This window comes from Gobius niger (assembly GCF_951799975.1).
Source record: "Gobius niger genome assembly, chromosome: 1".
NCBI classification, from domain to species: Eukaryota; Metazoa; Chordata; class Actinopteri; order Gobiiformes; family Gobiidae; genus Gobius; species Gobius niger.
This window is the reverse complement of record NC_136852.1, coordinates 69843653-69915741: the sequence shown is the minus strand read 5'-3', so window position 1 is coordinate 69915741 and position 72089 is coordinate 69843653. Positions and strand designations below refer to the sequence as shown.

Here is a 72089-nt window from a genome sequence, read left to right as displayed (position 1 = left end):
TGTGACTGACTCAAAAATCCTGGTTTATTTTTGATGAAGCAACATCACTGTAAAGATTCTTCAAACTGCGCACCAACATCTCTCAAAGAGGTCAATGGTCCCCCGTGAAACTATGTCAGTGTGCCACAGTCTCTTCCAAATGCTTGATGAGTTTATGGCAATGACATAACGCAGTAATCTCTACCTTCTGAGAACTGTGAAATAATGTATGCCCCCTTCACTTCATAGACAACCCAGTGAGTGTTTATTATATCCTAATCCTGCTTATGTCTGCACAATGGTGGATCTGGGTTATGTATGGGGGGAAAGCAGGATGACTTTGACCATAATGCACAGACCCCATAGCGTTTGCTCTTGGATTTCCATGAAATTAAAAGCAATTACGGTGATGCGGCAGATTATCGATAGTGATGGGGGATTAGCGGTGATTTGGAGAAAGCCTCAGAAGACAGTGGTTTAGACCAATATGGAGATCGAATCATATAAGCAATTTGTTACCACCCGCATAACATTGACATATTCTTCAATCCGGGCTGTTGAAATATATTTGGATTTCATCACGAGCAGCTACATCATAGTTATTGGTGGTCAAAGTACTTAATACATATCATTAGTTGAGTAAAAGTATGGTTTACTCCAATAAAAGTAAAAGTTACACACTCAATTTATGACTTAAAACCCACCTTTTTACAAAAGCTTATTTTAACAGCTAATGCTTTGTTTTTTTAGTCCTGTCTTTTAATATATGTTGTGTTGTATTTTATAATGTTTTGTTTTTAACTATGCTGTCCACTGTAGCACATTGAGATTTGGTGTCAAATGTAAAGTGCATTATAAATAAAATTTATTATTATTATTATTATTATGAGTATTTGCAGAATAAAATACTTAAGTAGAATGTACAAATCTGTTTAGGTAAGTGTAAAGAGTAACTTTGCAGATTTAAAAACATAAATTGTGCCCAAATTCACCTTCTGTGTGGTGACCACGACGGGGATAAACGTTCTTCCTTGTCCTGAGTTAGTGGTATTTGACCGTATGTCAGCACATCGCCACCTACTGTTCAATAGGTGGTTGTTGCCACAACCAGCGTTTTTGTCAATATTTTTTGGGCATTTTTTGTCACTTTTTTTTCTTTTTTGTTGTTGTTTTTTTGTCACTTTTTGGTCAATTTTTTGTTGTGTTTTGGTCACTTTTTTGTCACTTTTTTGTTGCATTTTTATCAACGCCTCATTTGAAAAATAAGACCTACAAACTCATCTAAATGGAGCTTTTTCCTCGCGTTGTTGCCACATTTAAAAAAAAAAAAATCTATTGCTTTTGCAGGGGTTTTCGTCACATTTTTGTTGCGTTTTTGTCACTTTTTTGTTGCATTTTTGTCACTTTTTGTTGCGTTTTTGTAAATTTTTTGTTGGGTTTATGTCACTTTTTTTTTTCTTTTTTGTGTGTGTTTTTGTCACTTTTTGGGTTGATTTTTTGTTATGTTTTTGTCACTTTTGTCACTTTTTTGTTGCATTCATGTCAATTTTTGTCATTTTTTTGTCACCTACTGTTCAATAGTGTGCATTATTAAGGATTTTAAGTGGGGGAAAATATGCAACTATTTTCTACTCTTTACTTTAGAGCCTTTAGATGTAATGGAGTAGAAAATGTCATATTTCTCTATCCAAATGTAGTGCTATAAGATAAACCCTTTTGAGAGCTACAAATTTCTTCTTCTGAGACACTAAAGAGGCGCCAAGAGCCCCCACAGCTGCAGCACAGAGGAGGCGTCACAAGAGGAGCTATGGGAAACAAAAAAGGGACAAACGAGAGATGGTGAAAGACTGTTGTGGAGCTGCAGGGGGAAGAGGAAGGAGGAGGCGGAGCTGACCAGTGCAGGACACCACGCTCTGAAACAGGGACAAACCCAGGAGTTGTTAGTTTAGTTTAGTTTATTTGAGCAACAGATGCATACAGGTATAGTATACATATGACATACAGATTTTTTTCACAACATAAGAGGTATTAGTGCTCCTCAAAGGGAGTAGGAAGAAGTTAGTTATAACTTATAAGGCCCTTAAATGTTGCATTATTTCAGAGGATCAGAGGAGACAGAGGGCAGAGCCAGGTTTCTTCCGAGTGCTACAGTTTCCCCAAACTCCAAGGTCATGCAGGTCAGGTTGACACAGGACTGACACCTGAACAGTATATACGCTTGTACAATGACAATAAAGTACTTACTTTACTTTACTTTACCTTACTAGTGGAGTAAAAGTAGAACGTTTTCAACAAAGATACTAAAAAAAGACAGGGACTAGACTAACATTTCATGTTGGATACATTGGTGCAACCAAGTATTTTTATTTAGGCGCACCACATTAGAAATGTTTCCTACAAACAAGATCCACTGCCTTACTCCAGTGTTTCCCAACCAGGGGTACGGGGACCCCTGGGGGTACTCCAGGACCTAGTAGGGGGTACTTGGAACTATTTCAGATTTCAAAAAGTGGGAAACTGAACATTATTTTCATTGGAAAAGCTATATTTTGCAGTAAAATGTGCTGCTTTGGGAGAATACCCTTGAGGTAGGGGGTACACGGACGACCACTGAAAAGCCCAAGGGGTACGCAAGACAATAAAGGTTGGGAACTACTGCCTTACTCATTATTTAACATCGATTGAAACATGTTATATGATAGTAAATAATATTATGTTTACTTGCATGAGTCTCATATGTCCGACCTCAAAAACTCTTCTTAAGTACAATTAGAACAGGATAACTCAAAGTTTTGTGAATGATGCAAAATACATACAGCAACTTCTTGATGGATAAAAAACAGTAACATACAAGCATAGATTACAATAGATTGATTATTCAGGGCATTCTCCTTTAAAAGACATAGATATTATCCACTGGACATTTTATTACGATGAGGTAAAATGATAATATAACGGCCATGTCACATTAGAGCATTATTTTACAGAGTAACCAACAGAAGGCAGCAGAGAGCAGAGTTCCTCGTGGGGCCACACCTCGGCTCTTCTCTGAGGCCAGACCCAGACCAGGGGCTTTACCTGGGGACCAAACAGCAGCAAGTCACAATCAAGAAGCTCAGGAGAAACACAATATAATATAACATAACAGGCAAGGTCGGGCATGTAGTTGCTCTTGCATTGTAGCAACATATAACCTGGAATACTCCTCAGTGTAGTGAAACTGGACTGTATTGTATTCTCACTTGTTGTCAGCCCTGATCTTGTTGGTTACACAACCCCCCGCGGTGGTAGCGTTCGACCTTTGACCCCCAGCGGAGAGGAGAGGGTTTGATTTGTGATTACTTTTGTCACGGTTGCCCTCGTACGTACCTCTGAAGAGCGCACTGGACTGCACGTTGAGCCAGTAGACGGTCCTCTGCTGAGCCACGGTGGCCCTAGACACCAGAGGAGACATGTCAGGGGCAGTTTGCTGAGAAATTATGCTTTTAGAGGAATCGGGATGTGATTTCTGAGTAACATTCAGAAACAGTACAGGCTGGAAGACGTGATGAGGTTATTTGACATTTCCATAGGACCTGATGATATATAAATAGGGCTGGGTACCGTTATTTTTGTTTCGATACTGGTACTTTAACGATACTTGGTTTTCCATACTGATACTTGACACCTGATACTTATGAACCATAAAACAGATCAATAATGTTAATTTATTCCTTTTCCTTTCATTTCATTTGTTTTGCATTTGTATCATTTGTTTGATGTGAAACAACCAATAAACCTCTTTAAACTACAAAAGGGCAGAACATTTTTCCACATTTTTGATTGTGGGAGTTTTCCGCAGTCAATCATTGGTTTTCATGCTATTTATTATTATATCTTTTTCCGGATTTTCAGCAGCTTTTTGCAAGTTATGCATCAAAAGCATCCGCTTGTTGAGGAGATTATTGCTATTCATGCAGTTTCGACAATTTGTGCAATTTGAGCAGTTTAAGCAATTTCTGCAATTCTGCAGTTCTTAATTTTTCCCCCCCGTTTTGTTTTTTCCATTTTCCCCAATTTTTGATGACCAACAGCATCAAAACGTTTATTATTTTATTACTTAAAGGGGCTACATGCAAGTTGGCCATTTTATACTCACTACTGCCACCTCAGGTCATACGTGTAACTGCAGCTTCTATATTAAGCTCGTGCATGACGGCACTTCGGACCCGAAGTAACAACTTTCTGAGTGACAGGATGTGCACTCAGGATGCAGTGCAGGATTTTAGAGGCAGTTGTGGTGAACAGGTCTGAGCTCATTCTACACATTAGGACATGGCTGGAACATGTAGGGCTAGCAAAATACTTAATTTGAACATTTTTAAACTCCATATAGTCTTTCTAATCTACTTTTAGTTTTCCAATGCAAGTAGTACCTAATCGGTACTCAGCCCCATATATAAAATCTACAATCTCTGAAGTTTAGGCTTTTATGTCCGGAAATGCTCACAGAGATAAAAAAAACAACATAAGTTTGCATTACATGAAGTAGACGGGGGTGACGGTGTCCGGGGGGATCCAGCTGTAGACCGAGGAGTTTCCCTTGAGGTTAGTGTTGGCGTGGGTCACTGCGCCCTGTGGATTCCCTGAACACTGTGGACAAAGTCATAAGATTGAGCTATAATGGATTAGCATGTAGATCGTACTCTTTTCGATGTCCATGTCCATGTCTTTAACAGATATTGACTAAGCCGAGAGTGCGACTTACTGACCTCCAGGAAGCGCGTGTCAGGGGGAGGCAGCTGCCAGGTGCCCAAGGCTGTGGTTTCTCCGGGGGTACGGGCCTCCAGGAGCACCCCCCTGTAATCTGGTCCAACTATGGTCACTGACAAAGAATGCACACACGGCATTGATTATAGGGGCCAGGGTCGGGCGATGGCAGCAGACATTATGTGATAAAAAGTGTTATCTTTGCTCTGAAAGTACCCAAGAACTAGATTGATAAAGAATTTCAGAATCAGATTTAGACTAATCCAGGTCAGTATAAATATAAACAAAGCCAAAACAATAGAAAAACAGTACTCAGATGTCCCCTGCTTACCTGTTATCGGGCTCCCTGGCTGGAACGTCCTGATGTCGGTGAGCAGGGTGTAGGGCGGAGGGGAGGTCTGCGGCTGCACCCCCATGTGGCGCGGCATCATGTCTTCACAGGCACCCGTGGGAGCGCCGCTGGGATAGGCCCGCGTCCATCCCAGGTTAGCGAGAATTAAAAACAGCAAGAGCCAAATCGCATCCATCGCACCAGGACAATGTCTGAGACTAACTGGACAGGACTCGAGTCAGTTCACAGGAAGGGGGGAAAAAAAGGCTGTCTCTAGATGTCAATTCGCACGGATGATTTTAGACGTGAAGATGTAATTGAACGGTGTGACGTCCACGAGTGCTGCTGATTCATTCTGATGCATCATGTGTTTCGAAAGTCAGTCTGTAAAACAACGGCGCTAATTACACCATTCTCTCCGCTTTGTTTCATGTGGCTCACGATGAGATTTGAGTTCAGATAAAAGTCACATTTTTTAGCATTTATTAGTTATTTTCTTTTCTGTGTAATGCAGCATCTCACTCATAACCAATGACTTCTCCCCAGTCTGACTTTAGGAAGGTCCAATTACGTTGCGTTTTTGTCAATTTTTTGTCTATTTTTTGTTGTGTTTTGTAACTTTTTCTGTCACTTTTTTTGCTTTTTTGTCAATTTTTTGTTGCATTTTTGTCCATTTTTGTTGCATTTTTATCAATTTTTTCTTGCATTTTTGTAATTTTTTTGTAAATTTTTTGTAAATTTTTTGTAAATTTTTTGTCACTTTTTTGTTGTGTTTGTCACTTTTTTGTCACTTTTTTTGCATTTTTGTCACTTTTTTGTCCATTTTTTGTCCATCTTTATCACGTTTTTCTTGCATTTTTGTAAATCTTTTGTTGTTTTTTTGTAAATTTTTTGTTGTGTTTTTGTCACTTTTTTTGTCACTTTTTGTCACTTTTTTGTCACTTTCTTGTCACTTTTTTGTCACTTTTTTGTTGTGTTTTTGTCCATTTTTTTGTCCATTTTTTGTCCATTTTTTGTCCATTTTTTGTCAATTTTTTGTCCATCTTTATCGCGTTTTTGTCACTAGCTAGCTTTCTTTTTTTTTTTTTTTTCATGAAGCTTTTTGATTTGAGTTCCAAAACTTCCCACATAAAGGCCTCATCCAGCCTGGGAATCAAACTCGAGACCTTGTTGCTGTGCTGTGAACGCAATAGCCACCGTGTCGCATTCGTTAAAGGTTTGCGTAACCCTGCACACTACTACTTTTGATCATGCAGCTCTCAAATTGCCTTCATTAGGGATGAACAAAGCACCAACAAATGATTATATTATTAGGTGGCACAATACCCAATGCTGGATCTCGGTCAGCAGGTTAGTTTTAGTCGTGAGATTCCCAATTGATTCCAATTTTAGCCTAGTTGTCGTCCAGATTTTGTATTTTTTGTGCCAATCGCAGTTTTAAGACTCGTTTAAGCCGTTTTCAAACTTCCGAGGTGTCCTTTGGTTTAAAAAACTCTGAGAATGTATAATTCAGCACCTTTATGGTAGACTTTATCGCCTCCATAGGGAAACTGCTGGTCCGGGTGGACATTAGCATGAATTAGTCAGTGTGAGCTTCATCAAAGTTTCAAAGTATTCTCCCTCCTTAACAAAAGGACCGGACAGTGCACACTGTTCCTCTGGACGTGAAAGATACATGAGAACTGTGTGTGCATGTCCGCCGTGGACCTGCAGCCTCAGATTTTCTCTCTAATGTATGCTGAAGGGCACGAGCTGTTGGAGAGATACTAAAGCAACCAAAGAAAATACAGCCTTAGTACAGAGGAGCTGCTATGTAAACTGCCTATATGTTAAAGCATAAATAGCATCTAAAATCCAAAGCTTGCCTGGTGCAGCGTGTGTTCATGTCTCCGGCTTTGAGAAGTTTGCAGGACGTCCCTTCCCGCTCTTCACCTACTTTCTGCGGGCAGTAAAAGGAAAACAAATGTGGGTAAAGGTGAGGTGAAGGTAATGCGAACTGAAAAGGTCAAGTGATGGACGTGTTTTGTGCCCGTTCTCTGGGAAAGGCAGAAAAGGACTTGATTTGGGGACTGATGCTGGGATTGTGGAAGCACGAAAGTGAAATTTTGCAAACTGGTTTAAACGATCCCTGTGAGTGTGATTCATTCTGCTTTCTGCTTGGTATGTAGCGGGTATAGCGGAAAACCTTTACATTTTGTGACACATTGTTGAACAAATCCATGATTATAATTGCTGAGGTGTCCCGGTCTTATCTGTAAGGTTAATCTAGGTCAAGGGAATGCACACAAGCTTTCAATGACTTGTGCTTAATCCCTAAACTTCCATCCTAAACTGAGCATATTCTCTCCAGTTTGGCTTTACCCCAATCCAAAAGCTTCTGGAAAAATGGAGCGAAAATATCAACAAAACTGAGACGAAAACAAGGATGAAAATGTGAGAAAAAAGTGAAAAACAAAAATGTTACAAAAAAGTGATGAAAAATTTAGAAAAACGTGACAAAAAAGTGACAAAAAAGTGACAAAAAAAGTGATAAAATGTGACAAAAAGCGATGAAAATGTGACGAAAGTGAGTAAGTCTTATCGTTCAAATGAGGTGTTACACTGGCCTACAGGTTTGGGTAAAGCTGGATAAAATGCTCTCGGTTCAGGCGGGTGTTAAGAGGTTAAAGCAATAGTAAATAACTCTTGCCCCTAGAGGTCATAAGGGCAACTGCAGTTGTCGTAGCATGTTGCAATTTTTTTTACTCATTAATCGTCTGTGAGAGTAAATACTACGCTGACAGAAATGACAAAGGGACATACCGATATTGTACATCCAATTACACAATGGAGATCATTTTTTTCACTCAAACTTGGCTGTAAATACTGTTTAAGTGGTGCTAGCCTGCAGTTAGCTTTGCCCGTTAGCCTGTTAGCTTCTTCTCGGGATTCCATGAGTGCGTATTGGTGACTCCGACCCAAAGGCAGCGAAGTTGCAATTGTGGTTTTCTGGCCAGAGACACCAGGGGGAGATGAAAGACCCTCCAATCATCCCATTAACACTTGTATCACCCCCAGAGGGACTACGGAAAGGATTTATTACGGTAAACAAGTTACTTAGTATTGCGTTAAAGGTGCATTATGCAACTTTTGATGTGAAAAAAAAAATGCGGCAGTATGAGTGGTCAGCATGGCGCCTTTACTTTCCATCACAGTGGCCTCTACAATGGTCCAGGATCAATTGTTTTGTAGGTTTTCTGGGGAGAGGCTCCGTCAGCAGTGAAAACCTTCCAAACAATTGATCCTGGGGTAAATTGTCATTCACAATATTGGCCTGGAAAGTACTTAAAGTGCACTTAAAGGAACAGGGAGGGTCACAACAAAGCAAACAATATTTTACATGCCCCAATCTCGAGCAGCAACAAAAAACTGTTCCGGGCTCATATAAGACGGTTGATTCTGGGGCAGATTAAATATAAAATAAAAGCAAGAGCATCCAACTTAACCCCTGGTCCTGTCCCGTAATGACATCTGTGTGGCACCGAGCACAGTGAAAGGTGAGCTGGAGGCCATCACTTTCAACACCTCCATGTCAGCTCAGCCATAATCACTTTCACAATTTGACAAGTGAAAATAGGAGAAAAACAACAAAATCTGTGCAAAAACAAGGCGGTTTAAGTGCATGTCATCTGCAAAGTTTAAACTGTAATGCAGTATATATATATATAAAAAGACTATTACCTTGAGACCCACTCTGGTTCAGGAAGTAAAATTTACATTAATCAACTATTGGAATTTAGACCAAAAAAAAGTGTATAGGGAAAATGATTGGAAGTTTTAGTTTAGGGCCTCGTTCTCGAGTTATGGCAGAAAATGAGGGCCTGGTTGTAGGATTGTAGGAAGATGATGCAGTATTTGTGCGTATCTGTATTAAAGGCGCCAAGCTGACCACTCATATACAGCCGCTGGGTCACTACAAGGAAAAATACGCACAAATGTGAACTATTTTTCCACATAAAAAGTCGCATAATGCACCTTTAAGGTAAGGGACCGTCAGGATGAGAATAGGGTATCACTTTATTTTACAGTACCTTGATACATTGTATCTAACTAAACTCAGTACAATGTAATGTGCTCTGTAACAATGTGTAATAACTTGTACTTATTGGTTAGATACACAATGGAATAACTTGTATTAGTACTTTGTAGGTACACAATGTAATAGGACACGAGACCCTTAGGGTTAGGGCCAGGGTCTTATTACATTATGTACCTACAAATTACAAATACATATTAGTCCATTGTGTATCTAACCCATAGGTACAAATTATTAGTATTATTATGTAAGGGATAATGTATAGAACGCTGGACATTATCGGGAAAATAAGCGAATAAGGGCGAACCGTCTTGTTTCAAATGGCCTTATTATAAGGCCTTATTATAAGGCCAAATGGCCTTATATAAGGCCAAATTGCCTTATTATAAGGCCAGTTGCCAACTGAACACACACAACATAAACTTTGTACACTTTTATGAAGGTCGAAAGGTTTATTTAATGACTTCCGCGACAAATAGTTCCCAAAAGTTTGCGTGTTGCTCGGCAACGTTTTGCTAGGCTAGAAGCAGCAAGGCTAGTAGCTAGCCTAGCTACTTAGTTGAAGGTGCAGTTGGAGGAATGGTGGAGAATCTCTGGGTAAGTTGAAAGTCAGACTCACGCTAACTTCACGAGCGATTCCCCCAACTTCTCTCGCAGTGACGGGGACAGAGATAGTGTCCACTACTACGTACGCGCGGAGTGATATGAAAGCACGAACTCCGTTGCCATTGGCAGCGGTCATTATTTTTTTCAGAGGTCCTTTAGCAGAAAATAATGACCGGTAGAACGTTGGGAAATCCCATTCAAATCAACGGAGCGTTCTACTTACGTTGTGAAGAGCCGTATAATAATGTTTGTTAATTTCCTGTCTTTTTTTTTACTAACCGTTTCATGTCTGTTGTCTTTTGAGTAGAGTCGCTGCTCCTTCACGTTGACAGGAGCGAGGTGAGGTGGCTCGGGCCTCTGTTTCGGATGCCTCCTGGTGTTCCGGGCATGTCCTATTGGGACAAGGCCTCGTGGAAGACCCAGGACACGCTGGTGGGACTATGTCTCCGAGCTGGCCTGGTGTTGCCTCGGGGTCCCCCCAGAACAGCTGGAGGAGGTGTGTGTGGATCGGGAAGTTTGGGCATCTCTGCTGAGACTGCTGCCCCCGCGACCCGGCCCTGGATAAAGCGGAAGAAAATGGATGGATGAACAATGTATCAAGGGTACTGTAAAATAAAGTGTTACAGAGAAGAGAGATGATCAATTGGCTTGGTCATCTAACTAAAGGCCTTTTTAATACTTCCTCGCGCTGTTCATATTTGTTTAGTGCCTGGGTTTGCAGTTTTTTCCAAAGAGCACCTATAAAAACCTTCGGAATACATTGGAACACCTGATCCGCCTGATCAGGGGGCTATAGGGTTATGTTTAGGGTTGGGGTTAGGGTTACGAACAGCAAAGGTGATGTAAGTTGTGTTTCACTCTCACTGATCTTACACATAGTTTTAGAAACTAGAAGATCTTGGCTTTCAAATGAGGTTACACACTGGCATATAGGCTGTATGGTCTCAAGTCAATACGCTTTGAGATTTGGATAACTCTAACTCTACACCTAACCCTACGATGGCAGGGAACAGGTGAAGAAACAAAAATCCTACGAAAGGTAGAAACCGGGCTGTGGGGACAGGGAAAGAGTAGGCTGGTGGAAAGTCATGCAGTCTGGGACATTGGCTTATTATATACATGTTATATTTTAGTGAATATAACCTGCCCTTCAGTGCAGTAGAGAGAGTGGAGAGTAACTCGTGGATGTGCCCGTACAAAAATAGAATGAATAAAGGTGAAAAGCCAAAGGCGCTTTTCTATATGTTGCTGGAGTTGTTACATCAGAAAATAATGTAGAAATTGCGCTATTGTCAGTCTGTGTTGTAGCTTCCATTTGACAAAATAGCCCAGATGTTATGTCAAATTCTATAAGGGAAGGAGTTATGGAAATGACCCTTCAGATCTGAAAAGCTTTTAGGGAGGAAATAAAACATTGTGATGTGGACCCAAGAACAGGCTAGTAATACTGCTCACATTTTCCATGGGCTTTTATGTGATGCCTCTGAAAGGGCTCATTTAAGGCTGATGTGTAAGATACAGACAGACGCATGAAATGTGTTTTCTCGCTGTAGTCAAAAGGGCAGAAGAAGAAGAGCATCAACAACGTGATTATGACAGTGACTTTCTGCAAAACAAGAACAGTCCTTTTCTGATTGGACAAAAACTGTCAAAAAATGTACCTGTAATTTAAATTTATGGGAGATTTTTGGTGAACATTTCATAAACATGACGTTTCACCAGATACAAGGTCAACATGTTCAAATCAGATATTTTTGCTGATTAGCTGATTAAAAAACAAAATGAGCTTCATACTTTGGGTTGTCAGATCCTATACACGCTTTTCAGTCATGTGACTTTTGTTGTTATGGCGGCCATTTTGAATACCGAAGTAGAATTATGCAGTACAACATGTAACAATATCTCTACTCTACTGCAGTGCTTCCCAACGTTTATTTTCTTTCGTACCCCTTGGGCCTTTCAGTGGTCAACTGTGTACCTCCTACCTCAAGGGTGTTGCAGTTTATTTAGAAAGAAATTACTTTAAAGTGGTATTTATTTAAAAAAGTACAATGTTGCAGTCAAAATAACCTAAAATGCTCCCAAAGCAACACATTTTACTGAAAAATATAGCTTTTTCCCTTTTTTCAATCTGAAATACAGTAGTTCTAAGCACCTCCTGCTAGGTCCTCGAGTACCCCCAGGGGTCCCCGTACCCCTGATTGGGAAACACTGCTCTACTGGATGAAAACTGATTTACAGTGGCATTTTTATTTACTCGTAATCATTGCTCATGAAGAAAATAGTAAAAACACGGCCCCAGATACGCACGTTTATGTGAAGAAGCCAGTAAGTCAGTGTTTAAGCTGCTCGAGATGTTAGCATGCTACCGGTTAGTATATAGCGTAGATATAGCGAACAGCTCAGCTCTGACCTCTCCAAGAGAAAGCCCTGAACCAAACTCCAAACATCTCGCCTTGGATACAACATGTGACAGAGGTCAGAGCTGAGCCACACATGTGTTTATTGTGTTGAAGCTATTGACAGTTGCTAACCGGTAGCATGCTAACGTCTTGAGCAGCTCAAACACTGACTCAGACTGAGACTCTGTTGACATAACAAGCTGTAAAAATCACAGAGAAAGGTTTTGTGTTTCCTCTTTGATGTGTTAATTTAGTCTTCAGAGTGAAGCAGATCTTTAGTAAATCCTGCTGTAGCTCCACAGACAGAGCTGCTACGTCTGTGTCACATTTGCTGCTTATATCACATAAACGTGCGTCTCTGGGTCCTTTTTTAAACTGTTATCTTCTTGAGCAATGATTTTGAGTAAATAAAAATGCCACTGTCAATCAGTCGTCTAACATTATCTTGAGTAGAGATATTGTTACATGTTGTGTTACTGCATAATGCTACTTTGGTATTCGAAATGGCCGCCGGAACAATGTGTGATGTCACTGGAAACACATGTGTATGACCAGAACCAGTCTGGAAATGAACATACAGTAAGAGACTCTCCCCGACTTCCACCTTTCCAGATTCAACATTTCTTTATTATTCCGAGGGAGATTGGTCTTGGACACACAGGCTGCCACATAAAAAAACAAACAATGACATGATTACAAGGACAAGGAACCCAATCAAATCAATATGAACATCACTGTACAATCCCAGCACCTGAGCCTGATCAAGACCTGATTAGCGCTAGTGTAGCCTCCAGCCATCAAAGCTCAGTAACTTAGCTTTCTTCTCTTTTTAAAAGGAATAGGCCACCGTTTTTACATACTGAGATATGTTCTTACCTGAGCTTGGACGAGTTCATGTGTACCTGTCAGGTCTTCACCCGTGCCTTCAATCACGTAAACACAGCACAGACGCCGTTGGCATTTATTAGCCTCTCCCCCTCTCCACTATAGCTCCAAACGAGGTGAAGATAGAAGCTTCCAAGCTCTTCCACGTTTTCCTTATTTAAATATGGTTACGTGAAGTGTTACACTATAAAGTATAATTACACAAAATTAAACAATGTGGATTTTCTAAGCGGATAAAAGGGGGGACTATATTGTTAGGCGTAATAATACCAGAAATAGTTTGGCGTCCGCATAGAAAAGAGAAAATACTGCTGCGCAAATTTTGAACTACTCCTGGTATTATTACACCTGACAATATAAAAGACTGGAATCTGTAGTTTTCAACAAAAAAGACCGCAAGTCACAATCACTTTCTGATCCAAAATTATGTCTGAAAATCGGCAATGTTGTAAACTGCAATGTATGTGCAATTCGGCGCCCCCTACAGCAGATGGCGCCCGCCTGGGTCGCCTTTGCCTAGGGCCGGCCCTTGGTGCATTACAAAAGCAGCCGGATATGTGTGCTTAGCTTTCAAATGAGGAATCGCTTCAGCTATAGTGCCAGATGCAAGATAGCCATTTTATGCTCACTTCTGCCACCTCAGGCCATATGTGTAACTGCACCTTCTATATCAAGCTCGTGCATGACGGCACTTTGGACCCGAATTAACACCTTTTTGGGTGACAGTGCAGGATTTTAGAGGCAGTTGTGGTGAATATGTTTGAGCTCATTCTACACATTAGGACATTACTGGAATATGTAAGGGGAGGAAAATACTTAATTTTAACATTTTTAAACCCCGTATAGTCCCTTTAAACCACTCACATCCTACAAACATTACCGTTAGTACTGACCCCCGTCCTCAATCTTCTCTAAAGAATATGAAAAAGACATTTATTTTTGCCATAAGGACTAAAAAATACGTACTTTTTAAAAAAAACAATGGGTGTTTAGAATGTTTTTCTGTATTTTAAAGAAACACACAGACAATGAAAGGATTCAAGACATTTATTTGACAAAAAAAAAAAAAAATAGCATCCCACAAACCCCCCCCCTGGCTCCATAACGCTCTTTTTCTCCTTTACGACAATTTCCCAGACCAATCATGAATCACTCAAAGTGTTCTGTAGAATTGTTAGCGACGTGTTTCCTGTCACACATTACTGCTAGGAAATTTGCTCTCAATTTAGCGTGACAGCACCCAGCCTCCATGTGACTAGCATTTGACAGTTCCAGGAATGACACGACACATAGACAAAGCTGAAAAATAAGAGTAAAAAGTGCAGAATTACCTTCAAAATCTACTATTGGACATATGTGCTCTACGGACTCAACAATAGATTACAAACAAAACAAAGCGATCCCCTAAGGCCTTTGCCACAATCCGCTTCTCTAGAGCTGCACTAGGTCATCAACATCTTACGGGCATTTCAAGCAATCAAGTAAGGATTTGCAGTAGAAAAATAAAGAGTGGAATTATCCCGTGCCCAAAAATGTCCTTCCACATATTTACTTTTTCCCTTTAAACCGTCTTTAGCCTGGCATTGTGTCCTCAATTCAACTTGTAGTAACATTTTTCCCCATCCTTCTCCAACAATTGGTAAACATAATCAATAAAAAGTTATTGGTTTTGGTTAAGGTGACAAGTAGTAAAGCTGGTTTGGTGTTTTTTTTTTAAGTGGTGCAGGTGTTGATGTTCTTGCCGTCCGCTGCGTCCTCGACCAAGGCTAAGTGGTAGTCGGTGGACAGGGTGAAGTGGGACACGCAGCCCACCAGGCCCCCCATGTACTGCCGGTTCGTGTGCAGCGCGATCTCCTTCATGCCTCCTGCAGGTCAAACATTATTCAGTTATAGGAGGATGTTAAAGGGATAATAATGAATTCTGGAGATATATATATATTTCTATTCATGCAGTCCTTATATTTGAAGAGTTTAGCAGTGCTAGGCTAGAAGAAGAAGAAGAAGATCTTTATTTATATAGCGCCTTTCACAGACATGGTCACAAAGCGCTTTACATGAGACAATTGTACATTCACTCCATACTCGGTGGCCTATTGTGCATGTTTTTAGTGGTAGGGGAAACCGGAGTACCCGGAGGAAACCTACGCAGACACGGGGAGAACATGCAAACTCCACACAGAAAGGCCCGTCCAGGTGGGAATCGAACCCGGACCTTCTAGCTGTGAAGCGAGAGCACTAACCGCTGCGCTACCGTGCCGCCAAGTGCCGCAGGCTAGTGCTAGGCTAGGGCATGTCTATGGTAACTAGTAGCCTGCATTAAAAACGTCTTCAAAATCATGGGGTCGTCCTCCAAACGATATCTGATTTGTAGAACGCTCCTTTGTGAATTCCACGTGTAGTAATGCGGCCGTAGGTAAACAAACTACTGTAGATCCGGTAACCGAGCAGATCACTCCGCCGCTGTGTAGCTACAACCAGGAAACTGATGCTGCTCAAATTCTTTTAAATGCAAAATGGTTATATTACGAAAATTATTCAGTCGACACAGACATTTATATTAGTAGACTGGTGTTAAGTGATTTGCCTCAGGTGCACTGTGTGTGGGTTTTTAAGGCAGGCTACTAGTTACTTTAGAAATGCACTAGCCTAGCACCACTAAACTCTTCAAATATAAGGAGTGCATGAAGTATAAAAAAAAATACAGTATATTCATCCATCCATCCATCCATCCATTTTCTTCCGCTTTATCGGGTCACGGGGGCAGCAGTCTTAGCAGAGATGCCCAGACTTCCCGATCCACACACACCTTCTCCAGCTGTTCTGGGGGGACCCCGAGGCCACACCAGGCCAGCTTGGGGACATTGTCCCACCAGCGTGTCCTGGGCCTTCCACGAGGCCTCCTCCTCCCAATAGGACATGCCTTGAACACGACCAGGAGGCATCCGAAACAGATGCCTGAACCACCTCAGCTGCTCCTTTCAACGTGAAGGAGCCGCGACTCTACTCCGAACTCCTCCCGGGTAACTGAGCTCCTCACCCGATCTCGAAGGGTGCGCCCAGCCACCCTGTGAAGGAAACTCATTTCGGCCGCTTGTATCTGGGATCTTGTCCTTTCAGTCATTACCCAAATCTCATGACCATAGGTGAGGGTGGGAACGTAGAGCGATCGGTAAATCGAGAGCTTTGCCCCCCGACTCAGCTCCCTCTTCACCACAATCCGATACAGCGACCGCATCACTGCTGACGCCGCAACGATCCGTCTGTCGATCTCACGCTCCATCCGCCCCTCACTCGTGAACAAGACCCCGAGATACTTGAACTCCTCCACTTGAGGCAATGGAGGAGTTAAAGTTTCCTCCACTTGAACTCCTACACTATAATATATCTCCAGAAATCAACAACACTCTGGATAACTAGGAAATGAGGCCCAAAATCCTGAAACATCCCTTTAAACTGCAGTTGGAAGTCATTACTTACCCACAAATATGGGACCGTTGATATTGAGTTGTCTCATTTTCCCGGGTGATCTGCCCGTCTTGGCTCCGTAATCATCTACTGTCAGCTTTCCAGTCTGTCCGTCTCTACGTGAAACACAGCATACACCACAAACGTAAAATAATGGATATGTATCTGTAAAATAATAATACTCAGCCTTTTAAAGCAGTACTAAGTAACTCGTGCCCCGAGAGGCCATAAGCGCCACTGCAGGTGTCGTAGCATTTTCCGTTTTTTTACTCATTAATTGTCCGTGAGAGTAAACACTACGCTGACAGAAAAGACAAAGGGACAGAGGGATATTGTTCATCCAATTACACAACGGAGATTGTTTTTTTTTCACTCAAACTTGGCTGTAAATACTGTTTAAGTGGCGCTAGCCCACAGTTAGCTTTTATCCGTTAGCCTGTTAGCTTTTTCTTCATGATTCTATTAGTGTGTAACTGATTCAGATTTAATAAGATACCACTCTATTTCAAACATGTAATGTGGACTTTAAAAATAAAAACAATCTCTTTTCTGCTGTAGGAAAACCACTTAACCTCGCAACCCCCACCTGAACTGTTTGGCTTTACCCAAATCTAAAATCTAAATGTGTCAAAATAGCAACAAAAATTAGCTGAAAACGAGGATGAAAATACAACATAAGAGTGACAAAAACATGACAAAAAAGTGATGAAAACGCAAAAGAGAAACAAAAAAGGGACAAAAAAAGCAATGAAACAAAGTATGACAACATTACGGCAACAACATGACATAAAAGATCCATTTAGATGAGTTTTGTTGGTCTTAGCTTTCAAACGAGGTGTTACACTGGCCTATGACCTTTTAGATTTTGGTAAAGCTGAACCGGAGAAAAGTCACTCGGTTAAGGTGGGGGTTAAGAGGTTAAGATAAACACATTCATCACAATATCTAATCCATGCAGACACTGTGCACCAAGGGGGTATTTATCAAGACAGATGCTAAAAAGCGAGTGCGAGCTGAAATATAGCTATGTGTGGGCATTTACCATTTGAAACAACCTATGATTAAAAAATGTATGAATTACTCTGCTGCTTATCCACTTTTTCCTATGAGCAAGCGCTTGGTAAATGCCCCCTGACGTGTCTTGGCCAAGAACTGAGGAGAGTAGGATTCAAACAAGGTAATATTACACACGGCTTTGGCAGGATGTTGTATTACGCAATATGGTTTCAAATGATAAATGGTCTCAATTTATACAGCACTTTTCCACCCACATTAGGCACTATTATTAGGCCGAATGTTAACATAGGTTGTGTGAGATTATACTATATTATGAAGTGTTTTATCATTTTATTGGCTAATAATGATTGTTGTTATTATTGTTGTGTAGTGTTTAGACCTACAACTGGCACATTTACAGTGACGTTAATTAATGTGCATTGTCCCTGTTCAAAAATAAAATGAATAAATCTCATCATAAAGTTATCTGTTTCTTCAGACCAAAGTTTCATTCATGTAAGGGATAATGTAAGGAACGCTGGTCATTATCGGGAAAATAAGTACTGAACCGGTCTTGTTTCGCCCTGAAGGTACTGATTTTCCTGATGATGACCAGCGTTCTTTACATTATCCCGCTTATTATACGTCCATTTGCCAACTGAACGCACAACATAAACTTCATACACTTTTATGAACTTTTCACTTTTTTTAATGACCTCCGCGGCAAATAGTTCCTAAAAGTTTGCGCATTGCTTGGCAACGTTTGGCTAGGCTAGTAGCAGCAAGGCTAGCAGTTAGCCTAGCTACTTAGTTGAAGGTGCAGTTGGTGGTGAATCTCTGGGTAAGTTGAAAGTCGGACTCACGCTAACTTCACGAGCGATTCCCCCAACTTCTCTCGCAGTGACGGGGACAGACAGTGATGTGAAAGACCTGTATACGTTTGTTAAGTGTGACGTCACGACTTCCGCTTCTGGGTCCTAGCAGACCGGCTAATATGCGAGAAAAAAAAAATTAAAAACTCTTTAATACCACAATAAATATTTATGAAACTCAACGGAGAGTACCTGAACCTAATTATTTCTTAGACTCATTAGCCATAAATGCAGCACCTACTGCTAAAAAAGTATTATTTGCTAAAGCCGGTACTTCCGGGGTTAGCGTAGCTGCTGCGCCGTTAGCATTTATCTCTGCTAAACCGGATGTACCGATTTTAGTAAATAATACTTTTTTAGCAGTAGGTGCGGCATGTTTGGCTAATGAGTCTGAGAAATAAGTATGTTCAGTCACTCCCTGTTGAGTTTCAGAAATATTGATTGTTGTATTAAAGAGTTTTTTGTAGTTTCTCGCACATCTAAGACCCCGGATGTAGAGCCGTGACGTCACCACTTAACAGACGTATTACAAGGACGAACTCCGTTGTCATTGGCAGCGGTCATTATTTTTTTCAGAGGTCCTCAACCAAAAAATAATGACCGGTAGAGCGTTGGAAAATCCCATTTAAATTAATGGAGCGTTCGACTTGCATTGTGAAGAGCCGTATAATAAGTACTGATAAAGATTTCTTTCTATAAATATAATGTAAGACCAACATCACATAATTGGTCTGTAGAAACTTTAAAGGGGCTAGATGCAAGTTAGCCATTTTATACTCACTACTGCCACCTCAGGTCATACGTGTAACTGCACCTTCTGTATTAAGCTCGTGCATGACGGCACTTCGGACCCGAATTAACACCTTTTTGAGTGACAGTGCAGGATTTTAGAGGCAGTTGTGGTGAACAGGTCTGAGCTCATTCTACACATTAGGACATTGTTGAAAATACTTAATTTCAACATTTTAAACTCTGTATAGTCCCTTTAAGTGCTTACCTCACGATCTTTACTCTGTGCCATTTCCCATCATCGAAAGTCCCATTGACAACGATATTTACAGGACCACTGCCCAAGTTATAACTGCAATAAGATTTGAGAAATGAATTCATAAGTCAGTGGAGACACCAGTCTAACTATACAGAATGAATGATCCTTTGTGAGTACCTGAAGAGCAGAGCTCCGTCCTGAAGACCCATGGATAAGAAGTCACTGTTGGGCCTCATGGGACTGTCCCCTCTCCACAGCAGCAGCCCGTCTTTGGCTGTGCTCTTGAAACGCATGAACAGATTGGTCCTGGAGCCGGAGATTCTACAACAATAGACACACGGCATAAACTCGTGTACTATTCACGCTGAGATGAAGTATTTCTGTGCAGGCAAACCAACCGTTTCAGGATGTCTCTGTTGTCGTAGGTCAGATAACTCCGTCCCATGAACTGTGGAATCTCTATGGCTTCAGTTACAGCTGGACAAGACAGTGCATTTACATTATACCGTCACAAGATGGCGCTACTAGCATACAGAATGAACCGACATGGACAACTTCTACCAAATCTGTGCACCTTTATATTGGAATAAGGGGGTATTTGTTAAAGAAATGAGAAAACTTACTGTTGAGACAATAGTTTCCACACTCTGGAGTGAGAGCATGAACAAAGAGAGAGAAGGCAACACAAAAGCTTAAAGGATTAGGTCGACCACTGCAGTTTCATCTTCCATTATAGCATCAAATAAAATGGCTTTTAGTGTAAGAAAAATCAAAGCTCATGCAACAAGATTAAACATCAGATTAGAGTTTGCAAGAGAACTCGCTAAGACCGCTTTTGTTTGATGCAATATCTAATGAAACACAAGCAAATGTTTCTTACAACTCAGTAAACAAACACAGAACTAGGGGAGAACAAGGCAGAACAAGGGGAACTCACCAGAACACATTAAACCACAGAATACAGAATGACATGTTCGATTTCGGATGGTCAAAGAGATTGTAGAACATGATGAAAGAAAAGGTTTAAAAGGTTTGAAATACAGCAAACTGACCCACACCCAAATATGCTGGAAACTAAAACGGACTCTGTTTAAATCAAATGTGTTTATAATAAGGAAAGTCAGTCTGCGAAGGATGCAGGTGCTAATAATGATGCTTCTGAGGAAGGCAGGACGGATAGTGCTGCAGAAATGTTTGTCCCTGCAGTGAACACTCTACCAGTGGCGTAGTAAGGGTACCAAGGGGCCCCAAGCAAGAATGACGGTAGGGGGCCCTCTGGTGGCTGCTCGGTGTACTGCACACTGGGAGAGAGGACGTCATTTGGGCAGGAGTGGGTCTCCTGACAACTCCCATAATGCAATTCTCTGCATAAGTTTTCCTCAGAACAGAAGGCAGAGGTTCTTTAGGTCATGACGAGTGTGACAATAAACTGGTTTCACTATTAGAAATATAATCTGGTGGAGCCATGAGTGAAAAAGTCTGTTCACTGCTCATTATAAGTTAACATTAGGGAACCATGACTCACTAAAGCAGCAGAAGGATGGGGATAAACAGCGCCACGGAGCCTTGGTGGAGAGATGATGTAACTGCAGCACCAAAATCATTAGGAAGACTGTGCATATTAAGCGTTTACTGCAGGCTTCTGAATAACGGGTTGGTGCATGGGGGCCCTTGAATGCTTGGGGGCCCCAGGCAGCTACACCTCTGCACCCTACATGCGGCTTGACGTTCCCTCGTGCATAGCTTTATCTCTAGATTGACCAAGTCAGGCAAAGAATAAGCAATGTCCTGTCAAGCTATTATGTGGAGATCTTTTCAAACATCTATTGTATAAGACAGAAATTCTCAGACATACAGATAGGTACTCTGCATAAACAGATCCAATAAATGGATTCAGCTGGACATTTCTTTATTGAGACGTTTCGAGAAGTTTCGAGAATAACTAAATTCCTTCTTCCCACAGGATTACAAAGTGGGCAGTGGCACATAACAGTGCTCAGGTGTTGAAAATTTCACCACTGCACTAAACTCTACTTGAGTGGAGTAGGGATTCTCAGACACCCAGGTTCTGCTTCACTGTTTTTGTTATGTTGACATTTAAAAAATGTACTACGGGTCCAGGATAATATATATAGTACATTTATAGTACATTTCCTATAAAAGTTACGTTTCTGGTTGTTGATAGCTTTAAATCATACCCTGGTGATCGTTTGAAAAGCGTTCTTCTGCGTCTCTGTGTTTCCCTTTCCCCCAATAATGGAAAGCTGCAGACCCGGAGCCGAGACAAATCTACCGTGAAAAGCGAATCCACCGTGATAGTGCGCCCTCTGCTGGTAAAGACAGATATACAACGGTATTTAGCTCATGTTTTACAGTTGTATCGTTGGGATTATTTAGTGTAATTTAGAAAGTGTTGACATGTAACTTAGTTTAGACTACATGTACTATCATTTGGGTTATTTTATGAAATTAAAACTGTATGTTTTACTCCTTTCATTGTATTTTGTAGGACAGAGCAAACAAAATCACATCTTTATAGTGGTAACGGCCATTGCTGTAATCAGTAAAGAAAGGAGAGAAATCGGGTTAATAATAACTTGCAGATGCAATAACAAAGTAAAAAATAACATTTGTACCGTCAGGGTCTTCCCTGTTTCCTAAATTCAGCAGCATCTTTCTGTCAACTTCACTAAAACAAAAGATCAACACTGCTGTCAACAATGTGTAACAATCAAATGTTGTAATTCTGGGCTAATAATGATAATAATAATACTACGGTCAAAACTAGTCTGGAATGACATATACATGCAGCAATGTGCCATTAATAATGGTGTCATAACTTAAAAAAAAAAAAAATGTATTTGTCCTTTATTTATCCAGGATAAAACTCGTTCCTCGAGTGTCCTGGCAAAGATTCTTTCAAATTAAAATATGCAATAATTTGCCACAAAAAGTAAAAAGTACCCGTAATACATAACTATGACTAAATTATAGCCTATATTTACTTTACAGCCTGCAAATGCATTTTTGGGTATCATGTAGGCTAATTGGGATTATTTATTGTTTTTACTCATTTACAACTAGCTATCTTAAGCAGAAAATTAATGTGTCATCTTAGCTTTATCAAACAACATTAATGTGTCATCTTATCTTTATCAAACAACAGAAGCATCTACGATTTCAAAATTGGTTCATAAGAAATCAAAAAATGAAATAACTCGGTTAAAGTCTCACGTTCGTTGAATTGATCAAATCAATCTTCCTAAGACCTAATACCGTCGTATATCCGTCTTTACCAGGAGAGGGCGCACTATCACGGTGGATTTGCTTCACGGCATTTCTGTCTCTTCTCCGGGTCTGCAGCTATCCCCTACTCCTTTCCCCAGCACTGACCTTTCTGGCAGTGGCGCCCGTCGTACCCTAGGGGGCAGTCACACTCGTAGCTGTCCCACTTGGGTCTGCAGGTGCCCCCGTTGGCGCAGGGGCTGTTCACACACGGGTGGTCCGAGTTGGCCACGTTGACCCCTCCAGCTGAGCCTGTGGTGATGGGGAGGGGCCGGTCATTGAGAACCAGCTGAGAAGCAGAGAATATTCGTTTCAAAGATGTGTTGTATTCAAATGAATTCACTTTAAGTGGATCGAACTGGATGTGTGTATGTGGAGCCAGAGTGTTCACCTTCTGAACGATCCCCGTGAAAGGCTTGGTCACACCGGCCGTCGTCTTGGTTTGGTCGAACGCCGGGACTCCCCCGATGAACAGAGGAGAGCTGCACTTAATCTGAGTGAAGGCTCCCTGCACACACACACACACACACACACACACACACACACACACACACACACACACACACATTCCAAAAATTCCAAAAAATGTCATAAAAATCCCTAATTAATTGTATTATACTGCTTTTATTGTGAATATTCCCATTTAGTTGCATAATAGTGTTTTATTAAGCCGAATGCCCATCTCGACTGCGCGTGCGTGGGTCAATCAGGCTCCTAATTTCGGCCCAAACAAAATACTTCGCCATTGAAATGTGTGAGTGAGTCCAGGTGGAGCGTGAACTCTGAAGTATATCGAGCCATAACCGTGAATTATAAGGCTTACGGGCGCTGATTTCTTGCAAATATTTATGCTTGCAATATCGTGAAAGCGAGGGAAAAGTCAGGACGGCGGCTCCGTAGGCAGGAGTGGACCATAGCGGACCATAGCGGACCATAGCGGACCATAGTGGACCATAGCGGACCATAGTGGACCATAGTGGACCATAGTGGACCATAGCGGACCATAGCGGACCATAGCGGACCATAGCGGACCATAGTGGACCATAGCGGACCATAGTGGACCATAGTGGACCATAGCGGACCATAGCGGACCATAGTGGACCATAGCGGACCATAGTGCACCATAGTGGACCATAGTGGACCATAGTGGACCATAGCGGACCATAGTGCACCATAGTGGACCATAGTGGACCATAGTGGACCATAGCGGACCATAGTGCACCATAGTGCACCATAGTGCACCATAGTGCACCATAGTGGACCATAGCGGACCATAGTGCACCATAGTGGACCATAGTGGACCATAGTGGACCATAGTGGACCATAGTGGACCATAGTGGACCATAGTGGACCATAGCGGACAGGGGGATGACAGGACCTGGGATCAGCCCGACACTGACACGTCACTTTATAAATCACTTAAATTTGTCTTGAAATCACAGGAAAAGTTTCAAAACGGTGTTGATGTTAAATATAGTGGGTAAATTTCCGTCTGTCAAATTAGCGATCGATTAGCCATGTTGTTCACCATCAGATCACTCATAAAAAAATAAATAATTAGATGGCATAGCCTATACAGTATGTGTATGTGGATCTCTCTGGTCACAATAAAAATTAAAAATAAAATTACTGTTCACCTCCTTATTGAAGTAAAAGAAAAGAAAAGAAGGATTCTATGTGTTTATTTCTCATTCCAGTTTAAATGTCCTGAATGTCGGCGACATGAGGCGCCTTCAAGTGTCAAAAATGTTTTTCTCACATAGTTATTCCAACTATGTGAACAAGGACTGAACGTCACTTTTGAAGCATCTCTACATATGAACGGCCGTTCAGTTCTTTCCGTTTCTGTCTATCTCCGTTCGCAGCCAAGGTTGTAAAAACAGACTTTAAGCTAATATTGTAATAAACTCCACGGCAACGACAAAAACACTTTAAATCATCAACTTTCCAGCGGTTAAAACGCTCCAAATCAGAGCTTTCTTTGTTGCTTTATCAATAGTGTTTGGTAGACAAAAGAAATTCCATTACCCATAATGCAACGGGCAACCCGAGATGGGCATTCGGCTTATTGTGAAAATCCCCATTTAGTCGTATTATACTGCTTTTATTGTGAAAATCGCCATTGTAAAGTGTCAAACATTTTCTTTGACACATCTCTGCTCTCATGCTGCCACATTGTGCATCTGTTGGACATGTGGCGCTGTGCTGCCATCTTGTGGTCAACAATCACTATCTATGCAAATACTAGGAGGCTCCCGATTCATTCATAAATTGACAGAAGGCAAAAGAGATCATCACCTCAGCGATTCCCTCCACTGGCTTCTGGGTGTCCACCTGCAGGATGCCGCTCTTCGCCGTCCGGGACACTCTCAGCTCGTGCCATGAGTTGAGGCTGATCTGCTCCAGGCTCCTGTGGCACAAACGGAAAGAGAGGAAGTCGAGGATACTGTCAAGAATGATCAAAGTCCTGCAGTTCATCTGGGACGGGGAGAGAATCCTTTTTGTGTCGCACTTGGGGGGACAATAAATGTGACTTCCATGTTTCCTAATAACATCCTGCAGAGTAACAAAAACCTATACTCAAGTAGCGATACGTCAGAGTTATTTTACTGAAGTAGAAGTAAAACGAATCCCATCCAAATAACTGAGCACATTTTCTCCAGTTCGGCTTCACCAAATCTAAAAGCTTCTCAACCTGAGAGAGTGTAACGCCTCATTTGAACGATAAGGCCTAAGCTCTTTCCTCGTTTTTGTTGTCACATGTTCTTCGTTTATTTTGTAGGGGTGCAACGGATCAAAAAACTCCTTAGATTCCTTAGATCGGATCATTTTTCGGATCAGCAAAAGGCATATTATCTCCTTCCTTTAAACATGGACCAATGACCATTAATAAAAAAAACTCTACTATTAATAATATAAAATATATCACAGACAATTGAATAGATTAAAAACCTAAACTGTGTAGTCAATTATTTCAATAGCAATCATCATGCTAACGGGCAAAGCTAACTGCGGGCTAGCGTCACTTTAAACAGTATATACAGCCAAGTTTGAGTGAAAAAAAATATTTCCATTGTATAATCGGATGTACAATATCCCTCTCTCCCTTCGCCTTTCCTGTCAGCGTAGTATTTACTCTCCAAGACAATTAATAAGTTAAAAAATCTACGACACCTGCAGTTGCACTTATGGCCTCTAGGGGCAAGAGCTACTTAGTACTGCTTTAAATGACGCGGGGCGTTCAAGCTCCTCCATTCCTCCGGTCGCCCTGACCACGCTGTGTGTGGACTGAACGTGCGCACAACTTTTTTTTCCATAAATCAATCGGCGGATCACGTGTGTGCAGCCCCGAAGATATTGATCCGAACGGATCACGGATCAATGATGATGACTACTTTTTTCACTACTACTTTCAAGTTTGTCACATTTTTTTGTTACGTTTTCGTCACATTTTTCACTATGAAAATGTGGCAAAAACGACTAAAACTTGACAACAAAAACAAGGAAGAAGCTTAGGTGAGTTTTGTAGGCCTTAGCTTTCAAATGATCCATATCCATATACTCTCAGGTCAAGAAGCTTTAAGATTTGGATAATGCCGAACTGGAGAATATGTGCTCGGTTGGGGTTAACCTCTTAACTCCCGCCTGAACCGAGAGCATTTTCTCCAGTTCAGCTTTACCCAAATCCTGTAGGCCAGTGTAACACCTCATTTGAAAGCTAAGACCTACACAACTAAATTGATCTTTTTCCTCACATTTTTTCCTCACTTTTTTTGTTGGGCAGTCATTTCATTTTTGTCAAATTTTTGTGACTTTTTTGTGACTTTTTTCTCAATTTTTCATCAAATTCTTCACACTTTTTTGTCAAATTTTTGTCAATTTTTGTCATTTTTTTGTACATTTTTTTGTACATTTTTTGTAATTTTTTTGTAATTTTTTTGTAATTTTTTTTCCACTTTTTCGTCAATTTTTTACCACTTTTTTCACATTTTAATCCTTGTTTTCGTCTCAGTTTTGTTGCTATTTTCACACCTTTTTTCCAGAAGCTTTTGGATTGGGGTAAAGCTGGAGAAAATGTGCTCGGTTCAGGTGGGAGTTAAGGGGTAAAGGGGTTATTTTTTGTTCAGAAAAATGAAAGGAGTGAAAATGTGGTCCAGACTCATTGCTCACCTTATGGCGGCTCCGCCCGACCCACAGTCGAACCTGAACTCCACGTATCGGTCCACGAGGCTGATGGCCAGGAAGTCGGAGCTGGCCGCGTCCTCGCTGTACAGCAGCGTGCCGTCGGGCAGGGAGGGCTTAAAGGTCAGCTCGAACTCCATGAAGGACAGGTAACTCTGGGACGACTGCGGCCACGGGACGAAGGCGTAGGACAGCACCGTCTCGTTAAACAGAGGGGACGACACCACGAAACCTGAAATACAGGAGCAGTCAGTGGCTTTGTGAGTGCAGGTGGATCTGATGGAAATGTGTGTCTCCAAAATCAGTTCTTTTGGGAAGTCTATTGTGTATTGTAGAATAATCTTCCCCTTTTGTGAGCCAACTCATTTTGGACCAAAATCGTGTCTTTTGAGAAATTATCCATAAAATATAACATTTGGAAAGGATTAACAGAGAAAGTTGACAAAGGAGAAATAAAGTGGGTAAGAAAGATCATCATTCTCAGACGACTCTCTTCACCAGGGGTCGGCAAGTTTGCTTCGTGGAGGCCAATTTCCATCATTGCCTAAACACCCAAGGGCCAAACCTCAACATTGTAGCCTAAAGTAAAGAACTATTTTCTGCAAATGTTTTACATCAGTGGTTCCAAAGTGGCTTTGGGATCCACTATTGCCCTTGGATGATAATGATGTCATATATCGTATAAAATATTGTATTTTCAACACAAGTTTTTCCTGAACAAGCAGTAGATATCCCTTTAAGACTGAAATTATAGCAAAACAACACAACAACATTCATTTTAACACACAGTTAGTGTTTCCGTGTAGTTTCAGATGGACAATATTGAATAAATGTTCCCTTTAGACTCGTGACCCTCTGGAAATGGTTCTCTGACCCACTTATGAGTCCCGACCAGTAGAGAATCACTGTTTAACATTATATAAGACCAAGCGGGATGTTCTGACAGGACATATTTAAAATACTGACACTATTTCTCGCATTTTTAGACAATTTAGGTAGTTTTTATCTCTTATTTGCACAATAATATTCCTCAAAATCATCTTGGGGGCTAGAGGCTTTGTGCTGGAGGGCCAGATTTGGCCCCCGGGCCTGACGTTGCCTATCCCTGCTCTACAGATACACTAAATGGCCACTAATGTATGTTGTACTCATTGTAAACACGTTAACCTCTTAAACCCCGCCTTAACCGGGCACAATTTCTCCAGTTCGGCTTTACCCAAATCTAAAAGCTTCTTGACTGAAGAGCAACAGTGTAACGCCTCATAAAGCTAAGAACTACAGATCTTTCCGTGCTTTTGTTGTGTTTTTGTTGCTTTTTCATCACTTTTTTGCTGCTTGTTTTGTTGCTCTTTTGATGCTTTTTTTATTCCTCATTTACGTCAAATTTTTGTCAGTTAAGGCGGGGGTTAAGAGGTTAAGAGGCGTGACAGTGGGGGGGTTGTTGGGCTCACTCTCTTCGCACAGCGCTCCTCTGAAGCCCAGCGGACACAGGCAGATGTAGCCGTCTGCGCGGTTAGCGTAGCACGCCCCGTCGTTAGCGCAGGTCACCAGGTCACACACGCTGTCGTTACATTCACCTACAAAAACACACACGCTGTCGTTACATTCACCTACAAAAACACACACGCTGTCGTTACATTCACCTACAAAAACACACACGCTGTCGTTACATTCACCTACAAAAACACACACGCTGTCGTTACATTCACCTACAAAAACACACACGCTGTCGTTACATTCACCTACAAAAACACACACGCTGTCGTTACATTCACCTACAAACACACCGTAGATTTACAACCTCACATCTGAGCATGAAAATTTTGTGCGCATTTTATGAATTGTTTACACACATTTACATAATGCTTTTGTTAAAGGTGCAATATGCAACTTTTTATGCGGAAAAAAAAAGTTGATATTTGTGCGTATTTGAACTTGTAGTGACCCAGTGGTTGCTTGAGTGGTAAACATGGCGCCTTTACTCTCCACCGCTGTGGTCTCTAGGAAGCTCCAGGATCAACTGTTTGGAAGGTTTTCTGTGCTGACCCCCAGAAAACCTACAAAACAAGTGATCCTGGAGCGTTGTAGAGACCACGTCATCCAAAGTAAAGGCATTATGCTGACCACTCACAAAGCCGCTGGGTCACTACAAGGTCAAATACACACAAATATCAACTTTTTTTTTCACTTAAAAAGTTACATATTGCACCTTTAAGGGGAAATACTACAGGCAAAACTTTTTTTCCCCTTCCTTTCAAGTTTTGAGCCAGATTGATCTCTCAACATAAAAGCTTTCACCTGGAAATGAAAAATATGCCTAATGATAACAATAACATGTTGAACATGTTGAAATATTGCTCTGATTCAATGTATCTCCATAGATTTATATTGGAAAATGTGATTTCAAGAGACATTTTATCAAAATGCTTTTTTTAATTTTCACTTTTTTGCAACAATATCTCCACATCAGTAGCTCCAACAGGCTTCAAATTTTCCAGCCTTGGACTGAACAATATTTTGATGATTTTCTACTGAAGGATTTTTAAATCTAATCTAGCCTGATTTATTGAGTTTTGAATGTCATTTTTTTTTCTTTTTTTGTTGTTGATTTTTCCACTAAAAAACAGCTTATTTTACTATTTACTAAATAATCCCAAATCCCCTCTAAAAAAAAGTCTGTGTAACTAATCTATCAACAAAATAAAACTGAATAATTTGAATCTGGCTCAATCCTTTATTCAGAATTATTCATGGCTGAAAATATGATGGGAAATTTGGGGCATTTTCAGGCATAAAACGCCTTATTTTTATATGAAAACATAAAATGACAGAAAACTTGCAATATATTTTTTTCTTATTTTTATGCCAGTAATCTCCAGCAACAGTTTCAAATTGATATATAAATAAATAGAAAAAATGTCCCCTATTCACCTGCAGTGTCTCGCCTTAAAGGAACAGGCCACCGTTTTTCCATACTGAGATATGTTCTTACCTGAGCTTAGACGAGTTGATGCGTACCTGTCTGGTCTTTGTGCGTGCCCACAGTCATGCCAAACAACCAAAGATGTTGTTAGCATTTGGCCTCTCCCAATATATTCCTATAGCTCCAAATGGGGTGAAGTTAGAAGCCACCATGCTCTTTCACGGGCACAAAGACCAGGCAGGTACGTATCAACTCGTCTAAGCTCAGGTAAGAACATATCTCAGTATGTAAAACCGGCGGCCTGTTCCTTTAAGGTCCACAAGATATGGAAACTTCAAAAATGAACTCCCAAAGAGCTCTCACCGATATCGGCCCCGCTCAGAGCCCTGCCCAGGGGCCAGGGCCGGATGTCTGTCACTTTGTTATTGATGGTCAGGCTCTGAATGCAGCCCAGGAAGCCGCGGTTGGTCCCCGTGGCCCTCACCAGCCAGTAGGCGCTGGGAGAGCCGCCCATGTACAGCGGCGAGCGGAAGGTGATCTTGGTGTACTGGCCCTGGGAGAGGAGAAACACGGCCGACAGGTGAGAAAAGGTTTTAAGAGTGTGGGTTGTTAAAGCGACCCAGAGGAGGAGGTGAGAGCGACCTGGGAGCGCCCGGAGATGGGGGTTTCGTTGTCCAGCCGCAGCCAGCCGCTCATGCCGTCTCGGAAAACCGTCACCGTGTGCCACTGGCCGATCACGACGCGGCTCTCGCTGGTGATCTGCGCTGCTCCTGTGCCGCAGTTAAATCTATGGAGAGGAAAAAGGACATTATTGTAACTTATCAAACAAACTGAGGCACTCCAAGGGCGCACTCACACTTGACATCCGACCCGTGCCACTCTCTAGCTCGTTTGAGGAAAGGCCTGGATGCCCCGAACGGCCCGCGCTCACACTTACACAAATGAACCGAGCCGTGGCCGAGCACGAGGAGTTGTTTACAAGTGTACGTGTGCAGCAGCAGCGCAACATAATGTGGAAGAAAAAAAAAAAACTAAACAGCTGCATGAAATAATGTCTGTGAGCCCAGTCAAATCTCTTCACTCCACTTTTCTTTGCATTTTACTACAGTTTAACAAAAAGGGCTATGGTGAATATAATAGTCGATTTTAATAAAGCAGAGAAATAGCTGCTCACCTGAGGCGGGGGGTGGAGCAGCACTTTGGAGTCATATAAAGCCTTCAAAAAAAGCGCGCACCAAAATCACAAGCGATAAATGCACCCGCAGCTTTTATCTGTCCGACTAAAGCCTGCGGCCAAACCAGGTACAGCAGCAGAAAAGCTCGGACACAGGGCGGGAGAAGCGCAGCCGCTCCCCGTAAGGTCAGCCCGAGACGTGCGTAAAGCAGCCAGGGCGTCGGGAGTGAGCAGTCGGGGAGACGAGCGGTATGTGGCCGGGGGTCCGGGGGAGCAGCCCGGGAGCGAAGCGGTCGGGGGCCGGGGAGACGAGAGCGAGGCAGCCGCTGCTCTGCTTTTCTCACTGTTTTACGTGAAAAATGCAACCGCCCATACAACAGCCGCTTGTATCCGTGCATGTGCGCAAACACGAGCAACGCGCCGCGCTCTGGCCCCCCTCCTCTAAGCAGGCCAAAGTCCGGAACCGAGTCCGACTCGGGCATGGTTTGATTGTACTCACACTACACAAACAAACCGTGCTGAAGGGGCTTCCAGCGCTTGGGCGTGGTTCGGATGGACAAGTGTGAGTGCGCCCTTAATTCTCCATTGAGGCCTGGGTACTCCATAGCTTTGAGGGAATAAATCCAAAAGGATTCCCTTCGAAGGAGTTTTTTTTAATCTGTCCCCTCCCCTAATAGTCTCAATAAAGGCTTTTTATTATCTCTACTTTTGGAGTGCCTCAGTTTGTTTGATTTTTTGCTGAAACGGATCCCTGCACTGAAGAGCACCCAAAAGACCAAGTTTATACAACTTTTTTACATCCAAGTAGCACTCCAGCCTCCCAATTTTTTCAATTATTGTAACTTATTTTAACGATTCTCAATGGCAGTCCTCACCTGTAGTGCAGTTTTCCCCGGACCAGGGCGAGGGAAATGAAATCCCCGCGTCCGTGCTCGTTCTCCCCGCAGTACAGCAGTAAGCCGTCCTCCGCGTCCGCCTGTGATAAACACAACAGATCAACACACAATGGAGGCTCCTCACGCCACTGCCACACAGCACCGGCCGTACCTTGAACTCCAGCGTGATCTGGAAGGTTTGGTAGGAGTTTTTCAGGGGTTCCAAGGTCATGTGGGAGTAACCGTAGAACCTGGGGAAGTTGACGGCCACGGCTGAGGAGAAAGAAATCAATCTGTTACTGATTAGAGATTGTTGGTTGTTGACCATTATCTGCATTTCACACAATGTTAAAGTTGTTTCTCAAGACAATTATCCAATCAGAAAGCAGAATGAGCCCCACATTTAGGGTTGCCAGATCCTATGGTTAAACCCAGTTTGGAAATGAACATAAAGGGAGTCTTTGCTACATCCACAATCCCAGCACCTGTCCCTTAGTCAAGTCCTAATCAGCAGGCCCGTGCAGAGCGGGGGGCGAGGGGGGCTTTAGCACCTGCCCCTTTTGCTCCATGCCCCTGAAGTTCCCTTTTCCCTCCATACCTTCATTCATCATTGTTTTTGTCCCAATAAGCCTTATTAGCTTATATTAAAAAATTAAATCCGAAATGAACCTGCCCTGTGAACATGTTAGTTCATCGGGTGTTTTCGGCCCTGCAGCGGCGCAGAGAGCGGCGCTCAGACAGGAGGAAGGGAGGGCTGAGGCATCTCCTGCACAGAACAACAATCTCCGCACCTTGTGTTTCAGATCACTCTTTATTGTTTATCAGTCGGCATCATAATCACGGACCAATGACGTCAACAAGCGACAGTTTTGTACGATCTAAGAAATAAACCTTGTGTCGGACGCGAGCGCCGTTTAGCGCGGCGTATTTTTGTCAAAATAGTTCAGCTCTATGTTCTCTTAAAACAACGTGAAACTCATGCCCGGACAGTCTCAATAGTTTATGTTCTTTTCTTAAGCCCCTGTTTTCAGCCACAGCCCAGAGAAGAGAGAGACCTGAGGGAGACAGTGTGAAAGTCTGTGTTTCTGCAGGGGCGCTGCTAAGACACTTGTAGCCTGGGGCAGAGGCTCCCTGAAAAACACTCCACCAGCAAAAGATACTGGCAAGAAATAGTATTAAGAAACTGAAAAAATAATAGCAGTTGGTTTTCCACAAATCTATATTTTTAGCGCCTATACAGCTCCTTTTACTTTTGTGTAAAATAAATAAATAAAATGGATTTGAAATAAATGTGATTGTGATTAGAATTTAAGAGGAGCGGGACCGGCCGGTTTGTCAGGGGTCGCGGAAGGAGGGGTTGGGTGAAGTGCCCTTTTGATTTTTGAGCCCCCGCCCCTCTGTAGCTCTCTGCACGGCCTTCTTATCAGTGTTAGTGCAGCCTCCAGTTATTAAAGCTTACAAGACTGAATTCTGGAGGGTCTTAGCTTTCAAATGAGGATTGGCATGTTCACGTCATATAAAGATTGTGTCAACCCCTAAAGAGATAATTTATCAAGAGTGGTGCTAAACAGCAAGTGCAAGCTGGAAAGTAGAATATAGCTATTTGTGGGCGTGTTGCATCTAAGTCAGGGGTGTCAAACATATGGCCCACGGGCCTTATCTGGCCCGCAAGATGATTTTATCCGTCCCCGTCCTGTAGAGCATAAATTCCAGAGTATATAGCTGTAGTGTGGCGGTAGAAGCACCTCTTTCACAGACGTCGCCCTCGCGGCCCAGGTTGCAGTGGCAGCGCGACCCTCCACCGTCGTAGTCGCTGAGGCAGAAGCTGTCCGGGGGGCACACGGTGTCCTCACAGCTCAGGTCGTACACCCGCGGCACATCGCCTTTCCACGGGGACATGGTGGGGGGCACGGTGGTGGGGGGCAGCGTGCTGTACATACATACGCATTCAAATACATTCAGTGGCATAAGAGCGTGCTTCGTAGAGACAGTACCTGGTGGTGGTGGTTGTAGTAGTTGTAGTGGGCGCGGGCGCGGGTGTGGTAGTAGTAGTAGTAGTGGTGGTGGTAGGTTCATTTGTGGTGGGAAATATCAGATCTTTAAAGTCCAGCATGCTGGAGGACGCGGTGGAGAAGCCCGGAGGAGAGGTGGCGTTGGGGGGGATGATGGGGTTCATGCGGTAGACCACGTTCCGGCCTGACGGAGGACCCGAGCGGGACCGCAGCTGAGACTTCCGGTTGTCCTGCGAGATCCCCGGGAATGGACTCAGCTGCAAATGACAAGAATCAAGACGTGAGATCAAAGTATTTAAGTTACCCGATCCATGTTTGAGTGAACCTACACATTCAGTCCATTATTAAAAATAGACTCATAACAGAGGCTAAACTAAAGAAGCAGCTAGCAATCGACAAATTCTTTCATTCTAAGCAAAACTATATTTCTTTCCTTAGCAAATTTCAGAAACACTAAAGGCGCCCTTGATCAAATCTGTCACAGTGCAATTTGCCCCATATACAATGACTGAATATTAGACGATGGCGCTGCAGGTGAACAGGAAATAAAAGAATAACAAGTGACATCAATTTCAAAGTTTCCTGTAAATTACTGACATCAATATAAGGAAAAGAAAAAAGTACAGCAAGTTTTCTATCATTTCATTTAATGAAAAAAAGGCATCCTGTTAAAATGGCTGCATATTTTTCAATATATGGAAATATGATAACGCCAGATTTAAGATTCTGGGTTAATTTTGTTTACACATTAGATACAATGACTTCTCATAAGTAAAAGGCCTCATTCATGAAACGTTCGTACGCAGATTTTTGGCTTTCACAACATTAGCTCTACAGAAGCGTTCTTCTGTAAGAACAAACACTAAGAACAGTCAGGGGGACTCCTATGAACACATGCAGCAGTTTAAGAATATTATCACAGTTGAAATTAACCCAAAAGTTATTTTCTCAAATTATTTATTATTGACATTGATCAGCGTATTTCTATCAGATTTTGCACAAAAAAAGATAAATATATATATATATATGTATATAATAATTAAACCTTCATTAATTTTTGTATGTACCAGAAGGTTTTGTTACTCAGATTTACTCATTGAGGAGATATTGAAGTATTTGTTATTTCAAGATAATATTACTAAAATCACTACAAAAAGTACAATGACTTTAAAAAGTTACTGTTTACTTCTGGCCCTAGAGGCCCCTGATCATGGGGCAGTTGCTTCGGGCAGTTGGACGCACTTGTACACAAGGGGGCGCCCTTCCAACCGTCTCAATGTTAATGTGAATTTACTTTCTTCAGAGTAAGACTTTAGGTCCGACACCATGAGTGACAGTAACATGACAGTAAATACAGTGAGCTCTTTGTTTCTAGTAAAAAGGCTGAGGCTTCATTGCTCTTCAGTCAGACTGAGAAGTGAAGAAGGAAGTCATGGAGATTCTGTTGAAGACAGAACTGCAAATATGTAGTAACAACATATAATATATGGAAAATTGTTATTACAATTACAAAAAGAAAAATATGGGAAAATCCTGTATATAATTAAAATATGAGTTAATTATTATTTACTCTCATTCTAAAAAAAAGAGGGAAAAAAACATGTCATTTGTGGCTGCTGGCTGCTGAGTGGTGGAACCTGTCAATGGGTGGAACATGGTGGACCATGACAGATGTGGACAGGACTGGGCAGATCTACTTTTACTTTGGAGAAAATAGTTACTATAGTAACTGTGTCGAAGAAATGAACCTCATGAGCTTCTTTTGTAACATCTGTCCTGCTTGGTACTCACGAACTAAAGAAAACTCCTTCAAGTGTCTTCCCTTTTGTTAGAATAAACGTGCAGGACGGCGTCAAAGAAAAGCTCACCTCCTCAATAAAAACGTCATAGTCGGAGTCGTCGATGTCGAAGCCGTCCTCGTCTTTTCCCAGGTCCGTGTTGTACAGGCCGTAGTCTGCGCTGCCCGTCTCCGACACCCCTTAAACACATGAGCACAGTCACATCTACACATGCAGCGGGAAAGGACATCCGGGATGAATCAAACGGAAAGAAGAAAATGTCAGATGTGCCCAAGCATGAGTGAACACCGGCTTTCAAGTAATTAGAGAGAAGATGCAAAGTGTGTGTGTATGAGAAAAACTGGGACAAACATCGATAAATGAGTCCAAAAGGGAAGGAAAGAGTGTATCCTTGTAGCTTTATCACAGACTGGGAAGTTTCTGGATGAACGCAATAAAGAATAATCTGCATAAACTGTAAAATTGTCCATGATCATAAGAAACTACAGCATCATAAAATGGATGAAGTTTTCAGAGTGTGTAAACGCTGCTGCAGCCTTGGTTATGTGAACTGCAGTATATTTTAGAGACTAGTATTTCACATTTACTGCTCAGTGTTAAGTAAACCGTGAATGTAGGAGCTGGAGATGAAGGTGGAACTTCAGCACTAATATAAAAAAAAAAGTAATCAAATAAAAATATCCATGTGAGCATTTAAATGAAGATGAAATGATGAAAACGATGATCGGATAGATACAGACGGCATCTCGTCATAGAAGGGGGCGTGGCCTCGCCGAGGGGGAAATAGAATCTTCTGGGAAACACAATTCTTCACTCTTTTTAGCCATTTTCAGGTGGAATATGAACTTATTTATCACATACAAATACAGTCCAGTGTAAATCGGGCTCATATGGATAATTTCTCAGTTTAGGGCTGCTTGATTATTGAAAAAATAATAATCACAATTATTTTTGTCATAATTGAAATCACGATTATTCAAACGATTATTTGTTGCCTTTAAAAAAAAGGCTTTATTTTATTTATATATTTATTAATCAAAAAACTATGCTGAATATTTTCTGTTTTCTGAACAGACATAAAAGTACACATTTTTTAAAGTTTGCCTCGATTAAGGAGAGGTCTCTGTTTCACACCTGCCCCCTGCTGGCCAGCCCTCACACCTGCGCAAGTAAACTGAGCAGCGCGGCCTGATGACATCATCACACAGCGCCGTTTGTTTTTATGTCAGGTAAAAGCATGAGCCATGGCACGAGAAATGCGAAGGGAAAATAATCCCAGCGTCATGAAATAATGCAAGTCTGCTTTGCAAAAAAAAACAATAAAAAATATAAAATAAAACATTTTTTTTTCCGATTATGCTAATTGTGTAATCGTTTAGTGTAATAATGGAAAATCGATTGTACAGCCCTATTTCTCACAGCAGATTGTTCAGTAGAAGTGAAAAAAACAGCAGTCATAGCAAGCCCTAGCTAATGTTAGCATTAGCACGATGCTAACATGTAGCATCATGTTAGCATTGTTTTCCTCCTCTCCATGTCTTTGTATCTTTATTTAGTAGAAAACTATATTCATAATTCAGCATATTTTGAAGTAGTTTTGGAATAATTAGAGAACGTTTAGATTTTTCTCAAAATTGTTTTCCCCCTTAACTGTTTTCAAACATGACCATATATGGACGATTCCAGAGATGCCGTCTGTATCTATGTGGCCAGTGAACTACCTGATATTCTGTACCAGGGCTGTCGAACCACATACTCAAAAGTGTCTCCTCTCAGAAGACTGGCAGCTTTCAACAAACACACACAGTATAGGCAGAAAGCATTTTTGTCACATTGTTTGAATTATTTTTTAATGAAAATCTGTCTCTTCTTCTGTTTCTAAAACCACCAACTCTTTGCATAACCCTATTTTCTTAGCCAGTCACTCAATTCAGACAGACTTTCTCTCATTCCACTGTTCAAACCAAATGTGTTTAACAGGACAGACACAAATAATGCGTAGTTGCATGATTCAATAAAAGTCTTCTATCTGAATATTAAAGAGCACATGTTTTTTGTCTTTGCGTATGTGCCAGGGTTAGGCAAATTTGTGTCATGGAGGGCTGATTTTCTTCATTGCCAAATCACCAAGGGCTGAACCTCACTATTGAAGACCAAAGTAAAGAACTATTTGCCAATGTTGTGCATTATATAGTATGACTTAAAGCTAACTGTGGGCTAGCGTCACTTTAAACAGTATTTACAGCCAAGTTTGAGTGGGAAAAAAAATCCATTTAATAATTGGATGTACAATATCCCTCTGTCCCTTTGCCTTTCCTGTCAGCGTAGTATTTACCAGTGGCGGCTGGTCCATTATGGGCGGTGGGGCGCCGCCCCTCCTATCAATTTTGCAAATAAAATAAAAAGTTTCAAGTTTAGCAAAATCATAACTTTCTTATGTACAGGTGTTTTTTACACTGGCGTGAGGGGGAGTGGAGGTGAAGGAGCGTGTCATTTTGTCTGCCAGCTTCACCGTGTGCTGTAAGCGCTGCAACAGTGTCATAAATGTGTAGTTTTGTGCTCGGGGCAGCAGGAACAGCGCCCCAAGCATCTAACCAATGGCGCTCTACTATGGTATAAAAACGTCACTGTATATCATTAATTCAACCAATCAGAGACGCGCAATAATAAATCTCCGATGGGCGCTGAGGCCAAGCGCCATCGGAGATTTAACAGGTGACAGACGAGGAAGCGTCTCCTGTAAACAAACGTGAGGAGCTCGTTGTGGGAGCAGCTCTGAGCTCACGGACGATCAGAGGAAAAACTTCTCATTTGAAAGACCGGAGGAGCTTCGTGTTGTTTCCTGAGAGGAGGTGAAAGGATTTAGTCAAACTAATGGACTTGGGACAACTTTCTTCACTCAGAAGTCACGTCTAAACGGACTTTCCTGGAGGTAGCATGACGATGCTAACTAGCTCGTCTGCTTTAGCTGCTGCTTGTTTATCTCACACTTTGGGACAACCCTCGCTGACTTGGACAGACAGTTCTGTCCCAGGACGTGGACATTTGATGGAGAGAAGATTCAGGACCGTGAGGAGGAGCTACGACAGGAGAGGGGAACGTCATTCATTCACTGAGGGAAACAGAGGTGGAGCTCCAGGTGCCTCGGAGGAGGAGGACTCTCGTCTATACGTGAGCTGCACATTATTTCTGAGCGGATCATTTGTCTGACGGTTTATACAGGTTTAAACCTGTGGTTCTGAGGCTCATAATGAAATCACAGCAGGTCTGGGACTAAAACTGTACATGAAATCAAAGAGGAAACACCTCCTGCCTTTGTTTTGGTTCTGTTGGTACAAAACACTAATCAGTGGTGCACAATACAAATATGTATAGTGACTATCGTTACACTTTAGTCAGAAATTATTTATTTTTTAGTTGAATAAAACTAAACAATAAGATTTGAATATATTCTACATAAAATAATAATATTAAATGCCCCAAAGATAACTTTCTTTTTTAAGTAAAAATCATTTTTTATAAGTATCTTCTAAAATATAATTGAAGGTAGGTAGAGGCAACAGCCCCCCCTGGTTTTCACATCACCAGCCGCCACTGGTATTTACTCTCCAAGACGTTAAGTTAAAAAATCGCAACTTGTTACGCCACCTGCAGTTGCGCTTATGGCCTCTAGGGGCAATAGTTACTTAGTACTGCTTTAATGGGATCTTCTGCCAGGATTTTTTTTTACGAGCCAGTGGGTAAGTTGAACCACCTGGTATATTTTGAAAATAAATCATTTTTAGTGTGACTGTAACTGTGATTTAAACTTGCCAGATAAAAATTAGAAAAGAAAAATGGCCTTAAAATAACCCCTTTTTATGAAAAATGCATTTTGATTTTTTAGAAACAAAATTGCATTATCTGCAGATGGTGTGTATGAAAACAAAAATACATATTATGATAATTCTTTGCATAAAAATGATAATGGGAATCACGTCAATTTCACCTTTAAATCTGGTGGTTGAATTTACTCCGCTCCTGGGATGAAAGGAGCTGAAGATGAAGATCAACATCTTAAAAAACATACTCCAGGCAATTTTTGAATCCCAAAATGTATGTTTATAGTAAAATTATCAATCAATCAATCAATTACAAACAACAAAATTTTGTATTTATAATATACTCTTTTTACACAAGCAAAAGGTGGCACGTCTTAGCCCAATGTCCCATACTTTAGCAGGTATTTAATCTCTTATTTGTGTAATAATATTTATCCAATTCATCTTGAGGGGGCCGGAGGTTCTATGCTGGAGGGCCGGATATGGCCCCCGGGCCTGACGTTGCCTACCTCTGGTATATGCACCGTCGCAATTGGGATTACTTTTAACTTTAAAGACCTTACAGATAAGTATCGGTCCCTCGACTGTGGAGTTCAATCTTTCTCCTTTGAAAGCCACTCCAGTGACACTCCCAACCAGGCTCCACTTTCATTTTCACTTTTATGAAGTGGTTTGTTCCAGCCTCATAAATGAGGATGGGCTCCATTTATGTTATGGCGCTTGTCGAGAAAAGTTTTAGCCCTCAAAGTTAAGTTTTGCCGTATTTGTACATGTTGCTTCTGGAACTGGAGCGGGTTTTTGCCACGTTTGTTGTTGCTTTTTCACTGCTTTTTTGACACTTTTAGTCACTTTTTTGTCATTTATTTTGGTCACATCTTTGTCTTGGTTTTGTAGTTTTCAAGATTATTTCTTGCTTTTTTCCCACTTTTTTGCTGCTTTTTTTTAAGCTTTTTTGTGTCACTTTTGTGTTGCTTTTTAGTCGTGTTTTTGACACTTTTTTATTGTATTATTGTTGCTTTACCAGTGCGTTTTCATCTATATTTTGACACTTTTTTTTAAATAAGCTTTTAGATTTGGGTAAAGCCAAACTGGAGAAAACATGCTCAGTTCAGGTGAGGATTAAGAAGTTAATTTACAGGAAAAATTTAAGGGATTTAGCATTAGAGGCCGACCAATATGGGTTTTTCTAAGGCCGATGCCAATATTTTGGGATCTTAATTGACCGATGCCGATGTGCTCGGCCAATATTTTTGCCCGATATTTCCAAATGTCTGGTCTATAATCCTGTAAAAACAAATACATGGCCGCTCCAGCAGTGACCGATTTTATTTTATTACTTTAAGTGATCCAGTCATAGTTTCTGTCCCAGCTTTGAGTAGTTGTCGCTAGCATTAGCATATTGTTATTAGCCGCGGCACTTTGCGCAGCACTTAAAAATACAAAAGTGGAGGTTAAAGCAGTACTAAGTAACTCTTGCCCCTAGAGGCCATAAGCGCAACTGCAGATGTCGTAGCAAGTTTTTTTTACTTATTAATTGTCCGTGAGAGTAAATACGAAGCTGACCGAAAAGACGAAGGGACAGAGGGATATTGTGCATCCAATTATACAATGAAAATATTATTTCTTACTCAAACTTGGCTGTAAATACTGTTTAAAATGGCGCTAGCCCGGAGTTAGCTTTGCCCATTAGCCTGTTAGCTTCTTCTTTGTGATTCTATTAGTGTGTATTGGTGACTCCGGTCCGGTGGCAGTCAAGTTGCAAACATGGTTTTCTGGCCAGAGACACCAGGGGGAGATGAAAAACCCTCCAATCATCCCATAAACACTTGTATCACCCCCACAGGGACTACGGAAAGGATTTATTAAGGTAAACCAGTGACTTAGTACTGCTTTAAAACTAACTCAGTGATTGATTTTCACTGTTTCTCACGTCCCCTCAAGGACTCGTTTTAAAGCCCTGACTTTGCTCTTTCCAATGCAAAAAACACAAAGTCTCGGCCCTGGAAATATCAGCTTTTATCAGCGCTAGATCGGCCAATATCCGATCCCCAAAATCCCCAAATATCGGCCACTTTAGAGACTGTGCTCCATCAGAGTAGTTATACACGTCTGTCCGTCTCATTGAATAACAACCAGATGAAGAATGAACCTGTTGTCCTGCCGGGGGGTAATTAGCAGACCCTAATAACATGAAATCCTCAATACTGACATACAGGGAGGGGGGGCAAGCCCAAAAGTCCTTCAGCGGCTAATCTTGTGTTGTGTAACAATGCCCCTCAGTCAGCAGCACTCTGTCTGTTTGTCTGCAGTCATTAATGCACAGAAAAGTGAGATAAGTAAGATGCTCCCCCTGTTCTCCTGAGCGTGTTCTCCTGACTGTTTTTGTTTGAGCTGCAGTTGTGGTGTGTTCAGAGAGAGAGAGAGAGAGGGCACGGGCTGGGACGGGGTCTGCGGTCAGCCTTAATCCTGTCTGATGAGCCCGGGATGTTAAAGTCGGTGATCCCCTGCTGGGCATCGCGCTCCTGTCAGAGTCTGTTCGGACGCTACTGCCAGCTGATACTGGGAGCTTCTGCTAAACGTAACGGCAGCACCTAAACCTTGTGCTCAGGGCTGTGGAATACATACACTGCTGTTTTATTCAGTGATTCCCGAATGAGTCCTACTTCTCGTGGGCAATAAGGTTTTATAAAAAAGGATATACAGTGTAGTCATTTGGCTTGGGGAATGCTAGTGTAATGCATGCTAGACATAGAGGCAGCAATAAACAATAAAAGAATATAATCATAATAATCCTGGTTGCCGAATTGGATGTGATTGAAAAGTATAATCTTCCCTGATGGCTGCTCGGATAAACCATGAACTGCATGTAAAAGCCACAGACAAAGACCATGTCGTGGGCCACAGTGAGAGCTCCATTAGAGTATTGCACATACAGTCTGCACCTGTGAGAATGTGTTTAATCTGATCATAAAGCTCCGGCGTCACACACACAATATAGATATGGGTGAGCGCCCCATGCAGCCGCCGACACACTGCATGTGCTGCCCTACATTCAGCTCTGTCACATAATGTATGTTGGAGTCAAACTGGGAAGCATGTGCCAAACTGAACTTTCACAATGAGCTTTTTGTTCAGTAATGGTCTGCAATTGGGAGATACAGCAGGTCTGAACTAACTCGGAGGGGTGCTCTGTGTGAAAAGATCCTACATTGTTGCTGGATCCAAAAACCCAGCCAAATTGCTAGCATGAGCGAGCTTCACTTAGCTGTCACTCAATCCATTCTTATTTACAGTGGTCTAAATAAAACATAAATAATAAAACAGCTTTGCATGAACTAAAAAACATGGAGAGAATTGTACATGGCATCAGTGCATCCTTGGTGAATACATTTCATAGTTTAGAAATAGCCGATCATCTTTTTGCCCCGTCAGCCACATAAAGTCAATACGTTAAGTGTGATGTGACGACTTCCGCTACCGGGTCGTGGAAACCGGCAAATATGCCAGAAAAAAAACATAAAAAACTCTTAAAAACAACCATCAATATTTCTGAAACTCAACAGACTCAGAAAGCATTATTTACTAAAGTCACTACTTCCGGGGCTAGCGTAACTGCTGCTCATTTTTCTCCGCTAACCAGGAAGTACCGATTTTGATAAATATTACTTTTATAGCACTAGGTGCTAACCTGGCTAACGCCATGCTGCTGTGTGCGCTCGAATTATTTCGAACTGCACAACAGCCTGGGGACCATGGCCGAAATCTCCGGTGGATTTGGGAACCAATCACAGAGCGAGGAGGGACGGCAAGACGATGACGCGCTATTCGATATATGGAAGCTTGTAGATTATTTACGGATAATAAAAAAAAAGTTTATTTACGGATCCAACGTGACAGCAGCAGACACGATGGTATTTTTTGATCAAGCTTTAGACCTTGTTCTAAATAATTTAGCTCAACAGCGGGTGCGTCATACGTCATCTCATACGATGATACGATTGGCCATGGCTACGTGCAGACGCATGAGACTTTTTTTTTTTTTTTCGTATCGCCCAATTAACGAGTATGGACGATCGTAAACCACACCTCTCCTACGAGAAAATGAATTGGTGGTCCCCAGACTAAATATCACTTGTGATTTTAGTCTGGTGTTAGCCAGGCTAACTAGGTGCAGCATTTTTGGCAAATGGGCCTGATGAATAAGTATGTTCAGTAACTCTCTGTTGCGTTTCAGAAATATTGATTGTGGTATTAAAGAGTTTTTTGTAGTTTCTTGCACATCTGCAAACCCGGAAGTAGAGCTGTGATGTCACCACTTAAAGGGACTATTCGGGGTTTAAAAATGTTAAAACTAAGTATTTTAGAATGAGCTCAGACCTATTCACCACAACTGCCTCTAAAATCCTGTCACTCAAAAAGGTGTTAATTCGGGTCTGAAGTGTCGTCATACACAAGCTTAATATAGAAGCTGAAGAAGACCTGAGGTGGCAGTAATGAGCATAAAATGACTAACTTGCATCTAGCCCCTTTAACAAATGTATAGCCAGTAAACACTAAAAAGGAGGAGGAGGGTTTCCGGACGGGTGGAGCCTTACCCAGAGTGCGTACGGGGTTGTTGATGTGACTGGGCGGGCTCATCCCGTGCACATTGACGGCTCTCACCACAAACTGGTAGTCTGTGTCGGGGAGTAACCCCTTCAGGACCATGGAGCTGGTCTCGATGGGCTCGCGGATGTAGGTCCACTCTGTGTCTATTTCAGGCCTGGGAACAGAACACATGTAGTAATGCTTCATACTATCATATTTGTTTTGAATCATTGTGTTCAGCATGAAACGAAAGGACTGGATAATGAATCTTGGAATGTACAAAAGTTCATTTTAGTTACGATCTTCCAATCTTTGTTCCATTTCCGTCTTGTTTTTGTGTTTCTTTTCATCTTGTTTTGGTACAATTTATGAAAAAAGAGATGTTGACAATGCAAAGTAAAAATGCTCTCCAATTTAGTCTTCCACTCATTATAATAGTGAAGATGGTCAAAAGATAATGCAAATATTATGTCCTGCAATTTCTGATAACAAAGAGCAGCATTAGAGTCGACAAAAGCTGTTGATAACTCACAAACATGCTGAAAGCTTTTCATTAAAAAAAAAATGATGTTGATTGAGACTTTTGTAATTGTGCGGCTAATTCTGGCTCTAATACAGCCCACTAATCACTGCTGGACAAAAGAGACGAACAAAAGCGGGACTGTTTGAATGTTCCCGTATTCCTTTCAGGGAAGTCATTGGCTGGTTTCGCCTAAAGCTACGAGTGTTTCTGTGAAGTGTCTTTTCTTTGATGGAAGAGGACGACTTTTGTTCACACACAGAGGACTTGTGTCTGGCTCAGTCACGGTTTGTTAACGCGACACGGAGAGCGTTGGAATATGTGTCTTCGGGGGTTGCCAGAGCGAGCCAGTGGTAATCTGGCTGATTTTTATGCAGGATGTCGTTCCTGTTACAAATGGCATTAAGACAATAACAAATTTTAACGATTACTATAATTACAAATAGCATTTTTGTGAATGATAGTGATATTTGATTTCACGGTGTTAAAATCAGTACAAAGTAACTCTTGCCCCTAGAGGCCATAAGCGCAACTGCAGGTGTCGTAGCAAGTTGCAATTTTTTTAACTTATTGTCTTGGAGAGTATATACTACGCTGACAGAAAAGACGAAGGGAGAGAGGGATATTGTACATCCAATTATTAAATGGAATTTTTTTTTTCACTCAAACTTGGCTGTAAATACTGTTTAACCCCTTAACTCCCACCTGAACCGAGCACATTTTCTCCAGTTTGGCTTTACCCCAGTCCAAAAGCTTCTGGAAAAAAGCTGTGAAAACAGCAACAAAACTGAGACAAAAACAATGATGGAAATGTGACAAAAAAGTGAGAAAACATTGACAAAAATGTGACAAAAAATTGATGAAAAAATGACAAATGTGACAAAAAAATGACAAAAAAGTTTCAAAAATGAGTTGAATACCCAACAAAAAAATGACGGGAAAAAAATCTGATGATGTGAGGAAAAAGATCCTCTCGGTTCAGGCAGGAGTTAACAGGTTAAAGTGACGCTAGCCCGCAGTTAGCTTTGCCCGTTAGCATGTTAGCTTCTTCTTCGTGATTCTATTGGTTTGTATTGGTGGCTCTGGTCCGGTGACAGTCAAGTTGCAAACATGGTTTTCTGGCCAGAGACACCAGGGGGAGATGAAAGACCCTCCAATCATCCCATAAACACTTGTATTACCCCCACAGGGACTACGGAAAGGATTTATTAAGGTAAACACGTTACTTAGTACTGCTTTAACCTCTTATCACCCGCCTTAACCAAGTGCATTTTCTCCAGTGTGGCTTTATCCAAATCTAAAAGCTTCTGCACTTGGAGCTTCGAATCTATCGGCCAGTGTAATGCCTCATTTGAAAGCTAAGACCCACAAAACTGATCTTAAGGTATCTTTTTCCTTTCGTTGTTGCTGCTTTTTCTTTTACTTTTTCTTGCCTTTTCTTCATTTTTGACAATTTTTTGCTGCACTTTCATATTTATTTTTTATTTTTTTCATTTTTGCTGCTTTTTTGTTGCTGTTTTTTTTAATTTTTTGTTGCTTTTTGTGGCCCCTGTTTGGCCGTTTTTGTCATGCTTTTAGCCTCACTTTCTTCTTGTTGCTATTTTGATGCTTTTACATTTCTGTAATGACAAACCAGAGAAAATGTGCTCGGTTCAGGTGGGAGTTAAGAGGTTTTAATATAAGCCTAATATTTCTTCTCAAAATAGATGTAACACTAAAGCAAAAAAAAGTTGTGTGATTGCCGGCGTTTTGTTCACCCCATTAAAACAAAAAAAGCTTTTACTTTTACACAGATTTAGACGAGAAGCCTTATGCATGTTAGCAGGAAAGAGCCACTTTGTCTCAGACACACGTCGTGGCTTCATCTGCCTAGTGTTTGATCACCATCATCATCAACAACACATTTTCAATCATTTTCCTCATATTGATCGGTCCAAAGATTCCATTTGGACTTTTCTACTACGGTTCATAAATAGACTCCACTCCAAACCACAGGACTGATGTAAACCTGTCACTCAACGATAATCACAATCACCCATAGGCAACAGTGTCATGATGGATATTCCATATATGTGGCCGAAACGATGTGTGTATAATTCAGCAATCTGCTTTGTAACACAAGTTATAAAGAAAGCATTTTTATGTAACCCTTTGAATGAAATGATGAAAAATAACTAATGAAAGGCCATTTCACAAATATTTTAATTGTGTCATAGTGTTTGGCAGATCAAGTGCCCCTTCTGACCAAACTAAACCACTTTGAAACAGCGGAGCTCGTCCACCTCACATATCTACACAATGTCATTAAAGAATTAAGATACTGTTTTTTTAACAAAATAAAATATCAGTATTAATTTTTACTGTTTATAAAACAGGAAACAGGATTAAACGTGATTTATTCCATGACACCGACGTTCTGTGGTCATTTCAGATTAACCCCAATTCTACTCCCAGGTAAATGGGTTTTGTTAATCTTTCCTTTGATTCTTTAATCACTCTAAGGGACTATACAGAGTTTAATAATGTTAAAACTAAGTATTTTCCTCCCCCTCTGCATGTTCCAGCCATGTGACCAGAAGTTGTTACTTCTGGTCAGAAGTCATGCACAAGCTTAAAGGGATATTTCAGGATTGTTGACATAGGGCCTCATTTCCTAGTTATCCAGAGTGTTGCTGATTTCTGGAGATATTATTTTTTGTAATTCATACAGTTCTTCTGTTTGACTGGTTTCGTGGTGCTAGGCTTGTGCTAGGCTAGCGCATTTCTATGATATCAGCTAGCCTGCAACAGTCTGACCCGCTCCACAGTGCACCTGAGGCAAATCACTAACGCAAATCACTAACACCAGACTAACCATATAAATGTCTGTGTCGATAGAGTAATTTTAACCATTTTGCATTTAAAAGAACTTATATTTGAGCAGCATCAGCTTCGTGGTTGTGTGAAGCAAGGTCAGTTATATTCCAAAAATTACTCTATGGACACAGACATTTATATGGTTAGTCTGGTGTTATAAGTGATTTGCCTCAGGTGCACTGTGGAGCGGGTCAGACTGTTTTTAATGCAGGCTAGCTGATACTGTAGAAATGTGCTAGCCCTGCACTAGCCTAGCGCCACGAAACTCTTCAAATACAAAAACTGATGAATTACAAAAACAAATATCTCCAGAAATCAGCAACACTTTGGATAACTAGGAAATGAGGCCCTATGTCAAAAATCCTGAAATATCCCTTTAATATAGAAGCTGCAGTTACACGTATAACCTGAGGTGGCAGTAGTGAGTAAACAAAATACCAACTTGCATCTCGCCCCTTTAATAAATGTACACATAGATAACAATATACCATGTAGGTTGTAGTGTTTTTTCTGGAAAGTGCTTTATTGCCTTACCTGATGTATGCAACCAGGAAGTGAAGCACCGGGGCACTCCCCTCGCTCTCCCCTTGTTTCCATGACAACGCCAGCTCTGTGTCAGAGACGGCCATCACCACAGGGGTGGTGGGGGGCGACGGGGGCATGCACATATCTGCAGCATACAAGGTTAAAGACATTTAATAAGAGAGTATAAAGTAAAACATGGAGTAGTTAGTACTTTCAAATTCTCACCATGTGAAGCTGTACCGACTTCCCGGGGCATGCTGGGGCGCCCCTCCCCCGCCCAGCCGTACGCCCCAACGCTGACATGATATTTGGTGTTGACCTTCAGGTTTCCGACCGTGACGTCCTGAGGGAGAGGTGAGTGTCAACCAGGAGGAAAGAAACAGGAAGGAGAAAGAACCACAACCGCATGTGGCAGAAATGACATGTTGGAATAAGTCACTTACAAAACTTGCTTGTCCATCAAACTGGCCCTGAAAGGAAGTGGGAGTTGAATTAGAGTCAAATGCAGGTTACAGCCATTCCAGGGTTTGATAAACAGTGATAAACAATGCATTGGTAAAAGATCCAACCCCATTAACCTCTTAACTCCCGCCTGAACCGAGAGGATAATTTTCCTCACGTCATCAGATATTTTTTTTCCATAATTTTTTTGTTGGGTATTCAACTCATTTTTTTGTTGTAATTTTTTTGTAATTTTTTGTCACATTTTTTTTAATTTTTTAGTCAAATTTGTATCACATTTTTGTCCTTTTTTTCGTCAATTTTTTACCGCATATTTGTCATTTTTTGTCATTTTTTTAATCACATTTTTGTCATTTTTTTGTCACATTTTTGTCATTTTTTGTCACATTTTTGTCATTTTTTCGTCAATTTTTTGTCAATTTCTTGTCAATTTCTTGCAACATTTCCATAATTTTTTTTCATCTCAGTTTTGTTGCTATTTTCACAGCTTTTTTCCAGAAGCTTTTGGACTGGGGTAAAGCCAAACTGGATAAAATGTGCTCGGTTCAGGTAGGAGTTAAGGGGTTAAACAATAGAACGCATGCTTCTTTGAGTTCTAAACTTTTGAGTGTATACTCACTGTAGTCAGCATATCTAAACTGAGCGGCACCTCCATCAGAGAGGCTGAACCCACAGGACGCCCGCTCCTCATCTCTGTGTAGAACACCTGCAACAACAGACAACACTCTGATGCATGTGAGATAATATGAGATCTGCAGAAAATCCACTCAAATGCTGAGGTGAAGAGATGGCAAACTATGCAATCAGAACAACGCAAATCCAGCATTAACTCCAGTGTGCTTTTACTTCAAACAGCCAAAATGATGAGTTACTTGCAGAACTTATACAAAGAGGTGACTTAAACGTAGGACAAATTTCATTTTTTCCCTACATTTTTCCCACTTTTGAAAAAAAAAAAATCTAATTTTGCCCCAAATGTTCCCTTTTTTTCAGGTTTTTTCCCAATTTTTTTGGTCTAATTTCAACGTACCCAGCCTTACTTAAAAGCAATTTAAAATAATGTCAGGAAAAAAATGTCTGCTGAAGATTGCTGATTCATGACGGTGCAAACACAAATTTGACCATTTCAACACACTCTTCACTAGGGATGCACCGATACCAGTTTCGGGTATCTGGCCGATACCACATGCTTGCAATCATGCTCGTCCCGATACCAGAAAGCGATACCACTTGACGTGTGGCTGGCGCTCCTACAGGACGCAGCTCTCGGCTGAGGAGAGAAAACAGCAACAAACTGGAGAATTGTTTAGTGTAAATCCAATATTCCACATAGAGCTGACTTTATTACAGACGATACTCCTTAAATCAGAGTCTGTGCTGGATTTAACCAGAGCTAAATGTTGCTAGTGCTGCAGCATGGAGTCTGCAATGTTTACAAGAGACAGGCTAATGTTGCTAATGTTGCTAAAGTTCCTAACTAGCTGCTAACTCGCGGCTAACAGTTCTGGCGATTCTGACGCCGTTTTATGCCCAGGGGCTTATTCATCTGAAAAACCAAACCAGCGACTAAAAACTCCTCATAAAATCCAAATTAAAGAGATACAGTATGAAAATGAGCTGCAGCAAAACAATCACTACTACTCGCTAAGTTGCTATAAATAGACGAGAAAATCCACACAGCGCTGTAGTAAAGACGAAAAGAGACCATGTAGCTGCAGTAATAAGTAACATACTGTTAAATAAAAATACATAAATGAATAAAGCACAGGCATCGAGGAGCTTTTGGACATGAGCTGGTGTGTCTATGATGGACAGTGCAACAAAATTAAAAAATTATATTGAATGAAAATTTAAAAAATGGCATCTGTACAATTCTGATATAACTTCTTTTAAAAGTGTCGCCTACTTTACTTTAATGTAAATGAGTGAATTAACTAATTACTGACCAATCTGCAGTGAAAAAGTCAGTATGTTAAAGTACATGCCTCGTACTCGCATCGGTATTCGGTATCAGCAAGTACTTAAATCAAATTACTCGTATCGGTTTTAGAAAAAGTGGTATCGGTGCCTCCCTAACTCTTCACTAAATCTTGTAAACAAAGCAAGAAACACTATCACAGCTAATAGAATGATGAGCTTCCCCTGAATGAACGTACAGGTTCATCAGTGAGTCGTGGGCCGGCTCAGTCCCGACCTAATCCTCTTACAGCAGACATATGGTCAAAGCCCAGCACAATGTCAAATTGATTCACACTTTTGTTGACCCACACTCCCAAACAACACTAAACAAGGAAGCGAGTGCACCGGCGTGGACGAGATAGGCTGCGGGAACACAGGGCTGCACTAAAGCCAGATTTGTGGCCACATTCTCCGGCGCTTTATTGGCCTTGTCAACAGCGGCGCAGTGACAGACTTCCATCAAGTCCAGAAAACGCTGAAATATCAATCAATTTTCCAAGGACATTACGCTGGACGGTGAGGTTAACAAGCACTTTTACAGCTAAAAGGGGAGCTGGCAGAGGAGCAGAGATGTGCGGAAGGAAAGTGAAGGAAATTTGATTTGCGGGGCACTGTTGCTGCTTACGTTCGAAAAATGTGTTTTCTTCAAAGAGCTCGGGCAATAACTGTGCCGGACCACGTATTGCACTCCACTTGGAAGTTGTTTTTCTCACGCTTTCACGGGTCAAGAAGCTTTTGCGGGTCTGTGACGTCTGATAAAAGCCATAAAAATAGTTTGGGATGCCGGCCAAGGAAATGACCAACGAGGGGCGGCCAGAAGAAAGTGGGGTCACATGTGGGGACGCAGAAAGTCCTCCGATTTAAGTTACTGATCGAGAGCTGCTCGATTATAGAAACAACAACATTTATTTTCTAATAATATTTTCTTTGGACAGTTAAAAAAAAGTTAAAACATTTTATTAACCCCTTAACTCCCACCTGAACCGAGCACATTTTCTCCAGTTTGGCTTTAACCCAGTCCAAAAGCTTCTGGAAAAAAGCTGTGAAAATGGCAACAAAACTGACACGAAAACAATGATGGAAATGTGACAAAAAATTGACAAAAAATTGACGAAAATATGACAAATGTGACAAAAAAAAATACTACAAAAATGTGATAAAAATTTGACCAAAAAATGACAAAATGTGACAAAAAATGACAAAAAAAGTTACAAAAATGAGTTTGAACAAAAAAATGATGGAAAAACAATCTGATGACGTGAGGAAAAAGATCCTCTCGGTCCAGGCGGGAGTTAAGAGGTTAACTCTGTGGAATTCTCATGCATTTGACCATATAGGCCTTGGTGAAGTTACAGCTTTTAGGACAACAGTTCAACTGAACCTTTTTGGATTTGCTTCAAACTTGGCACAGTTGATGTTGATATGCTAACTATTCTCTGAATAAAATTTGAGATGCATATCTTTTTTCATTTATGAGTTTTAGGGGATTTCACAGGGGGGTAGGGTTGAAATCAGGCCTTGATGCAACTAACAAGTTTCACTAACTTTGGAGACTTTGGACGTTTGTGACAGACTTTTAGGAATTTTGTTACTTATTTGTACTTTTCAAAATATCTTTGACAATCAATACCGAATATGTTGCCAGTGTCATCTCTAAATAAGATACACGATGTATGAGGTGTAGGTGGAGTGAGCTCAGACCTGTTCACCACAACTGCCTCTAAAATCCTGCACTGTGACTCAAAAAGTGTTAATTTGGGTCCAAAGTGTCGTCATGCATGAGTTAAAGGGGGGGTATTATGCAAAATCGACTTTTTCAAGCCTTACATCATGTTATTATGTCATTCCCTCATTAAAAACCTCCCTGAAGTGTTGCCTTGGCACATTCACGTATTTTTGAGTAATCAGTAAAAACTCTGATGGCGGCCATTTTAGGGATAGGTTTGCCTGAGTCCTCCTAGGAACGCCCCCACCTCCTGGAGACGCCTCCGAGCTTTCGTCACCAGCCGAGTAACCAACCACTGCTCCTCCGCAGAACCCCCTCCCCACTGATGCCACAGACAGCGTGTGGAGGGGGCGTGTCGGAAAGGGTCAGAGGTTCTTCTTAAAGAGACAGGGGCCTATTTCAAGACATTCACTACAGGCATTTTGAGAGAGCAATTTTATACAAGGCAGCTATTTTCATTTACTGCATTTACAGACCAACAGAAGGTTTCGTCATCATTGTAGTGTGCTATAGACTGGTGCTATGTAATACCCCCTCTTTAAATATGCAACCTGCAGTTGCGCATAAGACCTGAGATGGCAGTAGTGAGTATAAAATTACCAACTTGCATCTAACCCCTTTAAATATGCAACCATTTCTAAACTAATCCTCTATTACAGACAACCCTGACTCACCTGCCCCCTGCTGGCCAGCCCTCACACCTGCCCAAGCAAACCGAGCTGTGCGGCCTGATGACATCATCACACAGCACTGTTTGTTTATGTCGGACCAAAAGCATGTGCCAGTAGTTTGTGAAATGCGAAGAGAACAGAAACAATCGTGACATGCATGAAATAATACGTTTGCTTTGAGCTCTTTGAGACCTGAAGAGTTTTAGATTTTACTGTAACAACCAGCCCTGGGCAAAGGATAGAGAGGCTTCTGAGCACCTATCAGTACTGGTATCTCAAGAGCTATGTATAAAAATGATTAATGCAATTTTATGATATCATTATTTCTGCAACAAATACAATGTTCATCACGCTGGTAGTTCAGTTCTTTTCTCGATCATGCCATTTTTATAATTGTGTAGTGTAATAATCAAAATCGACAGTCAGATCAATACATTCTCTCCTGTGTCTTCCTGCCTTATCTGCTATGTGGTCTCCTCTACTGAGGACATAGAGAAATAAATACTTTGTCTGTTTTGTGCTGGTTGAATAGTGTGTATCATGGATCTGACTCCTGCCAAAAAAAGGTTCCTTCTCGGTACAAAAAAAGACACCTTTGCCCTCAGATTCCACATCTTCACGTTCTGCCACGTCCTGCACTCCACCATAAATAGTTTTCTGATTTATTTTATGTGAATGGTTCCACATCCTCCTCTCCGCTGCTCCGTTCCTCTCCGACAAAGATCGAGTCTATTTTCAGTCCTGTCAGAGGCCGGATCAAGCTCCCCAGTTCAGATAAAGCAAAAGAGAAAGGGTAGTAGTCGTTGTTTTTGCTGTCATTCGGAGTTGCTCTAGAGCAGGCGGAAGATGTAGAATCTGGGGGCTAGTACCAAAAGTGTACTTGAATCATCGGAGGAAAAAGTACTACTGGTTGAAACTGGTTGAACAATTCTATCTAGTGAGTGAAAAGATGGAGAAGCAAATTGAAGGTGACAGCGGCTCACCTCTGATTTATGCCTATGGCCATTGTGTCCTTGGGCAGGGCACTTCACCTACCTTACATATGAATGTGATGTATGAGTGAATGATTAACTGTAGTCGCAGAGGCTGTGGGCGCAGACTTGAGTCAATATTCTGCTAGTCAGCTCCAGGGCCATTGTGGCAGCGGAAGTGCCACAACCGAGTGTGGAGAGTGAATGAATCATGGACGACTGAACCACTCTGAAAAGCTTTCAAGCCTGACAAGTGCATTACATCCATTTGAGCATTTGAATCAGAATTTGCATTTTATCTTAAAGGGGCAAAATGCAAGTTCGCCATTTTATAATCACTACTGCCACCTCAGGTCATTTGTGTAACTGCACCTTCGCTGATTTCTGGAGATATTTTTTTTTGTAATTTATGCAGTTCTTATATTTGAAGAGTTTCGTGGCGCTAGGCTAATGCAAGGCTAGCGCATTTCTATGGTATCAGCTAGCCTGCATTAAAAACAGTCTGACACCCGAGGCAAATCACTTATAACACCAGACTAACCATATAAATGTCTGTGTCGATAGAATAATTTTTGGAATATAAGTGACCTGCATCACATGAATGATCGCATTCTGAGGGACTATTTTCTAACAATACAACCACGAAGCTGATGATGCTCAAATATAAGTTGTTTTAAATGCAAAATAGTTAAAATTATCTATCGACACAGACATTTATATGGTTAGTCTGGTGTTATAAGTGATTTGCCTCAGGTGCTCTGTGGAGCGGGTCAGACTGTTTTTAATGCAGGCTAGCTGATACCATAGAAATGCGCTAGCCTTGCATTAGCCTAGCGCCACGTAACTCTTCAAACTGCATAAAATACACAAAAAATATCTCCAGAAATCAGCAACACTCTGGATAATTAGGAAATGAGGCCCTATGTCAAAAAACCCGGAAATATCCCTTTAAGTACGTGCATGACGGCAATTCGGACCCGAAGCAAGATGTTTTTGAGTGACAGTGCAGGATTTTAGAGGCAGTTGTGGTGAACAGGTCTGGGCTCATTCTACACATTAGGACATTGTTGGAACACGTAGGGGGAGGACATAATTTTAACATTTTTAAACTCTGTATAGTCCCTTTAAAAAAAATGAATGTGTGAATAACAACAATGGCCACTGACAACATTACAAATACATATAGAGGCTTTGTAGATAAACACATAGAGCTTGTAGGTGCATATTGGTTTCCCATTGCGACTTGATAACAAATCAAGTTTGGAGGATGCTGTACCTTGTACCCGGTGATGGTGCTGACATGTCGCCTGGGCATCTTCCATCTCACACTGAACGCAGAGCAGTTGATGGTTTCCAGCTGGATGTCTAATGGAGGGCTGAGACGGTCTGAGGAAACACAAGCAATGATGAAGTGAAGCGAGGACACATGGCACCTGTATACTTGATCTTGGTGAGGTCAGTTTGATTGAGTTCACACTTTCCCCATGAGGGCATTTGCTTTGAACCCGCCCAGCTCCTGTGCTAGCACCACAAACAGCAGCAGTTATGTTTAATTGAAGTCAGAAAAAGTAATTATCCCCTAACAAAGTCCAGGTCAAAGTCCAAGTCAAAGATCCGGCACATTTAAGGAGAGTTTCTTATTTTCCCACGCTGTGTTCACGCCGAGATCCTTCTAATGAGTCTTGTAGCTTCGAATGACCTTGGAACGTAAAACCATCCTTTCAAATCTTGTTTATTAAAACCAATGACATGCGAGCGGCATCTCGTCAAGTACAAGTTCTCAGGTCGAGTCATGAGTCACGGCCCCTCAAAGACTCGCAGGTCTGAGTCCCAAGTCCTCAGTCCGGGTCAGGCAGGGCAAGGCACGGTGAGTTTATTTATACCACACATTTCACACAAGGCAACTCAATGCGCCTAGTGTCAGTCTTACAATCTAACTCAGGGGTGCCCAAAGTGGGGCCCGAGGGCCAAATTTGGCCCGTCGAAACAATTCTGTTGGCCCCCCAGAGGGTGACCTATACTTTTGCGCTGCGTGTGGTTAACCTCTTAACTCCCACCTGAACCGAGCACATTTTCTCCAGTTTGGCTTGACCCCAGTCCAAAAGCATCTGGAAAAAAGCTGTGAAAATAGCAACAAAACTGAGATGAAAACAATGATGGAAATGTGACAAAAAAGTGAGAAAACATTGACAAAAAAGGGACGAAAAATTTATGAAAAAGTGGAAAAAATGTCACAAAAATGTCACAAAAAATTGACGAAAAATGACAAAAATGTGACCAAAAAATGACCAAAAAATTACAAAAATGTAATAAAATGTGACAAAAATATGACTAAAATGTGATAAAAATTTGAAAAAAAAAATGGCAAAAATGTGACAAGAAAATGACAAACAAAAGTTACAAAAATGTGACAAAATGTGACAAAAAATGACAAAAAAAATGACAAAAATGAGGAAAAATACAAAAATGTGACAATAATGTGATAAAAAATTGACGAAAAAATGAAAAACAAAATGTGACAAAAACGAGTAAAAACAAAAAAATCACCAAAAAAAACATTTAAAAAAGCAGCCATAAAAAGCAACAAAGTAACATAAAATCAACAAATGCAAAGGAACAAAAGAGGGACAAAAAAAGTGACAAAAACGCAATGAAAAAACCCCCACAAAAATCAATGAAAAGTTAAAAACGCAAGAAAAATGTGACTTAGAACTTAGATGACAAAAAAGTGACGACAACACAGCAACAATGCAAGGAAAAATATCAGTTTAGATCAGTTTTGTAGGTCTTAGCTTTCAAATGTTGCACTGGCCCCAGCTTTTAGATTTGGGTAAAGCCAGATTGGAGAAAATGTACACGGTAAAGGCGGAGGTTAAGAGGTTAATACTAATTCTCTTCCATTCATTCTCAATGGTAAATATGGATGCAGTACACTTTTTGGCCACCAGCGTCAAATTGGGGGCGCTGTTTCTCTCCTTTCGCAAAAGTTAAGGAAACACTGTTGTGGTGTCTTGGTATTTATCAATCACAGAGCGTTTCAGCATCAACTTTCCCATTTTTCCAACTTTTATTGCAAAGGTTGTTGACCTCAACAAAGGTTCATGTTAAAAATTGACTTATAAAAGAATTTATGCTGAACTGACACTTTCAAAATGATCTAATGTTGCATTTTCTTTGAGTTAACAAATGAATGAAGTCACTGTGGGTGCTGTAGATACAGATGCACTTTTTCATTTTGGCCCTCAGAGACGAAAAGTTTGGGCACCCCTGCTCTAACTCCAAATTGATTCATGCCTTTCTTTCTTCAAACATCATCTAACATTTTCACACATAATGGATGCAAAAATATGCCAACAGGTCCCAAGCACAGTTATCACCAGTCTAGACATTCTTCGGTCTATTTTCAGTGTAATGACCACCTAGAGAATCAACTGTATGTGTCATCATCGTTAAAGCTGAAGTTACTAAATCTCATCTGCTCCAGGGCCACTTGAGAACACGGTGATTGCTGTTTAAGTGCCCAACTCCGATCTTAAAATATTCAAAGAGCCACTATGACCAGAAATACCCAGGAGAGCAGGACCTCTAAAGACCCCCCGTGCATGTATTTGCAGGGTGAATGTGCTGCCAAGGACACTCACCGTTGCCTCAAAATACTGAAGATGGAGAGTGAAAAATGTCCATGAACTGATATGCATTTTTGCCTCTCAACCAATCATCTCTCATCGTTTAGGAATTTATCTCTTCCCCCACAAATGTCTTTATCTCAACGCCAACATATACAGCGACAGCACAAGCCTCAAAGTTTATGCATCATTACCCATAAGAAGAACCTTTCTCATTTGTCTCTGGATTTTTCATGCAGAAAAACACATTTCGAGAAAAGCACAGCCAGTTCAGATGACTTGGAAGCGACTTAAGTGAAATCTCATGTAGCTCCTGGTACTGTCCACTTCCCTCTGGTCATCCGAGCGGCTAATGGGAAGAGCCAGGTCAAATCCCCTCGCGCCCACAGGTATCTCCCAGGAAGGGTGGCCCATGACGTCACAAATCCTGAGCATAAATGTCATCTTTGTGTTCCGTACACAAGTTCGAATTTCATATGGTGTAATGGTTTAGGCCAGGGGTAGGCAACGACAGGCCCGAGGGCCAAATCCGGCCCTCCAGGACAGAACCTCTGGCCCCTAAGATGATCTTGAGTAATATTATTGTGCAAATAAAAGATCAAATACCTGTTAAAGTAGTCTAAAAATGTGAGAAATAGTGTCAATATTTTAAAAATGTCCTGTCAGAACGTCCCTCTTGGTCATATAATGTTAAATAGTGATTCTCTACGGGTGGGTCGGGACCCAAAAGTGCGTCACGGAACCATTTTCAGTGGGTCACGAGTCTATAGGCTATATTTTATTCAATATTTTCCATCTGAAACTGCAGGGAAACACTAACTGCGTCTGTTAAAATTAATGTTATTGGGTTGTTTTGATCCTAATTTCAGTCTTAAATGGAAATCTACTGGTTGTTCAACAAAAACTTGTGTGGAAAATATAATATTTTATATGATATATGACCATTACAGTTTTATTTGGGTCCTCGGCTTGTCATCCAAGGGTAATGGTGGGTCCCAAAGCCCTGCCACTCCGGAACCGCTGATGAAAACATTGGCATTTGCAGAAAATAGTTCTTTACTTTAGGCTACAATGTTGAGGTTCGGCCCTTGGGTGTTTTGGCAATGATGAAAATTGGCCTCCACAATGCAAACTTGCCTACCCCTGGTTTAAGCAATCCATAATTTAGACATCATTCTGTAGAGATTAAAACCATAAAAATTCGCCTCTCTATACAACTTCAGTTTTAGAACCGCTAAAAGCTACATTCTTCAAGCCAAACTGCTCGACAAGCTGAGAAATACTACAGCAATCTGCATCCCAAAAAGGAATAGGAATAATACCCCCTTCATAAATTATCTGAAAATCTCCCAAACTTACGAAATAGATGAACGGTTGGCCCTGTTCTCTGCTACATGTCTAACCATGATCTCTTTAGAATTTTAGTTCATTTACTGGGTTCATAAGAGAGTATGGATACTGGAAGTGAGGTGTTGTGTCTAGTCCAAGGGCAGGATGTGTACACTGACCCGAGCTGTGATCGAACCATCAACCTTTAATTGTTGATGGTTCTTTAAACGCTCTGCCAAAGACATTTTCAGTGTTGTTGTTAGTCACATAATACGGCACAAGTCTCCTGAAAGTGCCCGTCTCCCTGTCGAACACAGCATCTACCAGAGCTTGTCATTAGGAATCATTAGAATGGAGTATGGAGCGGAGCAAAAGTGAAATGTGAATGGCAGTCCTGACAACTTAAGAATTTAAAAGCATTAGGGAGTATGTTATCAAATGCACCGGGGAGTGTTAGAGCGAGATGCCTGATTTAAGCGTGCTGTGCCTGTTCCATTATTCTCCGCCCGTAGTCAGTTTTCTGAGTTAATGACATGGTGGCTGCACTCTCCTGCTCTGACTCATTCACATTGAATGATCGTCATAAAATGTACATAAATGTTGCTCTTGCATCTTGTTCAATGAATAATCATGAAGCCAACTAAGGGCATATCGGGCAAAATGGTATAATGGTCTTCTTAAGAAAGTTTTGGCTCAGGTAACTTCATGTCAGGCAACTCAATTATAGTTCAGAACTGTTTTTGATTTACCTTTTCTGAGCTTTTTTGCAAGTTTTTTTTTTTTAAAGATGAAGGATAAGAAACAGACAGTGAGACAGACTCTTTAAATTCTGCATAGTAGAACCCCAATCCAGACCAGAAATTAAACCCAGGGGACTTCTTAATTTTACACAAAACAATATGAGATCAGCAGAGAATTAATCAGGCGTAATTTTGTTTCATTTACTCATTACTAGGTTATCCTAAATAACTTCTTAAACCTCAGACGTCTTGTGACTGACCCAGACAGTGGAAGGTTATTGTTATGGTGGTTCTAAACGAATTTGGTCGGACTGGTCAAGAAAAGTAATCAGTGTCTCTACTTTGTCCGCAAGTTAAGAAGAGCCAGAGTCCCAGCCTCTGTTATGTGCAACTTCTACAGAGGGACTATAGAGAGCATCCTGACCAGCTCCATCACTGTGTGGTTCTTCTACAGAGGAACTATAGAGAGCATCCTGACCAGCTCCATCACTGTGTGGTTCTTCTACAGAGGGACTATAGAGAGCATCCTGACCAGCTCCATCACTGTGTGGTTCTTCTACAGAGGGACTATAGAGAGCATCCTGACCAGCTCCATCACTGTGTGGTTCTTCTACAGAGGGACTATAGAGAGCATCCTGACCAGCTCCATCACTGTGTGGTTCTTCTACAGAGGGACTATAGAGAGCATCCTGACCAGCTCCATCACTGTGTGGTTCTTCTACAGAGGGACTATAGAGAGCATCCTGACCAGCTCCATCACTGTGTGGCACGGCGCCAGCACTGCCTCCTGTTGTCGTGAGAGCAGCGGAGAAGATATGTGGAGCCCCTCTCCCCTCTATTAAGGAGATGTTCTCCACCCGTCTCACCCACAAAGGTGATCCCACACCTACACCATCACACAGACTCTTCAAGGTAATGCCTTCAGGGAGGAGACTGCGGAATCAGTCGACTGAAGAACAGTTTCATTGACAAGGCCATCGGGAAGCTGAACTCCCTGCCCTCCCTCCCTCCCTCCCACCCCTCTTCCCCCTCCCCCCCCTCCACAATCAAGGATGAGATAAAAAAAAAAAAAATTGTCAAACCCTGTGAATGGTTTGAAATTAAACATCTTGAATCTTGAATATGTACAAGAGGGTTTGGGAGATGTAACAGCCGGATGGAGGGGAGAGAAAGTGCATTTCTATTGAGAGGTTTGGTCAAGAGTCAAAGATTGCAAGTTGTTGTTGACTGGCTGACAGTGACAGACAGGTGACAAGATGAACAAGGGAGGAAATCACAGTCTTAAATTTCGACTTCACTTCCATTGTTACCCCTTACCCGATATTTACAAGCTGTCTCGCGCAGAAGTTTTCGGTCAATACAGTCATTGTGGCGTGCATAAGAAAGGGAGAGGAGGGCGAGTACAGGCAGCTGGTGGAAGATTTTGCGGTTTGGGCAAGGAGGAACCAGCTGAAGTTGAATGTCCAGAAGACCAAAGAGATGGTTCTGGACTTCAGAAGGAAGCTCCACCACACCTCAGCCGGTGCATATTGAGGGAGACAGCGTGGAGATGGTACCGTCCTACGAGTACCTTGGGGTCGTGTTGGACAATAAGCTGGACTATCTATCTATCTATCTATCTATCTATCTACAGTATCTATCTATCTACAGTATCTATCTATCTACAGTATCTATCTATCTACAGTATCTATCTATCTACAGTATCTATCTATCTACAGTATCTATCTATAGTATCTATCTACAGTATCTATCTATCTATCTACAGTATCTATCTATCTATCTATCTATCTATCTACAGTATCTATCTATCTATCTACAGTATCTATCTATCTATCTACAGTATCTATCTATCTATCTATCTATCTACAGTATCTATCTATCTATCTACAGTATCTATCTACAGTATCTATCTACAGTATCTATCTACAGTATCTATCTACAGTATCTATCTACAGTATCTATCTACAGTATCTATCTACAGTATCTATCTACAGTATCTATCTATCTATCTACAGTATCTATCTATCTATCTATCTATCTATCTATCTATCTATCTATCTATCCATCTATCCATCCATCTATCCATCTACCTATCTATCTATCAAGAACATATATTGGAGGTCAAAGTTTTTCCATTGGCATTAGATTTTGAATTCACTCCTCTCTGACTTTTGCTTACTCAAAAACACTGATGATATCGATAGCGACACAAAGCCCCGGTGGCATCGCCCCACTCCTGCAAAAACTAGACCCGAAAGACCTAAAAACCCCAAACACAAGTGCAAACGTCACTCGTCATAAGTTCTCCAACGAACAGTGGGGGCTTCAGTCCTGACAGACAGATGGACACATACCGCCACCGCCCCCGGTCCAGCCACATGAGGGAGGGGGGGCCCGAACAGGTCTGAGTGACAGACAGTGGAACGGGAAGTGACGGAAAGAGAGAAAAATGAGATAAAGTGGGACAGAAGAAGTGTTGAGGCTGGGAGGAAAACAAAGACACAGCGAGACAAGGGCGGAGATGGTGTGGACAGGAGGACGCCCTGAGGAGCACGGGCCGATAACAAGGCGGGCTCAGCCAATCACGGGGCTCCCCTGGTTTCTTTGTTCAAAACACATGGTTTAGTGGGCCAATTTCATGATGTTTCAGGGATTTGCACATATTACACTTTACTGCCAGACTGCATTAAAAACATGGTAAAACAGCAGTAAAACATTGACTATTGAGAGGATAAAATATTGGTTTGGCATCAAGTATTTAAATTATAATATACTTTATTTTATAATTACCTCCTTATTATTATTGTTTTAACATATTGTGTTAAAAAATAATAATAAGGAGGTTTGTTAAAATTATAAATCTGGCACTGAAGAGGTTACATTAAAACAAGTAAACACTGAATCACAATATTTAGGCTAGTTGTTGGGGTGAGCCTATTTTTAAATCTGACATACTTAACATGAGAGATTGGAGATTTGAGATTTCACATTAATAAATGATTTGATTTAATATTAGAAATTAGGCTACATGTGCAATAAGGACAGAAAGCCTACATCATTGAGGGGCTACGATGAAAATAACTCTAATATAGGCTGCAGCATTAAATTAGCTTAGCGTGAGCCAATTTCGGGCGCATTTAACGCAACTCACATGGGCCAGTCTTGGCACTCACCCGATCTCCGGACATTGGATCTCCGCGCCCCGAGGCAAACACCGGCGGAACATATTGCAAATAGGAGCAAGTACAAAAGAGTCCGTTCTTTACACGACGCTTCCATTTGTCTTCCGTTGTCCTGACAGTTCACGGATCAAATGTTCATTTTACAAAGACAGCTTTACGCGCCAGACGCTTCGTATTCCTTCACCGAGAAAGTTTGCCTGCCAAAAAAGAATCGCTTTTTGGCACAAACGCCATCCAAAACCCAGACAAAACGTGCCCAGGAGGGAAGGGCAGCTCTGGGTTGACACTGATAAGATTACTGTCTGCAAAAGATCAGTGGGTTGGACACACGGACAGGCGCACGGTCCTCCGCAGGGCTCACGCCGGAGAAGAGAGCTCGTTTACGCACGGAGCGAAAGCACAAGAATCTCAAAGTTCGGAACAGTGACTAAAACGCGAGAATCCGCTTCAAAGGTGTCGAGTCCTAGAGAGCAGAGGAGATGGCCCACAGAGCGCGAGAAGTGCAGCCATTTATGGCTAAGAGGATAATGAGCGCCTAATCCGCGCGCTGGACCCAGATGGAGAGCACGTCTTGACGCACGAGTGTGGAGTCTCTTGAGCGCTATACAGTGCACGCGGGGGCTCACCTGAGTGCATACGGTTGAGTGACAACTGAAACACGAATGAGAGCATTGCAAGCGCGCGCCTAAATCCAATTCCATCGAACAGTCGTAATCAGTGGGTCAGTTAATATCAGTAAATACAGAGGCGAGAACCGAGTGTGTCCACATTTACTTAAGACCCTTTAATCACACAGGACTTTTTACTTCCACGTATGTGATTATATTTGAGAGCAATAGCAGATCTTGTTTAAAACCTTTGATCACTCTTCCATGTGAGTAAATCTTTGTGACAAGTGACACAAGCTTTATGTGGCAAATGAAAACAAACAGGATCAATTCATTTATATTAATTGATCTGATAAATAAATATTCGGGCTGGGCCGGGCTGACAAAATATCGGATCGCAATACTTTGTGCTGCAATACCAAGTATTGATACTTTATCAACTTTCGCAATACTTCAATACTTGTGTTTGGAGGCATTTTTATCATGCACTCCTTAGTGTAACAGTAACATTTACACTTTGTTACGTTTAATGTGAAAGCACTTTTCAATCTTAACACTTCAATAAATGTCAAATGGCATTCGGTTTAAAACCTTTGGACACGTGACTTTAAAAAAAAAAATTAAACATATTTTAAGGTAAACATATTACTTATCATAATTAATTACTGTACATTGTACGTATCAGATCGTTCCCTGAGTATCGTGATACGTATCGGATCGTCCCAGCACTAATTAATATATTAGGATAAATATATGATAAATATAATACTTGAATTAATGAATTTCTCAACTAACTTTGATTAAGGCATATTTTCTTAACTCCCGTAGGGAAAGTCGTTCTCTGCATTTGAGTCATTCTTCAATCCCGCTCGGGCAACCCGCAGGAGCAGTGCAGCCAGCACGTCAGAAACACCTATTGTACATGTTTTTAGGGGAAACCGGAGTACCTGGAGGAAAGCTACACAGACACAGGGAGAAGCTCCAAGATTTTCAGAATCTTCACAGTATTTTATGTTTGTCCTGTTAAACACAACAACATAAATCAGATTTTTATGATCTTGCTACTCTTTCCTAACTACTTTTACAAGAGAATTTATTTGAGTTAGTACTTCTCCTACTTGAGCAAAATTACTTTAAAATAATGTATCTCTCATTTGAGTACTTATTCTGTGTACCATACACTTAGGCCAACATTTCCTTCCTCTAGAGTCCCTCTGGGGTCTGCACTGTAAAATGCTTTTATTCAAATATCTTTTCCCCGTGATAATTACAGCTCAGCCACTGTTGGGCTTCGGTCTCACTATGATGATAAAAGCATCAGCAATTATTTCTGAATCACAACCAAATGTGGATTATGTAAAAGTTTCACTCAAGGTTTGCAAACTACTTCATAAAAAACAAACCAACCAATCATTACACCAGAACAAAAGACTATTTAAATCATAAGGTTTAGATTTTGCTGTGTTTATAGAATTGGAGATACTGTATATATAAAGGCTATTCTGGATTCTGTTTAGGTTCAATCCTGCATTAAAGGGGCTAGATGCAAGTTCGCCATTTTATACTCACTACTGCCACCTCAGGTCATACATGTAACTGCACCTTCTATTCTATTCTACAACTTAGGACATTGTTGGAACATGTAGGGGGAGGAAAATACATAATTTTAACATTTTTAAACTCTGTATAGTCCCTTTAAAGTTGAGTTGACACATCCACAGATTAGTTAATTTTTTAGTTAGTTAATTTATTTTCTTCGGTCATTATGAACATTTAAATCACATGTCACATGTTTTCCAAAGATCTTAGACATTATACAATAAGAAACCACATACATTAAGAATTTAAGTGCTAAATGATGCCTGACCGAAAGGGGTTTAGGCTGAAGCCAAGACTTATTCTGCCTAATCCCTTTTACAACTGTGACTCTGTGTCCAAAGATGACACATTATACACTTTCTCTAATACCAACGATGGTAACACTTAAGCACTAAACTTAAACTTCAACAATCAGAAATGATGCTATGTTTCCTCGATCGACTTCTTTTCTAATGGTCTTCATTCAAGTGTTCTATACTTCTCTATCATGTTTAACTTATACATTATCTTAAATGCTTTAATAGTTTTGGAGCCCTTTAGTTGAATAGATAAACCGTTCCATAGATCAACGCCTTTAACTGATAAACACCTCCTCTTAGTATTACTGTGTGCCAGAGGTTTTTGTAGCAGATCAGTTCCTCTGAGGTTGTATATGGATTCTCTAGTTTGAAACATCTGCTGTAAACACTGAGGGAGTAAGAGATTGTGAGCTTTGTACATCACAACTGCTGTGTAAACATCAACAAGATCATGCAATTTTAATATTTAGTCTAATAAAAAGTGGATTTGTTGGAGCCAAGTATTCTGCATGGCTGATCACTCCAACTGCTTTCTTTTGCAATAAAAAGATAAGTTGTATATTAGTTTTATAGGTATTCCCCCATATTTCCACACAATAGCTAAGGTGTGGAAGGATGAGGGAATTGTACAGTATATATAATGCATTTTGATTCACAGAGGTTTTTATTTTACATAGTATGGCAATAATTTTAGAAATGTTAGTCTTTAGTGTATTTATGTGCGCTTTCCAAATTTAATTTATCATCAATATTGATTCCCAAAAACGTTGTTACATACACCCTTTCAATTTCTACCTCCCCAATTTTGAGTTGACATGGTTCCTTGTTTCCAAATACAATATATTTAGTTTAATGCAGATTATACAGATTCATTTCCATGTTTAAGTTACGATATTACAAAGTCTTCATGTTCATGTAAATCTAAAGATCCTATATCAAGCTGATTATTCGTGACAATGGATACTTACTCAACAGGGATATAAATAAAGTCGTCAAGAATGGTGGTCGTTTTCAGGTTTGCCTCTGCGGGGAAATATAAAAAAAATAAAATTAATGAAAACAAAACACCCTAAAACATTTCCTAAAGACACTATGTACCTGAAATCCTGGTACAGAAGCACAGAAGAAGAAAGGGGTGCGTGGGTCCGGGATGAGCCGCTCCCCGCCGAGCTGTCGTCCTGATCTCCCCCATGAGACCTGGCTGTGATAGAAGTGCTCACTGTGGTTAACATAACGCTGTCATCCATTCCCTTTAAAACAACTACACTTCTATTTCCAGCCTTCTGATGAAAATGTCAAATTTAGACACAGAAGGCAAAAGGCAACATGGCAAATTTAGACATAAATAGCAGCTTTGGGAAAAAACAGACACTTATAACACTGATATACTTAGGATAACATTTTCCTGTCTATGTTTCCTGGACCCGATGTCATAGTAAAACAAGTGATAACAATGTTTAGGTGAAATTAAGTTTTGTTTTCTCACTAAATGCATGAATTGAACGAGCTCCTTTAGTGATTTACACATTTTCATTCAAACTCTGAGTTATTCCTTATGCAGTTTGGGAGAATTAACTCATCTATCAACATTTCTTAGATGTCTAATCTGTCTATGCCTAATACACAGACACATCATAAACACAATCCTCTTAATCTCATTCATTACCTCCTCTTTGATACATGAAGGGCTTGAATACTTCACTTAGAGATAGAACTGGAAAATGTACATGTTTCAACACACATTATCAGCTCACAGTAATAGGATGAAGCAATTATATGAGCCCTAACTTACCAAAAATGAAGCGAGAAAGATGATTGAAGATACAGTTCCACAGTTTAACCAACAGTGCCCCCTAGTGGAAACATCAGATTCCTTCATGTATGGTTTCCTTATTGTTGTATGTTAAAATGATTAATTTGTATATTCACAGGCGGGAAGTGATCAGCTACATTTACTCTTATACAATTACTTCAGCGACTTTTGAAGAAAATGCACTTCTAAATATTTCATGACACTGTGAGTTAATCAAAACTTTAACAAGTTTTTAGGATTGCAGCTTCCCTTGTAATATTTCCTTGAAAATATAGGGCTTTTTGTGTTGTTGAATGGATTATTTCACTACTAGTCAATGTTTTACTGCTGCTTTACAATGTTTTTAATGCAGTTTGGCTACTATTATTTAACTACTTAAAGTGATAGTCTGTAAGATTAAATAACTGATTGCCTGGGTCTGAAATTTGACATAAGTAACGCTAAATAATAATTTCTTTTCTAAAGTCCCTCCCTTTGCTTATTTCAGCAACTAATCAGAATCCCCAGGACACCACTTTGACCAATGAGACGAGCTTCTCCTGCGAACCGGCCTGTCAGGTCCATTTAGGAAGGAGGGGGAGGAGCTTCATCATTTACTTTTGAAATTTCCAAATAAGAGTGGCTTTCTGATGTAAGAGGGGAGGAATTTGTTTACTTTAAAATTTCACTCTAACGTTAGCATTATGGGCTGTTGAACCACTTTGCTCCTCTCCATGTCTTTGCATCTTTATTTAGTAGACAACTATAATCATAATTCAGCGTTTGTTAAAGTAGTTTTTGAATAGTTAGAGAAAGTTTAGATTTTTCTCCTAATTGTTTTCAAACATGACCACATATGGGAGATTCCAGAGATGCCGTCTGTATCTATCCCTGTTCACTTGGCAAACTCACAAACTATCACTTTAACCGCCACCGTAACTGAGCACATTTTCTCCAGTTCAGCATTGCCCAAATCTAAAAGCTTCTCAACCCAACCTTACAGTCTACAGAGTTCGGGAAATTCTACAGTTACCATGGAGATCCGCCATCTTTGCAGCTGTTAGCATACATTTCCACTGACTAACATCAGCTAAAAACAGTCTAAAAAGTGGAGAAAATAGCCATGGAACAGCTCCGTTAGCTGCTGAGTTACTGTTGGTAAATACGTTTAACACACTGTGGTGTCCAAGTGTTTTAATGTGTAAAAACAATAACTCCAATATTTTAAAATTTTTCATTAGTTTACTGCTGCTAATCCCATAATGCTTAGCGATATGACATCACATTCCCGAACTCTATTCATCTTATTCCGGAAGTTCGCGTGGGCACCACCATGAACTGTGCCCGCCCCTTTTCTCCTATCTGTTAACATGGGACTGGAGAAGTCCACATAAAATCTGCTACTACACGAAAACAAAGCAGTTTTTCGGAAAAAATGAACATTGGACATTTTACACAAATCTATCGATTAAACATCAGATTTGAGCGGAGAAATTTCCCCTCGTTCTCCGTTTAAATGAAGGGGCTTCACACTCGGAAGTGCCGAGACAAAGCAAAAAGTGGCCAAAGTGGGCGGAATAAGGTGAATAGGCCAGGGTAACGCCTAATTTGAAGGCTAAGGCCTACAAAACCCATTTTTGTTATGTTTTAGTGGCTTTTTGTTAAGTTTTCATCACATATTTGTCATGTTCTAATTGCCTTTTTGTAACGTTTTGGCCAAATAGATTATTAGTGTAATGTAACTGTGATGAAGCCACAAAAATGTGACAAAAAGTATGACAAAAATCCCACAAAAAATTACGAAAACAAGAAAAGAGTTGAGGCATTACCCTGGCCTATAGGCTGTAAGTTCTAAGGTCAAGAAGCTTTTAGATTTGGGTAAAGCTGAACTGGGGAAAATGTGCTCGGTTAAGGAAGAGGGTAAAGAGGTTAAACTGATCACATTGCAGTTAGGTACATGTAGTTGAAACTTACCGTGTTGATAAGTGCCACTGACCTTTGCTGCACGTCTGCATTTATGTTGTGGTTCGCCTCCCTGTTCCTTCTGTAGCTCCAGCTCTTCCCTCAACCTCCTGCGGCACCAGGGCACACATGGACTGGATTAATGTACACAAACACAATCCAGCTCTCAGCCCAAAACATCACCCATCTCTTTATGTCTTTAACTCCATATGTAGAAGGAGAGGTCAGGCCTAGTGGGTTAGACTGTCCTTGCTTCGAGTCTCTGCTCTGTTGAACGTGCCACCTCCATTCATCCATTCATCTTCTACTCAAAACAAGCCCCATTTCGACAGGACCAGACCGGAACGGACCGGAGCGGTTTGAAAGTGTGGGGGTCCAAACCGCTCCAGCCCTGGGCCACATCAGCCATGGGGTCTGGAGTGGTTTGGGGGGAAAGGGGAGGGGGGGCTTGTCACCACTCTGATTGGTCAGGCCAATAGTCAGCTTGCATGTTCAAATGACTGGTTCACAGAAAATATAGGCCTTTTCTCATAGCCTATGCCTGATTTTGATGTGAAAACATTACATTTAAATTATATATTCTTCCTCATATTTATGTCAGTAATCTACTGCTCAAGTTTTCAAGTTTGATCTGCAGCTTTCCCATACATACATACATACATTCTTTCTTATTGCCCAAATGAGAGGAGAGAGGCCTCATACATCCCTCTTTAATGTTTGAATTCACTGTCAAACTAAAAAGAATAGGTGTACTCGTTTTGGGCATTGTTGTGGTTTCTTTTCTTCTTTCTCAAACACTAGAGCGCTCTGCCCCTCCTAATGGCCACATGTAGCATATACAAAGATGTTCTGATGCAGGACTAAAGCTCAGTGATCTCAGGCTGTGGTTGTTGCCTGTCACATGCATATGAATGTCCTTGGCCACTCCCATAGCGACCTAGACCACTTTATCCTAAACCAGGGCTCGGCAAGTTTGCGTTGAGTCGGGCCGATTTTCATCATCGCCAAAACACCGCGGGCCGAACCTCAACATTGTCGCCTAAAGTAAAGAACTTTTTTCTGCAAATGCCAAAGTTTTACATCAGTGGTTCTCAAGTCGCGACCCAACGTTCCCCTTGGATGATCGGCCCAAATAACCCAAATAAAACCTTAATTTGTCATATATTGTACAAAATATTGTGTTTTCCCACACAGGTTGTTATTGAACAAGCAGTAGATATGCCTTTAAATCTGAAATTCCATGCAGTTTCAGATGGAACATATTGAAAAGAAGTTTCCTATAGACTCGCGACCCACTGAAAAAGGTTCTGTGACCCACTTTTGGGTCCCGACCCACCAATTGAGAATCACTGTTTTACTGCAGGACCAAGTGGGATCTTCTGCCAGGGCATTTTTTCAATACTGACACTATTTCTTGCATTTTTAGAGTACTGTAAAAGGAATTTGAACTCTTATTTGCATAATAATGTTTCTCAAAATCATCTTGAGGGCCAGAGGCAAGGCCGGATTAATGAAGGGGCCGACAGGGGCTAAGCCCAGGGGCCCAGCAGGTTGAAGGGCCCGTGGGCATATGGATGAGCACGGGCTGTAAACTAGTTCCCTCTCTCTTTGCATACACCCTCACATTTATCAGATGATTTTTTTTTTCCCCGAGACTAAACCAGGTCTAAACCAGGTCTAAACAAGGTCTAAACAAGGTCTGAGCCATTTTCATTAAGTTGACACTGGGAAAAATATGTACTTATTGGTCTGTTAAAATGCATGAGAATGCACCAAAATGCACCATTAAAATAAAAAGATCTCTGTGGGAGGACCCCCAGACCCCCCTTTTAAATGAGTCCCCCCACCAATTTTACTTAAATCTGGCCCTGGCCAGAGGTTCTGTGCTGGAGGGGTGCTGCCCCTCGCTAAATGAACCAGTCTCAAGTGAAGTGAACTGGTCTGGTCCTGTTGAAATCCCCCTAAACATTCTCGTGATTGACTCCAGATCACCAGTGCCTTTTTCAGTCTTCTCTTACATGCTAAAGCTCCAGGGCGCGTTACACATCGTCGGGCCTGATCTGAAATGAGTTAAGAAAAGTCTGCCGCTGAAATGTGAGGTTGCATAATGGTTTGGCAGCGACAGGTCAATGCCTTTAGCCTCTTACAAGCGTTAAACCGAGTTCCCCCAAATGCCTGACAGTTTCAATTGCAGATCCCACACAGAGATCAGCCGAGACCGTAGCAGAAGTCAGGGGGACATCTGTTTGGGATATTTGCCCTGCGCTGAGAGCGTAATTGCACAGCGGAGAGGATATTTCCATGGGTAACTCAGTGGAAGGGGAAGCCTCGTCTGAGCGATTAGTTGTTAAAACACAGAACAGTACGTGGAAATGGCTTTTGCATGTTCAGCATTAGGAGGCCGATATGAGGCTAACACATGTGAGCGGACGGGCAGGAGCGTGATTTATCAAATATGTCACTTCAAAGAGGCAGCGCGATATACAGCTATTGACACAAGTGCTCCCGGCCGACACAAACCTCTATTTATGCTTTTCTGATAGCGCACGGGCTCGGACAAAGGCTTCATTCACACTCACGGCTCTTCATTTTGTTTGGTTGCATAAAGTTCAAAAATATCAAACAGTGGCTTTGTCTCGATAAGTAAAACAATTAAAGAGCAATTGGATTATGATTTGTTCGTGACTTGAAACCTCTGGGAAAAAGAAAATCCATGCAGGTTCAGCGAGGTGCACGACTCTGGCCCTATAGTGTAGAGCAGGGGTAGGCAACATCAGGCCCGCGGGCCAAATCTGGCCATCCAGCACAGAACCTCTGGCCCTCAAGATGATTTTGAGAAACATTATTATGCAAATAAGTAGGGATGCACCGATACCGATACCAGTATCGGGTATCGGGCCGATACCACATGCTTGTACTCATACTCGTACTCATTCATGAGGTCCCGATACCAGAAACCAATACCATTTGACGTGCGGCCAGCGCACCTACGAGGCGCAGCTCTCTGCTGAGGAGAGAAGAAGCAACAAACTGGAGAATTCTTTAGTGGAAATACAATAATCCACATAGAGCCGACTTTATTACAGACTGCGCTCTCTAAATCAGAGTCTGTGCTGGATTTAACCAGAGCTTAATGTTGTTAGTGCTGCAGCGTGGAGTCTGCAGTGTTTACAGCATACAGGCTAACGTTGCTAACTCGCGGCTAGCAGTTTTGGCCATTCTGACGCCGTTTTATGCCCAGGGGTTTATTTATCTG

General features: G+C 41.2%; 2 protein-coding genes across 5 annotated transcripts; both read right to left on the bottom strand.

Moving 5' to 3' along the window:
- Positions 1-2947: 2947 nt before the first annotated feature.
- Positions 2948-5265, bottom strand: LOC306960610 (putative defense protein Hdd11; the record flags this gene model as incomplete). The annotated part of the gene is made up of 5 exons (XM_079553064.1): positions 5060-5265; positions 4731-4843; positions 4502-4611; positions 3349-3413; positions 2948-3057 (listed from the first exon to the last, which is right to left on the bottom strand). The coding sequence occupies exons 1-5, from the start codon at positions 5253-5255 to the stop codon at positions 2948-2950; spliced, it is 594 nt and encodes a 197-aa protein (XP_079409190.1). The 5' UTR covers positions 5256-5265.
- A 9309-nt stretch (positions 5266-14574) lies between these two features.
- egflam (EGF-like, fibronectin type III and laminin G domains) lies at positions 14575-66437 on the bottom strand. Of its 4 annotated transcripts, XM_079551916.1 has the most exons (27): positions 66178-66437; positions 66048-66102; positions 54973-55082; positions 48989-49075; positions 48351-48377; positions 48133-48250; positions 47917-48052; positions 44015-44181; positions 37320-37385; positions 35668-35777; positions 33782-34056; positions 33533-33717; positions 31960-32060; positions 31788-31888; positions 30381-30525; positions 30102-30291; positions 28267-28392; positions 26804-27047; positions 24932-25043; positions 23025-23141; positions 22742-22922; positions 19972-19995; positions 19747-19825; positions 19526-19669; positions 19358-19441; positions 16505-16608; positions 14575-14892 (listed from the first exon to the last, which is right to left on the bottom strand). In XM_079551916.1, the coding sequence occupies exons 3-27, from the start codon at positions 55009-55011 to the stop codon at positions 14741-14743; spliced, it is 3114 nt and encodes a 1037-aa protein (XP_079408042.1). In that variant the 5' UTR covers positions 55012-55082; positions 66048-66102; positions 66178-66437; the 3' UTR covers positions 14575-14740. The 4 variants fall into 4 exon arrangements, with proteins under 4 accessions (XP_079408042.1, XP_079408039.1, XP_079408040.1 ...); XM_079551913.1 differs by lacking the exons at positions 66048-66102; positions 66178-66437 and adding an exon at positions 62565-63147; XM_079551914.1 differs by lacking the exons at positions 19972-19995; positions 66048-66102; positions 66178-66437 and adding an exon at positions 62565-63147.
- Between the last annotated feature and the right edge of the window lie 5652 nt (positions 66438-72089).

Excerpts from the sequence above, each read along its gene's own strand:
- egflam (XM_079551913.1), bottom strand. The coding sequence starts at position 62,670 with ATGGAAGCGTCGTGTAAAGAACGGACTCTTTTGTACTTGCTCCTATTT. Across the intron at positions 48,053-48,132 it reads AGTCGGTACAGCTTCACATG|ATATGTGCATGCCCCCGTCG; the intron begins GTGAGAATTTGA and ends TGTATGCTGCAG. Across the intron at positions 23,142-24,931 it reads CAGTGGAGGGAATCGCTGAG|GGAGCCTTCACTCAGATTAA; the intron begins GTGATGATCTCT and ends GTGTGTGTGCAG.